At 39.0% G+C, this 72,089-nt stretch overlaps 2 protein-coding genes across 2 annotated transcripts in view; both read left to right on the plus strand.

Moving 5' to 3' along the window:
- The first annotated feature begins 19,902 nt into the window (after nucleotides 1-19,902).
- Nucleotides 19,903-34,710, plus strand: LOC115825428 (major histocompatibility complex class I-related gene protein-like). Its single transcript, XM_030789261.1, has 9 exons — nucleotides 19,903-19,958; nucleotides 20,471-20,474; nucleotides 22,219-22,222; nucleotides 23,082-23,354; nucleotides 23,497-23,781; nucleotides 24,266-24,499; nucleotides 26,628-26,675; nucleotides 26,877-26,954; nucleotides 34,490-34,710. The coding sequence occupies exons 1-9, from the start codon at nucleotides 19,903-19,905 to the stop codon at nucleotides 34,708-34,710; spliced, it is 1,203 nt and encodes a 400-aa protein (XP_030645121.1).
- A 36,192-nt stretch (nucleotides 34,711-70,902) lies between these two features.
- LOC115825430 (H-2 class I histocompatibility antigen, Q10 alpha chain-like) overlaps nucleotides 70,903-72,089 on the plus strand; it is a 1,350-nt gene continuing 163 nt past the window's right edge. The window contains exons 1-3 of the mRNA XM_030789264.1: nucleotides 70,903-70,930; nucleotides 71,042-71,338; nucleotides 71,705-71,986. Coding sequence (XP_030645124.1) covers nucleotides 70,903-70,930; nucleotides 71,042-71,338; nucleotides 71,705-71,986 — 607 coding nt within the window. The remainder of the gene's footprint in view (nucleotides 70,931-71,041; nucleotides 71,339-71,704; nucleotides 71,987-72,089) is intronic.

The raw sequence follows: 72,089 nt of genomic DNA on the forward strand, positions 1-72,089 counted from the left end.
TTCATAACGACTACAGTAATATAAAATTACACTAGGCTAGTATGTTACTGATTAACAGTTCAAGTGGATCTCTCTGTCTCTTTGTGGAATTAGTGCCTTACACAGCAGATGGACCCAATGGAGACTCATCAGTGGCCATGCGTGTCTATGGTAAGAGTTTACTGCTTCAGCTCACGACAAGACTGACAACATCACACTTCACTCACTATACCAGAAAAATAGAGGCTAATATTTCTGTAACAGCAGTGGACAACTTTTAGAGGATCTTGAGAAATACTCTTTAATTTAAACAACAGTTTCTAATGTGCAACAACCGGTTCTTCAATGGCTAATTGCTTGGTTTTGAATTCTGCTTGTCTTGAAGTTCGCTTTGGATAAAAGTATCTCCATAATAATAGAATAAGTGAATGTTAATAAAATAAATGTGTTACATTCCCCCTTTTTCCAGGGGGATTAGGGAATGTAACAAAAATAAATAAATAAATAAATAAATAAATTAAATAAGTGAGTGTCCCAAGGACACCACAATACAACAGAAAACAACTTTGAAGAGGATAGTACTTGAATTTATTATCAGACTTAAATGAGAACAGGAAGCGTCAACCAAAAACAAAAAGAGTCTTCAGGAGGGGGATCTAGTTATTAGGAGTGGACTCTAACTTACCTACAGTTAAAAAAGAAAACAAAACAAAACAACACAAACTAACCTCACTCCCTAACTAACCCAAAAAAACAGGAGAAAACGGTTTAAAACAAAAAGGCACCCAACCTCCCTGCAGGGCTTCCCACACTATATACAAGGCTATATACAAATCTATATACAATACACACACACACAAAAAAGAAACACATAGCAAACAAGAAGCAAATGAAGCAATAACAAGTTATCAACCATCAACAATCAATCAACAACCAATAACTACCAATCAACAACCAACACAGTCTCAGTCAGGAGAAGGAACAAGAGGTCTCTAGTGAAGAGGACAGGCTTGTTTATATCCCCTGGCCTCTTTCCTCTCAGCCAATGGGAGTGCGGTTTGACAAATAGGCCCTCCCTCGTGTCCTTGGTGCTTGACGACCTGTTAAATGGAAGAAGGGAGGAGCGGAGAGAGAGAGAGGACACAACAGTACAACAGCAACAAATATACAACAGTAAACAAAACACGAAATAAATAAATACGTCTTAGGACGTAACAAATGTAAATGTTAATGTAAACAGAGATTCGTCTGTTGGGAGAGCTCATTGTGATACAGATATTTTAAATGTTACATTATTGATTTGTGTTGGTGGCAGTTTAATCATGGGATATAACAGGAATCAAAATGTGTTCAGTCATTGAATGAGAAGGAGGATGCAGGTAGACAGGCATGTGAGACAGACAGAAGAACTAGGGAAAGTTTGTGACTTGGCTGTATCTGTCATGACATTGCTCATGTTGGCCTACTCACATATACAAGAGCAGAGAAGACTCAGAGGCTCAGAGTGACTCAGCCATCACTCATATTATAGATACAGAAAAGACACTATGATCTGTGGAGAGACTGTACAGATGTAATAAATATCACATCACAGCATCTGAGTCCATTGTTGTTTTAATTTATTTTTTGGATGATTTTGCAGCTGTAGGATCATGGGAAAAGTACACAATGTGACCCTCAGTATCAGAACTTTATAAACTAGATAATAGGCTGTATATTAATATTTATATACTAAATATATTTTATCGATTGCTCCATAGATTTTTATCAGTCATAAGGGTTATAACATGGATTTTGAGCAATCCGACTGAGGGATTTTTGATGTGATGCATCTCTATGGTATAGTGCTTCTTCAGAAAATATGTCGTCTCCTAATTGTCCTCAATACTGTTAATTTTTCACTAGACAACAGCAACACAGAGTCTGTACTTAATAGAAGTGAAAGCTCTATGTCAAAATGTGCATTGCTTGGAGTAGAAGGACGTAGGTCATCTCTGCTTCTGTTTCTCTCATATTGTTAAATGATTATTCAGCTTCAGCAACAGGAGCAGACACCAGGTGGTACTCAGAATATTGTACGAGAAGAGAGCTGAAAACTGTTATTGGTGTGACGGATGAACTCCTAATGGAGGCAGAATGTGTCACTTCTGTACGTGTTGCATGTTTTTCCCGTGTCTGTGTGGGTTTGCTCTGGGAGCTCCGGTTTCCTCCCACAATCTAAAGACATGCAGGTTAGGTGAACTGGAGACACTAAATTGCCCCTAGGTGTGAATGTGTGTGTGAGTGTGTTGTGTGTCTGCCCTGTGATGGACTGGCGACCTATCCAGGGTGTTTCCCCGCCTTTCTCCCTATGAATGCTGGGATAGGCTCCAGTGCCCCCTGCGACTCTACTTAGAATAAGTGGCTTAGACAATGACTGAGTGAGAAATATGAATAACTCAATGTTGGACACAGTGAGTTATCAAACAACAGTTTGGGAAGAAATCGTAACTCTATTGTTCTATCCATAAAATCAAGCTGCTACTCTGTGTGCTGGATTATCTTTAACCCTTAAATGTTAGCCAGATTCAGGCTGGAGCACTGCTGTTCCATTACTCTGAAGAGCTGCTGTCCTACAAAACCTCTGTTCTCTGTAGCTTGATAAGATAAGAAAGACATGGGCAGTGTTTTTAGCTATTAATAGAAATAAGATGGGTTTTGAATTTTGGTTCCCTAAGTGTAAGTTAAGGTGAGTGTGGTGCCATACAATTTTATCACCCCCTCGCTGTTTATAATACATTGTCATCTTTCATGCACCTTCTTTTGGTATGAATAATTTAATTTTTTAACATTGTAATGTTTTTATGATAAAGACGTCTCATGAAGGTATCACATGAACATGAGTTGACAGGGGGACAGGCATGCAAGAGTGTCATGGTAAACGGGTTCTTTGGTTCTCTGAATGCTTCTGGTCTGCCTTTCCTCATAGTGATCTGTGAATAAATGAGAGAACAGGACTGGTTCAGGGTGTGTTTGCCATCCTCATGGGGCACTGGTCAGAACACACATTAAAGATACAGAGATGCCAGTGAGAAGGTGATTTGTGTTAACAAGTCAACAGAGAGAACTCTTACATGGAGGGGTAACACCTTACTGTAGGGAACATTTATTAGCCACTAGTGTATAACTAACACATGTCTGTGTAAGTGCTCAGTAAGGCCTGTGTTAAGTATTATTAATCATTTATTAGGGCTGTCTTTGTCCTCTCACTGTACAATTCATTTATCACTCAGATTTGATGTTGCTGTATGTTAGTGGCTAACAAATGATTCTTTGTATGTATCATTTGTATGAATCATTGTATGTGTGTGTAATAACACGTGACCCCTGAACTAAAGTGTTACTTTTGAAGTCAGTTGTTATCATTAATTGAGGGACTGTAAACGGGGGATAAGCATAAGGACATTACTCAGAGGCCATCAGTTCAACTTGGAAGATGCATGAAATGTCAACCATAAACAGTAGCAGTTGGATAATTGTCTGGAATAACCTGAAATGGAGAGATGACACTAACAGGACTCTTACCAACCCTTAACCCAAAGATACATTTCAATGCTAAAATTAACAGTATTTATGTAAATAAATACAAACTTGATCTGAGAATGGTGACTGACATTTGAGTAAAACAAAGTGAATAAGGAGTATTTGAACTATATCCACAGAAAGCTGCAACTACATCAGGACAGTCAATACTCAGAACTAAGTAATCTAATCATCACCCAGTTGTCTGAATGTTGCAGTTTTGCATCTTGACTTTAATGGTGTTTTTGTCCACTAGATGGCAGTAATGTTGGATCAGAAGCAGAGGACAATGAAAATAAAGGAACAAAGAAAAGAACAGGACTGAGGTTGAAGGTTCTTAAGAAAGGTAAACTGGGAAAGATGTTGATGTTGCTTCGTAGGGCAGGTTCTTCAGCTTTTAAATAGTCTGAGCAAATTTTGTAATTACAATTCAACAGGACAGAAAACTGTGAAAATTATAGAACAGAAATTAAAATGTCTGAACTGGTCTGTAACAAAGCCTTATTTAATATAGGAGGATTTCATGAGTGTTCTTGTTCCCTGAAAACTCTGGGGAAATTGCGATTGTGGAGAACTAAGCTAGTCATATGGCTGTGCTGTTTATTTAAGGAAACTTTTTTAGTTCATCATAAAATGTAGTTTTAAATTGTTGGTTTTTGTGGCACTTTAACTTATTAATTGTATTCAGTAATCTGAAGGTGTTCGGTATAATTTTTGTAATGAAATGAGAGAGGCTATGATTTAATTTCTGTTGAGTAATAAGGTTCAACCATTTATTTTTCTTCCATTAGAGGGCACTGATGAGTCAAATGACAGTGATGACAAAAGCCCAATTCTTCACAGTGATTGTAAGTCTCCTCCCCCCATGATGCATCCTCAATGTCTACTGCAGGTTTACACTGATTCAGATATCTGAGCAGGCATTTATTTTTAATATAATATTTAAAATAATATAAATTATATAATTATACAGTGATATCATTTTATTTATAAATGATATTTTAATATATTATAGTACTAATCATTATAATTATAATTTTACAATATATTATACTATTTATATTTATTGAATTATGTATAATTTTTTTAAAGAAAGCTGAGCTGAAAATCATTAATCCATTTTGCGGATTACAAACAGCAGCACTAATGTTTACTGACATCTGACAACAGAACATGTCTCTGCTCTACATGACAAGATGACAGCTATGACTGTGTCAGTGATCGTTATGCATGAATGTACGTCTAGAAATATAAATATTCCTTTTCAGCCGATTCTAACCAGAAACAGGATGTATTATAGCGGATGTGCACCCAAAGCCAAAGCCAAAATGACACTGTGAAAGTGTTTAAAAGGGTGTGGTGATATTCATTCACAGAACCCCAAAGCCAAAATGACACTGTGAAAGTGTTTAAAAGGGTGTGGTGATATTCATTCACAGAAATTCAAAGCTGAAATGACACTGTGAAAGTGTTTAAAAGGGTGTGGTGGTATTCATTCTTGCTCAATTCACTGTCATGTTTGATTCTGCCAGGAAAGGACGACATTCAATCAAAAATCAGGAGATCAAGTTATGTCAGGCCTAGGTTCCCCTCTGAACCTCCTGAAGAGGAACTCGACAGCACTATGATGCTTAGCTCAGAACTGGCCAGGTCAACACAGTAAACAATGTAAAGCACCTTTGCACTAGTTTGACTGAACTCAGGTCCCGGGTTTCTGCTTAGTCCAGCCAAACCGGATCGTATCGGACGATGTTTTCTGTACTATGGTCCAACTCCTCTCAAAAGCAAACCATGGTGCTTCACACACATGAAATGTCTTCTCTTGGCTTCAGACACATGAGACATATAATACATTTTACCTGTTTCTTCACCTGTTGTCTGTAATTGTACTCAGACATTACAGAACCGGTCAGACTTTTTTTCCCAGCTGTTGTAAAGCCAATGTCACAACATAACTGAAAAACTGCACTTCTTTTGTGAAATATCATCAAGGTTTTAGTAAAAGTGTGTTATATTAACATTACATTTGTTATATATTAAAAAAACGGTCACCTTTGTGTACGTTTTTTACTTATGTAATCATTGCTGATTAGTTTGAAATATGTTGAAAGATGATTGAGATTATACATCTGATTTAAAACAACAGGGACAGTCAAGGCTCTGACAAGTTCTTTTAACTGTAATGTGAAAGATATTGCTGTTGTTATGATGGTATTTAGTGCACTGGCAGAGTACAGACATGGTTGGTTTGTATTCTGCCTGTCTTGGAAGTTGCTTTGGATAAAAATGTCTGCTAAATGAATAAATATGAACGTAGGTATACAGAGAAAAAGATATTGATGTTTAAAAGATAATGATGAATCATATCAGGTATGTAAAATTTAAAGAAATTTAAAGTGCATTCAGTTACATTAATAAAATGCATACATATTGCAGTCCTGTCATTGAGCTTTATGCTGAAAACAGAAGACTGTACTAGCTTCTGCTTGTTAAAACATTAAAGTACTCAACCTTGGATTGTATTTTCGTGGCTTGCAAATGTGTGTAGTCTTCCAAGTGTGTGTAGCCAAACCAAGAAAATACCATCTATTTATAAGTAAAAGAAGCTTTTATTCTTAAGTTCTTATAAGTTGTTATTTACTGTAACCAGTTATATTTGCTGTAACCATGTTCTGCTTGCCATATAAATTATGAATGTGTTTTACTCTAATTTTGTACTCCAGAGAAACCTGAACCATTTCAGAACACATCAGGGTTGATATAATCAGTAACAATTAAATGAAGGTTTATTTTGTTGGAAATTATTCAGAACCATTTTGGGGATTTAAAAATAACATGTGATTTTAGAGGGACATTAGGCCACTGGCCCTTCAGTAGCCTGTGTATACAACCGTCTTTGTTCATTTTCATCAGATAACTTCCAAAGAGTGTTGGGATCATGCTTGACCATTTTTTTCTGTAAAATTATTGGTTTCATCTCATATTTAAAAATCAATGAGAAAACTTATTTGGGGCACATGCAAAATACCTTCAATGCTCTTGTTCCTAGCATCAGTACTACATGCTGGATATATTGTACATGTTGGACAGAATGTTTTCCAGGTATGCTCAACTGAGCAACATTTGAACACTGTGGTATATCTGAACACTATTGCTGTTCAGATGTGTCCCTTCATGGCTTCAGTTCACCCTCCGTAGACACTTCCAGCAGGACACTGCACCATGTCATAAACCATGCTCTGTCTCTCAGTAGTGCCAGGTTCATGACAGTGAGTTCTCTTTGTCTGATTCACAAACCATGCTCTGTCTCTCAGTAGTGCCGGGTTCATGACAGTGAGTTCTCTTTATCTGATTCATAAACCATGCTCTGTCTCTCAGTAGTCCTAGGTTCATGACAGTGAGTTCTCTTTATCTGATTCATAAACCATGCTCTGTCTCTCAGTAGTGCCAGGTTCATGACAGTGAGTTCTCTTTGTCTGATTCATAAACCATGCTCTGTCTCTCAGTAGTCCCAGGTTCATGACAGTGAGTTCTCTTTATCTGATTCATAAACCATGCTCTGTCTCTCAGTAGTGCCAGGTTCATGACAGTGAGTTCTCTTTATCTGATTGGCCTGCACAGCCCCCAGACCTCAAAGTGTAGAATGTGAGTCTGGGATGTAATGGACCAATCACAGCATGAATAGATCAGCATCCGATCTGCAGCAACAGCATGATACCATTACATTAGTATGAACCAATGTTCCACCATGGAAACAACAAAGTGGTCCAAACTGCAGTGCTGGGCTGTAGTGAACTACATGTAATTTAACTACTAGTTTAACTACATTTTGCAGTAGCTTGCTGGTCGTTCAGCTACATTCATTATTTGCATAGTGATTCAAGTAGTTAAATAACTTTTTTTGCCATTTCTTTGTGTAGTTAACCACTGAAACTACTAACAGTTCTGGGCGGTAAAAGGAAAGGAGTGACTTTTTATTTTTATTTGACCATTGGTCCTCCACTGTAATTGAACTCCCTTTTACAAGCCCCGCCCCCTTTTTCTTCCATCCTGACCACTGTGGAGCCCAGGCAATGCATTCGTCAGGCAGTTACCACCACACACTGGAACTCTGTGTAGTGCAATGTGCACAAGGGCGAGTGTTGCTTAGCAGTGTCCTCATGGACAAACCTCCCAAATCTCAAGTCAGATGTTACAAAACTGACCAGTGAGACAGCAGGCTCATGTTTTTTGTAGACCAGAGCTCAAGTCGGTCAAATATTCTGAAAAGGTGCAAGTTAAATATTTTTTTCTTTACTGTTTTAATTGTAGTCAGATAACATATTATCCAGATTTGTTTACAACTGAAATATAACGTTCCTTGCAATTTTGTCCTTGTGAAAAGCCCAGATGGGATTGTTTTGTTTGGGACAGGTTTAGGTCTCAGGGGTTTCTCAGCAAACTGGATCGTCAGCTCACCTGTGAAAAATATTGACCATAGTTTTTAATGTTTTGAATCTAAATTTGTAAAGCTAAACATGGATGTATTAGTTAGCCGAGTAATCCTGCTTGGTGCAATATGCCCTCCTGGACATGGAGTTTCTGGAGGGCAGGTGTCTGACTGATGGAATTGTAAACAAAACCAAACCTTCCTTGCACTTTCCCATGAACAGTGGGGTGTTTTATTTTTTGGTTTATGTATGACCTGTGAACAAGTGGACACTTTTTGCAATAAATTCAGTTGAATGGTATTTTTTGCTGGCATGTGACTTTTTTGTATTTTGTCATAATTTTGTATCACATGTACATTGTCAATTTGATCTTTTTTTTTTTTTTTTTTTACAAAGTAGTTTGAACCACTTTTTCTCAGTCGCTTTAGTTAACCAAACTAGATTTCTCCCAAGGGTAGCTTTTCTGTAGTTTGACTTATTCCAGCGTGAAGTAATTGGCAGCTTACAAAGCTATTGTTTCAATGTAGCTTCCCCAACACTGTCAAACTGGCACTAGAGAGCTGTACTTAATAAACTGGCTAATGAGTGTGTTTGGCACATTATGTCTGAAGGGCAGATATAAGCTGACAGTGCACTGACAGGTTTTTAAATTCTGTCATAGTTCTAACAAACAAGCATTTTGCATGTGTGTTCAAATATGACAGTTACTATTTTCATATATACAATACAGTCCTTACAGACAAGAGGGTATGAACAGCACTGCTTAAAAATGAATGAATGTTTGTAAAAGCAAAATTGTGTGGCACTGTAGAGTTAAAACTTGTAAAGGTATGTGAGGTGAGTACCATTACTGGGGCTGTGTGTGAAACACTGGCATACGGGAGCTGACTCAGGCTTAGGACAGTCAGCTAAAGCCCAGCTCACAAGCTGCTCTCTGATCAGTACTGTTAGTGAAAGTGTAAGAATGCTATTTATGTGTGTTTCCAGTTTACATGTGAGTTTGGAACACAACAAAACATGGCCATAAATTCAGAAGGAGAAAAACAGAAGGAACAGAATAAAACATGGTAACAGGCTCTAGGATATATTGTATATTGTATTATATACTGCATTCTACACATTATGTTCTGTGGTCTACAATGTCATTTTCAGTGGATACTTCCTGAAAGCACTTCAAACCTAAATAATTATCTGGAAGATGTTCTTATGGTGAGTGATCACATATTATCCCATACTGACTGTATCATCAGGATTTTTTTCCACTAAAAATAAATCTAAATATTTGTTCTCAGCTTTAAACAACCAATATATCAATGTGATAATGTTTAGGATTTTACAAAACTACTGCTTTGTGGTGAAACAAATGAAATATGTTGAAATAAGGGCAAATGGTAAGAAAAATGTAATTACAATTTCTGTTTCTTGAACAAAAATGTTATTAAAGTAATTCAAATCATCTCTTCATAATTAGGCAAAACATTTGTGTTGCATTATAACACTGCACATAACAACAACAACAACAACAACAACATCAACAACACCAACAAAAATTGCAAACAGTAAAAACTCCATAATTAATCATTATACTGCCATAATACAAAGAACCATGTATGCCAACATGCCCAGAATAAGAAAGGATTGACAAAATGCTACCATAACATTAAGAGGCAGTGTTTAGTATAGCAATTTCTACAAATGTAATAAAAAAACAATAACAAACAAACAAACAAACAAACACATAACAACTAACAGAAGAAAGTCCCCTAAAAGCTTTAAATTCTTCATATATTACTTCCCTTCTTTCAGGTGCCATGCCTCCTCCACCAGAGATTCATTCATTTAATAACATGCTCACTGTCCTGTCCAAACCCATGTCTCTGCCTGGCATCTATGAGCTCAGCCCTATGGAAATGCTTAATGGGAGAGAGATTATGTCTGTCAACAGTAAGACTTAAGATCTTCATGCTAAACAGGACTGAGAGCAGAAATTGCAAGAGAAAGACCAGCAGACAAAGTACTTTTTCAATGATTTGTGTTTACCTATAGAGTCCATGCAAAAACTCACTTGTGAAACAAGGTCTTAGGGTTATTTAGGGTAGAAGAACGGGGAAAGAGAGTTTAAAAAAATCTCCTGAAATTTAAGGGGCACTATGATTCTGGTGAGTAGATATTCCTGAGGTGTCTATAACTTTGCTAAAACAATTGCACATGTGCCTAAAGACTTTTAAATAATTTTACAGTGTTTCTAGTTTTTCATGGTCTCCCTGTTCACTACTTATAGACTCAGATATTTGTGTCCTCTAGAATACATGAGACTGTGAGGTTGAGGTACTGAAATGTTCCATTACCACAATGGAACATTTCTCAGAGGAGTTGATGAGTACAGTTATGATGGAGAGAACTTCATTTCCTTTAATGTTTCCACTATGGAGTGGGAAACCTCAGTCAAGCCAAAGCTATTATAAAACGTTTGGTCGTACACAACCTATGAGTCAGTACATTGTGACGGTAGTGGGACTATTTTTATTTTACAGTTCGGGCGCCAGGTGAAATCCACCACCACTCAGACAGAGTAGTTAGAAATAAAAATATTATAATAATAAATGTTATTAATGCCGGCCTAAGTTACAGTGAACCAAACACAAGCACAGTTATTCAATTATTTATTTATTTGACTAAAGAAAATAAGTCCTGACCACAAACTTCCAAAAGAAACAATTTCAAACAATCACGTTCAAAATAATACACATAATATTACGGCAATCCGACTTTTAAAATTGCCGTTACAAAATAACTTTCAACACAATTTTCAATACATCAACAATAAAAGGGCAACCCGGGCGCCTTAGGAAAATGACAAGAAAATAAAACAAAACTGAAATAAACGGAGAACAGAAGAGCTATCCCTAGGTAAAAAAAAAAACCCTTTCGGAAGGAAAAGAAAAACCCCAAGCCGTAGCCCAAGGTTACGGCTTCTAAAGAGCGGTCATTATGGAACCGGACTTTAAAAAGGAAGATTTGTCTCACCGCCGCCGTGTCACCTGCTACATACGATTACAAAAAAAAAATCACAATAAAATCGTAAGCAGGAATTGACAACGACTTACCGGTGGAACTTGTTCTGGTTCAAAAAACCTCCGAATGGAGGAAAAGAAAACCTCGCTCTCGCTCTCTCTCAAAAAAAAACCAAGCGCGTCCTAACAGCGCAGATACCTTGAGGTGTTCTAAACGCACAAGCGCGACACACCAGGCAGAGGAAGTGGAGGAGAGAGCGCAATGTTACCTGGGCCAGGTATTTATAAACACGGATCATGACCCGTATGCAGACGCCATGTTTTTAAAAAAGAATATTTTATTATAAGGGACATGGCTCTTATTGCCACACTCTCCTCCCCCTTGAAAAAAGAGCAAATGGACCACCCATAAAAAAGACTGATAATGTGAGTAGGTGTACAACACCTAATGGCAAAAAGGACAACAAGAACAACTTTCCTTTGAGAATATCCAGATTTAAAATCCAAGGAATTCCTCAGCATCATCTGGTTCGCAAAATATTTTCATAAGTTGTTCTCTCTCTCTGCGATCAACATCTGCAGCAGTGGGGAAGCATTGCTTAAGGCGGCTAACATGGACTGTACGCAAGTCCTCTCCAGAGTCCTCCTTTACAATTTGATAATTAACAGGACCTAGCTTCGCCACAATGCGATAGGGACCTACCCACTTAGGAGCTAGCTTGGCAGTGAAACTACGTGAAGCTTGAGACAGGGGATAAGCTCTCATCCACACTCTCTCATTTTTTTCATATGTGACCTCGCGACGAGTTTTGTCATAGTTTCTTTTCTGCCTTTCCTTTGCCTTCTCTAAGTTTTTGGCTACCAGCCCCCGAAGATCTTCAAGATCTCGCAAACCTCTGTGATGCGACAGAGGCTGTAGTACTCTATCAAAGGGTCCCATTACTTTACCTCTCAGGAGTAACTCGGCAGGGGAATAGCCCGTGGACTCCTGAACAGCAGTGTTTATTGCAAACCGCAGTTCAGGAAGGTGCTTGTCCCATAGTTTATGCCGGTCACCCACATAAGAACTCAACATGGACTTAAGAGTACGGTTCACTCTCTCAGTGAGGTTGGTTTGGGGGTGATAAGCAGTTGTTAATTTCTGTACCACACCCCAGCGATCACAAAAATTTTTCATGATTTCAGACACAAATTGTGGCCCACGGTCTGACAAAATGTGCTTTGGGACACCCCAGCGAGTAAAAATGTCCTGCAGACACCTACTAATTGCCTCAGCAGTGGCTTTATGCAGTGGGAACAATTCAACCCACTTGGAGTAATAATCCACCACTACGAGTAACTGGGTGTTTCCTAGAGAACTCTGTGGTAAAGGACCCATGAGATCAAGACCAAGCATCTCCCATGGCTCTGAGACTTCAGTCTGCTGCAAGTAACCAGCAGGCTTTACAGACTCTGGCTTATAGGTCTGGCAAATGTGACAGGACTGGACATAGTCTCCTACATCCTTCCACATCTTTGGCCAGTAAGCCACATCCATTATTCTTTTCAATGTTTTGTAACGTCCCAAATGACCACTTAGTGGACTGTCATGGTAGGCTCTGAGCACAGTGTCACGCAAAGCCCTAGGGACAAAAATCTGATAATGTGTACCTTGCTGAGGGTGCTCAGTTTTCCGATACACTTTATCCTCCAGAATTGCATATCCTAATGCACACTGACCCGGGGTGTTCTCTGCCTCGGTCACCATTCTGTATAGCCCCTGACTTTCAGGGTCTTCCTGTTGAGCTTTCCAAACAGCATCATCTGACAAGGGAAATGGAACAACCTTGTCCTGATTTGCACTACACAAAGCCAAAGAACTCTCTTCACCAGTGCAGGCTGCACGGGAGAGTGCATCAGGGGCAGAGTTAAGCTTGCCTTTCCTGTACTCTATGGTGAAGCAGAACTCCTGGAGACGCAAAGCCCACCTGACCAATCGAGAGTTTGCTTTAGTGGTGTTGAATACCCAGAGAAGAGAAGAGTGGTCTGTCACTACTACAAAAGGTTTCCCCTCTAAGTAGTGCCTCCATCTCTCCAGCGCCCATACTACCGCTAAACACTCACGTTCAGTGGTAGAGTAGTTCTTTTCTGCACCAGAGAGAGACCGGCTTGCGTATGCCAACACTTCCTCATCAGACAACGCTGATGACCTCTGAGCAAGAACAGCACCTAGACCCATGGCACTTGCATCTGTGTAAACAATAAATTTATATTCATGATTAGGATGGCCAAGAATGGGAGGAGCAGTCAGGTGTTGTTTAAGGGCGTCAAACGACCTTTGACACTCTGCAGTCCATTGAAATTTTACCCCCTTTCTTTTTAAAGCATTCAAAGGCTCAGCAATCACAGAAAAATTAGGAACATACCTATGGTACCACCCAGCTAAGCCAAGGAAGCGCTGGACCTCCTTCAGATTGGTGGGTACAGGATATGTTTTCACTGCATTCGTTTTCTCAGAGTCTGCTCTCACTCCTTCTTTGCTCACAACATGCCCTAGAAACTTAATTTCTGGCATGCAGAAGTGACACTTTTTTAACTTAAGAGTAAGTCCTGCATCTTTGAGACAGTCGAACACAGTCTGAATGTCTACAAAGTGTTGGTCAAGGTTAGCGGAGTATATGATTATGTCATCTAGATATACCAGACAACATTTTCCGAGGCAGCTTTGAAGAACCCTGTTCATGAGCCGCTGGAAAGTAGCAGGTGCATTTTTCAACCCAAACGGCATTTTTCTGAAAGAATATAAGCCAAATGGAGTGACAAATGCAGTAATGGGTCGACTGTCAGGATCCATCTCTACCTGCCAGTAGCCGCTATTCAGGTCAAGAGAGGTGAACACTGCTGACCCTGCCAGAGACTCCAAGATCTCATTTACAGTGGGCAACGGAAATGAATCCCGCTCAGTATAAGCATTTACCCGTCGATAGTCAACACAAAATCTGGTGCTGCCATCCTTTTTGGGTACCATAACAACAGGTGAGGCCCAGGGAGAATGGGAAGGCTCTATGATGCCTTGCCTTAACATATCCTCAATTTGAGTCTTTACCTCCTGACGCTTGTGGACAGGCAAACGGTATGGCTTTTGCGTCACCACAACATCACCCTTTAAAGTTATTTTGTGCTTCAGCAGGGAGGTGTGACCGAGACTGGTGGTACATACCTCTGGGTTTTCCCGCAGTAGACGGTGTAACCTCCCTGCATTCTCACCATTTAAACTACTTTGGCTCACAGCTGCTTGTAGTAGGGACTGCAGCTCCTCAGCAGGTGTAGACCTACTGGGTTCGGGCAGAGTGGAAAGAGGAGGCACAGAGGTTATTATAGTAGTAGGAATAGTTGCGGCTGGAGAGAGTGGCGGCTGAATACCCCAACTATCATAAAATTCATCAGCAGAGGCAAATCTGATGGACTCAGATGAACAAACAAGGGGAGGTGGCAAAGACGTCATAAGTGAAGCAGCAGTGGTAGTAGGAGAAGAATAAATACCCCAGCTATCACCAGGTCTTGCCAAAACTTGGAAAGGGAAGACTCTACCCTGTTTGTCACCTAAAATCGAATAGGCTTGATCTCTCACATTAAGCTGCATCCCACTAACTGAGATGAAATCCAGTCCAAGGACCAGAGGATAGGCGAGGACATTAGCAGCAAGCACTGCTGTCAGAACACTCCAACTATGGCCATGCATACCATACTCTAATGCCTTACAACCCACAGGATGAGTATTTGTGCCATTTGCAAGGTACAGAGGCCCTTCACTCCATGACTCTAATTTCTCATGTGGAGCTTTAATTTTGTTCCACAAATCAAAACTCATTAAGCTGTAGGTGGCGCCAGTGTCCACCAGTGCCTTGCCCTGGCAGCGTCTAACAGCCACTGGCACAGCCAGTTGCTTTAACACTACCACTGGACCAGAATGAGGAGGGAGTATGGAAGTTGTCTTAGGTTTAAAAACAGGCTGAGTCTTAGAGAAAGATTGACTATGACTTGTGACTGTAGAAACAGTACCCTTAGCAGGATTAGCTTGACGAGGGCCAGAACTTTTCCCAGACTGATATAGACCCTGGGACCGGAATTGTGGACAGCTCCCAGGAGGATGGGCACCCTGGCATCGCCAACACAGGAGAGGCATAGATTGTTTAAAGTCAGCTTTTTGACTTCTCTTAGATGTTTCCGAGATCTGGACAGATGGTTCAGCCTTAGGAACTTTAGCCATAAGGACCTTTTGCTCATACATCTTTTGATGTAGTAGATCTTTCTCTAACTGTTGCCCAAGTCTAACAATTTCTTCCACAGTGTGCGCGCGTCCACGCAGTTGGCTAACTAACTGTGGATTCATTGTTTTATAAAGCATTTTAACAATCTCATCCTCCATTGCTTCAGGCTTCCATCTCTTGTACAAGGCCTGAAAGGAAAAGGTGAAGTCCCTCACACTTTCATTGGGTAACTGAACTCGATTTCGGATCCTCTCCTCCAGCTCATCTGCATAATCTTCAGATAAAAAAGCAGCCAAAAATTGCTTCTCAAAATCAGGCCAAGTGCACACTCTTTCCCTGGCTATCTCCCACCAGTGACGTGCTGTACCATGCAGGACATTTCTCATGGTGGCCAAGATCTCAGAATCAGACATTGGGCGCAGAGCGAGGAAGTCCTTGCACTTAGAAATATACAAGAGGGGGTCAGTGTCATCATCTGTACCACCAAAAGAAGGGAAAATTAATTTAATTGGCAACCGCCGATCAACTGTATGTGAAACCTCACTGGTATGACAAGGGACAGGAAGTACAGGCTCAGAAGCAGCAGACTGTTGATAACCAATATCAACAAGAGGGGTGGAAACACTGTGGTAGCTGGCTATACCCATGAAGAGTCTGCTTAGCCTCTAATTCATGGATTTTTTTTAACCAAGGTTTCAACCGAATCTCTGATGGCATGAACCTGTGTACGCAGGTCCTGCATTTCACACTTAATTAATCTATCCAGCTGCTCTGGAATTGAAGAAGTGAGAGAATTTAATAAAAGTGTTTGAATCCTTTAACATGGCCTGAAATTCAGTCACCATCTGTTTAGAATTCCATTGAATACCTTCTAAGCATTTTGCTATCAAATCTCTGTTGCGCTCAGTGACAGTATTGAGGAGGTCATCATTGGCCTTCTCAACTAAGCGAGCAACATCACCTTTAGCTTCAACAGCCTCCTTGGATACATGCTTCAAGCCCTCTGAAAGCCATTTTTTTTGACATTCAATTGTGTTTTCAAACACTTGCTTCATTGACTCAATGGCATGAGAAAAAACTTGGAGGTCACTGTCAGGAGCTAGGGATGGCATCAAATCAATATGCTCATCTGGGACAGGTACATCTAATAGGGAGTCTGGCTGTGCATTTGGTGTAAAAACAGTAGAAACTGAAGGGGCAGTAAGCGACATATCTATAGAATCGGAAATTGTCTCACCAAAGACCAGCAGATCTTCTGGGTTTTCTGCCATGACCTCCAGCTTTCTTCTCTAAAGTTATACAGTAGAAAACAGGTAACCAAATTCAAAGAGAATACAAATACAAAATGTTACAATCAACTCTGTTGCAAAACTTCAATAGGTTCAATTTTAAATTACATCACAGTGGCCTTTTACCCTCAATTCATGTATAAATTTCAGTGATGAAATTCGGAAGACACTGCAACTAAAAATCATTTCCAGAATTCAAGTCCAATTCAAGTCCGTCAAGTCCCTGTTCGGGCGCCAATATCTGTGACGGTAGTGGGACTATTTTTATTTTACAGTTCGGGCGCCAGGTGAAATCCACCACCACTCAGACAGAGTAGTTAGAAATAAAAATATTATAATAATAAATGTTATTAATGCCGGCCTAAGTTACAGTGAACCAAACACAAGCACAGTTATTCAATTATTTATTTATTTGACTAAAGAAAATAAGTCCTGACCACAAACTTCCAAAAGAAACAATTTCAAACAATCACGTTCAAAATAATACACATAATATTACGGCAATCCGACTTTTAAAATTGCCGTTACAAAATAACTTTCAACACAATTTTCAATACATCAACAATAAAAGGGCAACCCGGGCGCCTTAGGAAAATGACAAGAAAATAAAACAAAACTGAAATAAACGGAGAACAGAAGAGCTATCCCTAGGTAAAAAAAAAAACCCTTTCGGAAGGAAAAGAAAAACCCCAAGCCGTAGCCCAAGGTTACGGCTTCTAAAGAGCGGTCATTATGGAACCGGACTTTAAAAAGGAAGATTTGTCTCACCGCCGCCGTGTCACCTGCTACATACGATTACAAAAAAAAAATCACAATAAAATCGTAAGCAGGAATTGACAACGACTTACCGGTGGAACTTGTTCTGGTTCAAAAAACCTCCGAATGGATGAAAAGAAAACCTCGCTCTCGCTCTCTCTCAAAAAAAAACCAAGCGCGTCCTAACAGCGCAGATACCTTGAGGTGTTCTAAACGCACAAGCGCGACACACCAGGCAGAGGAAGTGGAGGAGAGAGCGCAATGTTACCTGGGCCAGGTATTTATAAACACGGATCATGACCCGTATGCAGACGCCATGTTTTTAAAAAAGAATATTTTATTATAAGGGACATGGCTCTTATTGCCACAACATAAAGGATTACACTGAGTGATACTGTGTGAAGAAACAGAATACATGTGACTGCATTTGACATACAGGAGACATAAGGTCAGTAATCATCTCATTCAGAAATGTGAAGCTTTTAACAGCACTGACCATCTACTGAGTGGACATGTGTTAGATACACATATCTACCCTAACTCTACCCTACCCTGCTCTCCATTTTGCCCCTCAGGCAGAAACCTTACACTTTGGCAGTCCTCTGTTGTCTCCGCCGCTTTGCTTGTTTGCTGTGGTGGCTCTGTCAGTCATGTCCCAGTCAGTCCTGACTTGATGTGTTGAGGATGTGAGTGATGTGGTGACTAGGAAGGTGACTCTGGTTTGAAGTGTGTTGCTGCTGCCAGTAAAGTCAGACATAGAGACCATTTAGTCTCTGCTAGTTCTCTGAGCTGATGATGCTTTCACAGTCATCACAGCACTGATTCAGTCTATTGTATTACATGGTATGTATCTCATTCCAGACTCCTACTATCACACTAATAAACAGAAATAGACCAGCATCTGACTAACATAGACTGACTGGAGCAAACACATGGATGAGTGTAATCAAATTTAAACTTAGCCTGGCTAATGAAGCCAGTAAATATCAGCATAGCATTCTGTAAGAATGCCAGTTATCACATAGCCAGAGCATAGAAACACATAGAAATGTTTCCTTTCGTAATCACACATTAACAGTTATGAACACTATATGGAAACATTGAATGAAACCTAATGTTGTGATGTCATTTAGTTTTTAAATAGCAAAATATTAAAAGGAATAACTCACATTAAGTACTGACTTTTCTCCCTCAGGCTGTGACCTTAATGGATCATGAATTCCTCAGGCTTGTGCACACATTTCTCAGTGTATCTGTCAGTGTATCTGTCAGTGTGGAAATCACTGTTCCATCTCTGGCCTGGATGATCATGTGTACTAAGCTCAGCCGTTATCTATATCAAGAGATGGAGAGATGCAGTGATTACCTAACATAACATAGCTGTAGAGGTCAACATCAGTTACAATTTCATTTAACCGTTAGGCTGAGTTTGTCGGTGTCACACCCTAGTGTCATTTAAAACCCCTCATCAAGGTTACAGATGATTCCAGACATGCTGAGTTCTGCTAAGGCATCTGTATCAGGTAAAGTTTCTCTGATTTCCAGTCATTTAAGACCTGAAACTTAAATCTGATCTGTTCTGAATGCTTGCAGCCAGCATTCTCACTCCACTGACCTTGTCATCTAGCTTCTCAGAGGAAAGCTATCCAGTTACTGAACCTGCTATCTGACTGTTCAGAGCTAAATTATGAGGTAGATCAGTTTTGGGCATAAAAATGTCTTTCAGTCACATAAAGTACAATCAGAAATTGTCCAGTTTGTATTGTGCTCATGAACAGAACTGGGTTGTTTTCCCCTCATAGATACATGGCTTCTGATTCTGTTTCCACCTGTGTGAGCTCTCAGTTCTACCCTGTTTCATGCCTTTGTGGTTATTTGGTTCTGTGGAAAAGAAGTCCTGTCCTTTGAGACATACTCTGTGCTCAGAGTGGGAGGGCTGATTTAGGTTTGATTGCACTATGCATAAGCAGTCCTCCCTGCAGGCGCTTGAGGCGACATGGACAATCACTCACGTCCTCAGTCTCTCATCCACCAAGACATGAAAATGCTGAAGAGCTTTCCCACAGTGATTTATGAAAGAATGGAACATCTCTGTGCCGTGTTGTTTTCTGGGTAACTGCATAATAGAGAAATTTGGCACTCTAACACAAACTAAATTCCAGTTGTGGAATTATCTTGGGGCTTAAGTCCAATGGCCAAACTTCCAATATTTCAAAAGGGTCACAAACCCTGGCATTTTCAAATTTACGACCTCTTACATCTTGGTAATGTCCCTGGACTGTCAATGTCATCCCATTCTGTTTTAATAAATAGTTAAAAATAAATAGTTAACTACCCTGTTTATTTTTATATACTGCTTTTTGTGAACATGTTTGCTTAATTGTGATATGTATTAAAGTAGGCTTGTAACGACCTCGCCTCCCCCCTCGCCAGTCTCAGCCATTCCGCGCTCAGCGTCGCCGGTCTACTAATCACTGGCCTGATCACTCATCACCCACACCTGCCCTCACTTTACTTTCCCATTACACATCTCCCTATTTAAACCCCTCAGTCGGATCAGTCAATGCGAAGTCTACACCTTTCCCGTGTCTACTGAGCCGTTTCTTCGTTTGTTTGTCTCAGAATGTTCCGTGGTACCAAGCTGTCTAGTTACCTGTGTGCACGCCCTCTGGTCTCCTGGTACACCTGTTTGTGTAAAGCCTCTTTTGTTTGTTTGATTTATTAAAACTTCAGTTTGTGCCCGCACTTGTGTCCTCTGCCTCGATGCTTCCTGACAAGGCTACCTGTAAATGGGGCAAAAGTGTCTACATCTAACCTACTAAAAACACTGCTGATTGGGTAGCTAAGACCATACGCTATAAAACAACAAATAACTTGAGTGTTTAGGCCCATGTAGACTTTCCTTTAAAACCGCTCATCGTCCACATGTTGTGTATTGCTCGTTTGCCCTGTATCATAGAACTTAAAGATAACAGAGATAGGAAATTTGTCTGGGGCCATGGATTATAACCTGAATATAAATATTTTACCTGGAGACAAGTGATTCAGGTTACGACAGACACTTGACCGTGCCCCTGTTTTTTTTCTTTCTTTTTTTCGTTTTCCCTCAAGGGCCTGTGACGATGAATTCTGAAAAAAGTTTGCAATGCTTTTTAATTTTGTTTTTACGGTGTATTAATCTGTCAATCCAGGAAGGTAAGTCGCGTGTTTTAATGAAATGTCGACTCAGAGAAAGTGAAAGTAATTTGTTTTGAAAATGGAGAGGGGCTACAGTACTTGCTGCAGAACTAAAATTGTTTATTATCATTATATCTTCATATATGTGAAGTAACTTAACTGCATCGACAAATGCGTTCCAGAAAATGCTTGTCTTTACCTATCACTCCCTAAAATCAGGGCTTCGATATCGCCAAGGTTACTGTTTGTGGTATCTTCCGGTTACGCAGTTTATTTTAGTCGATCAGCGGTCTCGTGAAAGAAATGAACCATTATAAATTTTTGTCAAAAGGATATCTGTCAAGATTTTACCTGGTTTTATACAGTCCTTTTTCGATTAATGTCCATTGTCTGATTTGTGACCAGGAGAACAGAGAGTGCGTAGGCACCACATTGCTGGACGCAGTGGACAGAAAATCAGTTTGGGTTCTGTAGGGCTCGGTTGCGATCCAGCTCTCTCCATCTCCTTCTCTGTATGAGGAAGCTAGCAATGGGCCAGAGTAATTGAAGTGTAAATGAAACTCCAGTACGCTTAAAGCTGTGATCACAGCAAAAACACAGGAGGTGATTAAATAAAGTAGCGTAAAGGCATTTTGTGGATCAAATTGTTCACCTCATCTAGGGATTTCTATCGAGTTGACATGATAATAAGCAGTTGGAGTTCGGATTTTCCCTTTTCTCTTGTGAAATCAGAGGCACAAAGTGAATATAGTAGAAACTGATCACGCGCGATTCAGATACATTATCCTCAGTTAAAGGCTAGACACTGGCAAATATATGTGGAGAGTTTTGTCGTGTTTGGAGGGGCCCAGTGTCTACAGCCCTCTTCTCTGTAAATTGTGTCGAACATAAAATGTTTGCAGTGCCTCTCGGGCCTTATGTGTGTTGATAAATCTTATTTTATGGATCTATGCATTAAGTATCAGAAATTAGCCTGTTGGTGTCATAGTAGATAGATAGTTAGATAGATAGATAGATAGATAGATAGATAGATAGATAGATAGATAGATAGATAGATAGATAGATAGATAGATAGATAGAGGGAGGCTGTGTGAAGACCCACATAGCTAATTGGATCAGGCAGCAGCCATGAGGCAGACGATGACCAAACAACACATACAAAAAGCACTTACGAAATGTCCCTGGACTGTTAATGTCCTCCGTTCTGTTTTAATAAATGGTTAAAAATAAATAGTTAACTACCCTGTTTATTTTTATATACTGCTTTTTGTGAGCATGTTTGCTTAATTGTGATATGTATTAAAGTAGGCTACAAAAGTGTCTACATCTAACCTACTAAAAACACTGCTGATTGGGTAGCTAAGACCATACGCTATAAAACAATAAATAACTTGACTGTTTAGGCCCATGTAGACTTTCCTTTAAAACCGCTCATCGTCCACATGTTGTGTATTGCTCGTTTGCCCTGTATCATAGAACTTAAAGATAACAGAGATAGGAAATTTGTCTGGGGCCATGGATTATAACCTGAATATAAATATTTTACCTGGAGACAAGTGATTCAGGATACGACAGACATTTGACCGTGCCCCGTTTTTTGTTTCCTTTTTTTTTCTCGCTTGGACACTTTCTGTCCGAGTAAAACGTAGGGTGTCGGTACACAGAAGTAAAGACCCCTCAAGGGCATGTGACGATGAATTTTGAAAAAAGTTTGCAATGTTTTGTAATTTTGTTTTTACGGTGTATTAATCTGTCAATCCAGGAAGGTAAGTCGCGTGTTTTAATGAAATGTCGGTTCAGAGAAAGTGAAAGTAATTTGTTTTGAAAATGGAGAGGGGCCGTGAGCTACAGTACTTGCTGAACTAAAATTGTTTATTATCATTATATCTTCATATATGTGAAGTAACTTAACTGCATCGACAAATGCGTTCCAGAAAATGCTTGTCTTTACCTATCACTCCCTAAAATCAGGGCTTCGATATCGCCAAGGTTACTGTTTGTGGTATCTTCCGGTTACGCAGTTTATTTTAGTCGATCAGCGGTCTCATGTGAAAGAAATGAACCATTATAAGTTTTTGTCAAAAGGATATATGTGGAGAGTTTTGTTGCGTTTGGAGGGACCCAGTGCCCACAACCCTCTTCTCTGTAAATTGTGTCGAACATAAAATGTTTGCAGTGCCTCTCGAGCCTTATGTGTGTTGATAAATCTTATTTTACGGATCTATGCATTAAGTATCAGAAATTAGCCTGTTGGTGTCATAACATGTTAGATAGATAGATAGATAGATAGTTAGATAGATAGATAGATAGATAGATAGATAGTAGACTTTAATTAAATTGTCATAGCAGCCAGGTACATTAAAATGCAAATGACAACAGGTACATGAACACAGCAGTTAAGATGAATAAACAGTAAGACTAGTGAATGGATGAATGGGGAAACTGACTGATGGTCGAGTTATAAATATGGTACAGATTTATTTTATACTGATGTTTTAGAATCTGTTTAGTTTTGATTAACTTATGCTTCAGTTTTTCAGCTAAGTATATTGGAGAGAGAGGTTACAAATAATGTCATTTTTGATTTAACAATTTTTGTGTCTGTATATTTCTTTGTTTTTCTAGAAAGAGACATGCTTTTTGAACATTACATCACCCTTTCCAAACCTGTATCAGCTCCTGGCATCTACAACTTCAGTTATATGGGCATGATCGATGACACAGAGATTGAGTCTTACAACAGTGCTAACAGAATAAAGATTCCTAAACAAGACTGGATGAGAGAGAATATGACTGAGGACTACTGGAAATCAGGCACTGTTAGACTGAGACATGAGGAGGAGTGGATGAGAAATGAATTTAATAAAATGATGACAGTCATGGGTCACAGTCAGTCTGGTGAGTGACTTTTCCTGAACTCTGACATGTCATCTGTAATCTCTGTAGATCATTCCTTCATAAAGAGACAAGAGTCAGTTTTTGTATCTGAATGTTCAGTGTTGTCATTCATTGTCTTCCTGTTCATGAATGTCAGATCCAGACGTCCACGTCCTTCAGAGGAGACGAGGCTGTGAGGTTGAGAGACTGTCTGATGGTTCAGTAAAGTTTCTCAGTGGCTCTGAACAGTACAGATATGATGGTCAGGACTCTCTCTCCTTTAATCTTCACACTGAGCAGTGGGAGGCCTTAAATAATCAGGCCCTGTCAATCAAAGAGAGATGGAACAGTAACATCCCCCTCAAACAGGAGACCCTGGGTTACATTAAGAAAACCTGTGTGGATGCAGCTCAACAGTTAATACAACTTGTGCACATCAGAAACTACTGTGAGTACATTTTGTCTAGCAGTAGTTGTTATAATACATGTGTACGTGTGTACATACCTGTCCATCAGTAGTTGTTGTCATACATGTGTACGTGTGTACACATGTGTCCAGCAGTAGTTGTCATAATACATGTGTATGTGTGAACATATCTGGAACAAGGTCAGTTTTGTCCAGACTTCCTATTCACATGTGCACAGAGAGAAATTTAAGCCTGTGTCAGAGACCTTGATAATATCAGTAAAACTTTTTGTTTAATCAAAGATTAGTTCTCTTTATCCTCATCTCTCATACCTCCACTTCTTTAATACTGCTCCCTTCTTACAACTACAACAATCATTTGTTCACCATTTATTAACTAGTGAAAATTGTTTAATTCATTTTCAGAGTTAAATTGTAGACTATGAGAGTATGTTAATGATCAAACCATTAGAAAACTGAACTTTGGGCTAAATCACTCATGTACTTGCATTTTCTGTCAACTCAGCCAAAACAGAGGTTATGATATTTGCAAAGAGAGCCACCACCCCACAGAAGCCTGTCCTCATTTGTACAGCCACTGGTTTAATTCTCAACGATGTGACAATGAACATCAGGAAGAATCGCATTCAGCTGTCAGATGAGAAACTTAACTCCACTGGGACCAGACCAAACGGAGATGGAACCTACCAGCTGAGGAAGAGTGTGGAGATCCCTGACTCTGAAAAAGCAGATTATGACTGTTGGGTGTACCACTGGACCCTGACACAAGCAACAATTAAAAACTGGGGTGATTTAACTTCATTTAACTTTGATTCAACTAGCACATCATATTTTTGTTAATGTCAAAAATTTCAGTATGTTTTAAGCAGAGTTCTTTTCCAAAAAGCTGCAAACAACAACAACAACAACAACAAAAACCATTTCCGCGGTTGTCCTTGCATTGTTTGTGTGTAACATGTTTGTGTTGTTATATAATGCATATGTAACAGATAAGGGTTTATATTCTACTTGATTTGTACTTTGCCTGTTTTTTCACAGATGGAGAATACCACAGTGGAGAGTCAGACATTTCTTTTTATGGACTTGTAATTGGAGTTCCTGTGACAGCTTTGATAGTTATGACAGTTGTAGTCTTTGCTTTTATAAAATCCAGAAAAAGTTGTGGTAAGTGCTCAGGAGCTTATGCTACTTACATTAAGCCAGATGACCCCTCTCATTTGATGCATTGTGTTTCTAATACAATGCTTTGATTTAACTTAACCATATTAGCTTACCTCTCCCTGGCTTCCGAAAAAATAATGAAAAGTTTCTCTAGTCTAATAATAAGCATTTTAATACTGTGTTTATCAACCCTTTTGATGTTTTGAGTATGAAAGAGTTCATTTATTGCTTTATTTTTACTGATGACTTGGATATTTAGGGAACTGTGGTGCGGAACGTTTGAGCTGGTCTTCATACCGTGTTGGGTTCATTCTCTCTACTTATGAACTCCTTAATGCGACCCTTACTGTGTGTAGATGTGCTTAGGAATGACTTAGGAATGTTGACTTTTTGGATGACTTTCTTTTAAAACAACCACTATCCACATGGTGTCATGAGCAGAGTAATCTGTGTCAGTTACCAGCTAATTGTAACAATTTTTTTGAAAGGGAGGAACCAAAATGGAAGAGCTCCTGTGGGCAGTTCATCACCATCAGCAGCCGGTGAGACTTTGTACTTGATTTTAGGTGCAAATCTGCAATAGAACTTAAAAGCAAAACACTATAAAACACATACAGACACATGACACCCTTTCCGAAACTGTTATCATTCAAGTGTAGCAAGAGAGCCATGAAAATCATCAAATTTGATACTTTAAAATGTCAGTGAGAAGAAAAACCCAATTTAGTGTAAATTGTGTTATGTTTGTGGCCACCTATAAGAAACACAGCAATATTTTTAACTAACAAGAAACTAAAAAGAGAAGCTGGAGAATTTGTTAGAAAAGTTTACACAAAACAAAATATTTATGTGTACAGCAAAATTCAGTTTTAATTAAAGAAATTCAGTTGATATGTGTCCTTGTTTTAGCTAAGTACAAAGCAGCAAATGGACATACTGGAGAAGCAATCCTGACAATAGGAGAGAATTCTACAGCTGGTGGGTAGTGATTAACTTAGTGATTAACTTTCTGAACAGCTCTGCTCTCTACATCACTGTTGTATTATTCACACTTTAAGACACTGCATTTGATTTGTCTGCCTTTAGTTTGCCTCATAAACACACTGTCTCCCTCATGAGTTCAGATGAATTTGTTGTCCTTTTTAAAGACACTTTGCCTTATTTTCCAGTAACAGAGACCAGTAATGAGTCAGCAGTCAAAAGCAATGGGGACATTAATGGGACAGAGCCAGTGCTGCAGAATGGTTGTAGGTCACCCATCAGTCTTCACTTCTGATTCACTCCTCAGGATCATAGTTCACACTACACTGAGTTTAGATCTGGTCTAGCTCTAGCTGTAGGCAAACTGTAGTCTGGGCTTGCTAAACAATCCTGCAAAAAAAAAAAAAAAAATCACTAAATCATCCACAGTTACTCCCTGTTACACAAGGTTTAGGAAAGGGTTATATGGTTGGGCCATCTTTTTTAAACTCTTCCTGTTTCTTTGTATACTTTTTAATCTCAAACTGAACAGAAGAAATAAACAGAAAAACGGAGATAATTGTGGTTTGACTTCATGTGTGAATGTAATTTTAGGCTGCAGATTACCATAATGTTACTTGCTTCTGATGAGGGGGTGTTTTAGATGACATGTAATTGTTTACATAATTAAAAATGATTTTCAACGTTAGTTGATTAATTTCTTTTTGTTTTTGTGCATTCCACAGCAAATGGACACACTGGAGATGTGATTGAGGGGAGGAATTCTACCAATGGTGAGTCAGAGCGCTTAACTTTAATGAATAACTTTCACTGTCATCTGCATGTCAGGGATCTTGTGAGCTCACTGTGTTCTGTCAGTGATCCTGTATTTGTAGATTAACATGCCTTAGCATCATTCAGTCTGATCTTTAAAGTTCATTCAGATGAATGAGTTGTAGTTTTTCTTTCCTGAGACTCTTTGCCTTATTTTCCAGTAACCGAGGCCAGTAATTTGTCAACAGAAGACAGCAATGAGGACATTACAGAGACAGAAGCAATGTTGCAGAATGGAGGTATCCATCTTCACTTCTGATTCACTCCTGTAATACAGGGCTATCGTACAATCAGAGACGCAATAGGGATTCTGAGCAGAACAAAACCTGTTCACACTGCACTTTACTTTGTCATTGCTTAACCATAGCGCTAGGCTAACTGTAGATTAGAGCCACCTTGGTTTGTGTTCATTCTTTCTCGTGGTATCCCAGTGAAAAACCTGTTCTGTAAACTGCTATCAAATTTTAATATCGTATTTTAATTTATGAAAAAGTTTTGAAAAAGTGTCTATTTTATATTGTCTGTGAATTATCTGTTAATAGACAGGATTAATGATGATCTGATTTTATCCCACCCATAATCTAGACTTAGTGTGGCAAGTAACAAGTGTAGCCATAATCTAGATTTATTGTGGTGTGTCACGTGTAACAGGTTCAGGGACATGCAGAACCAGAGTAACATTCTTTATTTTTTTTTTCCAGAGCCTGCCAAAGTGACATGATACTAAACGAGGGGCAATGTGGATGAACCTGTGGTGCTGTAATGAGGCAGGATATCTGTGAACCACATCAGAACTCTTTTCCCTTTTTTTACTAAAGACATCTACCTCAGAGAAAAGAGATCTGGACACGCTGCTGTTATGTCTCCCAGAAAACTCCCGAACTTCAACCTCTGTCTGACAGATCCTGGGATGACATTAGCTCTTTGTCTGACATACATGTTGTGATAAACAACTTGAAGCTTTAAGTGTTATTTTAGTCTACGGTGTTTGGTGTGTGGTGTGCAGTGTGTGTGGTGACCGAGAGAACAAACTTTGATCAAAGTCTTCCCTTCTTTGGTTTTGTTTTCTCTCACATTATGTAAGAGCCAGTCTCAGTGTTGAATGAAGGGACTAGACATACTGAAGAATGTCACATTACATGTCTATCTGAACTGTCTTGCCAGTACAGGCTGCTTTACCTGTAGCACCATCAGGCTCTGATGTGATATGCACTATGAGGAGGGATTAGATAAGTCTTTCAAAATGAATGATCTGCACACTTTATGAAAGAGTTGCAAAGTGCCTGTTACACTCAATCAGAATAACAGACACAGCAAAACTTGAAGGGATATTGTTTATATTTGCATTACAAAATAAACTATTGGTAAAAATGCAAATCGTATTAAAAGCCAGCCTATACAGCTCACTGTTTGGCCCATAATCATAATGATACAGTCATAGTATTGCTCACCTGAAATAAACTGGAAAGCTGTTGAACTACAAACACATTACAGTACTGATTGTGGATGAGCATTAGCCAAGTGCAGTGTGGGTAATTACAGGAGAAGGGGTTGGGTCATACAAACAAGAGGACAGTTACCCATTCACTGATGAAATAATTCATGAGTATCTCTAGAAAACCCATTTTAATGTTTAATTTAATATGAGATTTAACATTTTTACATATTTGATATAGTCTGTATTCTCAGAAAACTGAATCTGGCCAATTTATGCTCATCTCTTTTTTTTAAGACTTTTTTTTTTGTATTTAACGTTTGGGAAATGTGTTTTGTATGAATGTTTTCTTGTTATAATGTGAAAAGTTACTCTGAATGTTCTTTTTTACATAAAAGTTAAAAAAGGGATATTTTATTAAAAAAAAACCTTGTTTATAACCAAGTTTTGATTATGCTCTCTCTTTATATTGCACAAAAGAAACTTATTCTACAAGATACCTAATTATTCTAATGAAATATTTATTATGAATTATGAATTTCTAATTTAAGCTTCTGCTGAATTAGTGTTAGTACAGTGTCATACCCAAGCAAAAGCAGCTCATTGCTTTGAATAGGGAGGGTATAATATGCAGTCTGATTAGCTGGTTACCAATAGCAGAGTCTGTCAGCTTGGACATGATTGGATATGACTACTCCAGAGTTACAGGAAGCTTTTTCATTGTGAAATGGAAAACGGCAGTTAGGCTGTGACAAGATAAAAGCTACATGCAAAAATAAATCTGGGATAGGACAGATCAGTTCATAACTGAACCATGGACCATGTTCATTGTCAGGTTTAACCACAGTGTGTTAGATTCAGCCTTCTTAAACAGGATATAGTGACGCATTTGACATCAGTGTGTAAAATGACTGCACATAACAATTTCAAATATACCAGATGACAATAAGCAACAAACACTGGTAAATTATTTTAGAAAATGAGATATTAGTTAACTTGATAACTAAAATGCACATATTGTGGTATGATAGGGGTTTCCATCAGGAGAAAAAGTGGAAATGTCTAGATGTCTAACAGAATGTTATAGAGCAGTTCTGAGACATTCCCACTGGTTCAGTTTAAACAGTATGTGGGAGTAGTTGTTTATTTGTTAGCATGTTGCAACGGCTATATGTGAGCAAGTGTTAGCAAGCTGAGAGTAACTTCAATGGTTTTGGGGAACTGGTTTATGGCCATACCACAGCAGTGGAATGTGAATGTCTGGGAAAAATGAGCGTGTTAATGACATGATTAAAAGAATTTTTATTTATTTAGATACTACTTACAATCACAGAAATCATAAGGTACAGTAAGTCAAATACTTTTTTTAACTTTTAGATCATTTGACATGGTTATAAAAGCACAAAGTAATTTACACTATGTAACTTGTACAACATTTTTAGTAATATAGATATATTTGCCATACATGTTGAGGATTTTGGTTTTGGTTTGTTTGTTTACATTTACATTTACAGTAAAAGTTTTCATTTAGCAGACATTTTTTTTTTCCAGAGCGGCTTCCAAGACAGGCAGAATCCAAACCAATCATAAAGTTTATTAAATATATTAAGGAGCTGTCCGTTGCCTAAGAACAGGATTAGACCAGATACAAATTCCAGAATGCTGAAGGAACATTATAGAATGGACTACAGGTGGGTCAGAAGCCTGCATAATATAAAGAATCGAGTAACTCTGGCAACAAGGAGGACAAATAATTGTTTAGTAGTACCAGTCAGAGAGGGAGGGAAACGTACGTCGTGATAGTCAGTGCACACAGGACACAGGGCAGCATAAGCATCAGCATAGACTGGCTGTGGAGGTAAGGGTTTTGTGAAAAGTCGAGTCTTTGGCGCCTGTTGAAAACTGAGAGGGAGTCGGCAGACTGGATGGAATTGGGCAACTTGTTCCACCATCGAAGAGTCACACATGCAAAGAGTCCAGTTTGTGATGTTCTGCTGTGAGATAGTGGAATCACCAGTGCTTCCTTCTCTCTCTCTTTCCTTCTCTCTTTCTTTCTGTCTTGCTGTGTCACATAATATGAATGTTGTATGGGAAAAGAGAATGAGGACTCATCAGCAGATCACATATTTCCTTCGGCCACAGTGTCGTTAAAAGTCCAGTGGGACCTTCATCCAAACACTGTTCCTTAATGCAGCTCTTCATCCAAACACTGCTCCTTAATGTAGCTCTTCATCCAAACACTGCTCCTTAATGTAGCTCTTCATCCAAACACTGTTCCTTAATGTAGCTCTTCATCCAAACACTGTTCCTTAATGTAGCTCTTCATCCAAATACTGTTCCTTAACGTAGCTCTTCACATCGTTGACCCACCTCTGACTGCTTTAAGTCCATGGAGTACAATGCTCTAAAGTTGTCTCTTGTAAGTATTTGCAGAGATTTTTAACTACTGGGTGAGGTAGGTTGGGAATTCAGCTTCAGGTAAACTGTTATCGGGTATTATAAGGTTTAATATGTCAGATATGAGCAAAAAAAAAAAAAAATTGCTGTTTGTGAAAAGATCTTTCAGTAAATTTTCAGAATCTGTATAATCTGTATACATGCCTCCAAATGTCCAAACTATCACTCAACCTCAACCCTTTTATAATCTGAAAAAAGCTGAGAGAGAGAGGGAGAGAGAGAGAGAGAGAGAGAGAGTAATTTTCAGAATCTTAAACTAAAGCTAAAGTAAAACATACAAACATAACAACATGTACGTGTGTGTGTGTGTGTGTGTGTGTGTGTGTGTGTGTGTGTGTGTAAAAGAGAGACACGAGACATGTGAAACACATTCCTTAAGCGTAAAATTTAAAGTAATGGTTCTCCTTGTCCTTTATCTCTGTCTTTCCTTATCTCAGTTTTACCAAAATCATTACATAAAAAATACTTAAAAATAGAGTACTACATTCATAAATTCAAATATTGATAAAGAGTAGCTCTGTTAAACGGAGTGGAGTGGTTCTGCTGAAGAGAAAGAGAGAAAAACAGAACTGGAGATGAATATCTCACCATCACTGGTCATCATCTGCTTTTCCTTCTCAAAGCTCCCATAGGATTTAGGTTTCTCACCAACACTCCTATGGTCTAGACAGGAAAAGTGGAATTTTCAGGGCATGTCTTAGTCAGGCAGTACCTGGAAAACTGGTCACTATATTCAAATTTAACACTCAGGTCACATGTAATAGTTGGTTCTGTCAGGCCTCTGTCCCGACCTCCCTGTCTCCTGGACTATGGCTGCGTGATCAGCTCTATTAATGATGCACTCATTCATTTCTCAATATTTAAATCCATAAAGAAATAGCACTTGTTAGGACAGAGGGGATTGTGAATTGACATGCAATCTAAGGTTTTTAATGAACTACTGTGTTTTCAGCTCTTGTTTAAAATCAAAGCTTAAAACTACAGTGTGGATGTCATGTGTCTATTGCTCTGATAATGAGTATGGGGTTGATTAAACTACACAACATCAATCACTCACTCTGCCTAATAACACTGCTCTCATGTTCAAATCAGATAAAAGATCATAGTAATTAGCCTATAACTGCATGCCACATGGTAGTATGTGTTAGGATCAGAGCAAGATAAGTGACGTTGTGGTAATTTATTTTTTGCTTAATTTAAAACCATATAGTACTCATACTGTTACAATCTTTGTATGACTGTCAAATAATTTAAGTATCCCAGTAACGGGGGGTCATGTTATATGACTCTGAAACTTTGAAGAACAACTCTGATCTGTGATTTGTGGCCTTCAGTGATCTATGCAATCGTATCAGTGGATACAGTAGTGTATGAGTTACCATTTCACTTATCAAATGCTACTGCAAGTGTAACAAATAATATATAAGTGTCTGAGTTTGATGTTTCAGGAATGAGAGATTTACTTTGAATAAGTGGTGTAGTGGTGCACACAGGTATTGGAATTCCCCTGTCCTGGACTTCATCCCCTCCACCGTTAACTAAAGATGAAAAGATCTTGTTAAACCACTGTCATTTCTCAAATCTTACAATAGTATACAGTTGGACACAGTGTGTAAAATACTGTTTGGAAAACTACAACACCCCACACCTAACCCCAAAACTCTGCCATAGCCCTAGACTGCAGAAACAGAAACAGCTCAAGATTTAGCACCAGTATATGACCAAAACCTCAGCCTGTCCCTCTGGAGATTTCACAGGAGGTTGAGCTGTCTGATGGTGTAACATTAAAGTTGTAGTGTGTGTGTGATGTGTGAGTTCCTCTGAGGATATGAAATGAGATCTTGGTGTGTGTGATAAGGTAACAGTAAAATGTGTGTGTTTCTGTGTGAAAATGAAGATTCACCAGGTGTGCTTGGCTGTTGAGACTCATGATCACAACAATCGCTGTTTTTACCTTCAAAGAACAAAGAAAACAAATAAGCATTATATTTCTCCTTTTCCTGAACCCCTAAATGACCCAGCAATACGGTTTCAGATGGATGATGGAGTTACAGTCCAGATCCTAGTCCACTATATTTACTGAGTTTAGGGTCACTTTATACCCTGTGAAACTATAATTACACATCTGCCTGACTGTACCAGTGTGATGGCTATCTACTTGATTTATCTTAATTTCTGACTAAATTCATTCTGAACTTTAGACTACGGCTGCCATGCGTGTATGTGTGTGAATAAGAAGTGAATAAACTTAATGCATTTTTTCCTATTCAAGCTGACTCAAGGAAGGACAAATGTGTATGAAAAGAGTGCAATAATGTTCAAACTGTCACTTTATGAAACATAAATTCTAAAAAAAAAAATAAATTCTAGAATCTGGATACTCACCAGAGGCTGCCCTTTTGTGAAATTTAAACCCAGCAAGAACTGCTACTACAAGAATGACCAGAGCTATTGTAATTAAAATGCCACCATAAAGAGGTAGTTCATCACAGTTGGAACAGTTTCCATCTGTAAACACAGATTAAACATAGATTAAAGCGAAATTGTTGACATCTAAGAATGTCACACTTCCCTATTCGTTGTGACTGTAGATGTATCCTGGAGTTTGTGGCAATAATTCCAGTATAACAGCTGCTTTAGACACAGTGTAATACCAGTTATTAATCTCACTACATCCTGAATCCTTACTCTCATTTGTAAATATTGTACATAAACATTTTGGAGGTGGCATTTGTCACCAATTCACATTTGATATTGCAGTGTTTATTTCTTGTAGGTGATCAGACTATCCTTAAACAGGGACAAATATGTAACAGGTGTGGTTAGTCAGTATGTGCAGTAGTGAAGTTGTGAACTTGACATTGAATTGGAGGACCCTGTGTATCAGTGTTAGTGCAGACTGCTCTTAAATGGCAAACTGCTGGGGGTGAGTGATGGAGTATCACCATCATCCCTGTGTAACTGTCCTCTACTGACTGTATCAAATATCACACTTTCATACACAGTACATAGATCAACGACCTACAAAGACAAAAGCTGACACAAGACAACTTTGATATATATTTGCCCTCCACTCAGCCTGAGACATTTAGGGAATAGTAAGGATTTAATGACTGTCCAGTACAGAAAGTATATATTTGAAAAAATGCTTATTACAGTGTTCTAATATTTTGGCCCTGATCCGTCTATTACAAATCCAAATATGGAATATCACTGTGATTACCCCACTTGACAATTATTGGTTCATTCAGGATCCTGTAGTTCATATAACAATCATAATGTTCTTCATCAGACTTCAGGATCTCCACACTCCTCCTCAGCTGGTAGGTTCCATCACCGTTTGGTCTGATGCCTGAAGACATCAAATTTGTCTCAGGTATTACAGAACCATTCCTCGTGATATTCACTGACACATCTCTGAGATAAAAACCAGTGGCCCAACAGGTCAGGACCACTGTGGTTGAAGCAGGAGATCTCTTTGCAAACACAAACACATCTGGTGCAGCTGCAGTTAAAAAGACCAGAAATCATCTTATTTTACCCTGATAGTCTGAATGTGTAGTTAATCATACAGTAAATCAAATGTCTGCAAGAATTAAAAGCTATAAAAAGATATTGGTGTTAAGTCAAAACAATTGTTTTTAAAATGGAGAAAAACCCCCTCAAAAAGTCTCATATCAAAAATTCTACAACACTCTACAGCACATTACTGTTATAATGAGTGAATGAAATGCAAAGATTCAGGAAGTTTGAGAATATAGTCTGATTTTTGCAGGATTGCAAAAAAAAGAATTTAAACTGCTATGATGCTGGAAATACTTACATTTATTCCTAAGGTATTGACTCTGATAGAGTGTAAACTCACTATCCTTGTCAACACAGTACTGCTCAAGGATATCCTTTATGTACTGCTTCACATGTTTGAAACGGTCCAGGATTTCTATAACAGGTTTGGCCTTATCGATAGAGGCCTCCCAATGCATAGTGGAAACATTAAAGGAAATAAAGTCCTCTCCATCATAGCCATAATCATCAGTTCCTCTGAGAAATGCTCCATTCTCAACCTCACAGCCTCGTCTATTCTGGAGGACATGAAGATCTGAGTCTGTGATAAATGAACAGGAAGATCATGAAAAGCAACAAACAATTATTTAAAACTCTTTACACACATTTTCTAAAGATCATGTGACTTGTGGGCTAGTGACTCACCATACTCACTGTGTCCCATCAACGTCATTATAATTTTCAAGAATGTTTTCCATATCTCCTCTGTACTCAGTGTCTGAGGATCTATGTCACAGAGGTCTGTGTTCAGATACTCATTTAGTAGATACAGATAAGGGAAAAAGTCTCTTGCATGCCGCAGTATATCATTCTCTTGTTTCCACTGCTCTGCAGACAATTTTTGTTTCACCCAGTCCTCCTTAGCCTCAAGGCCTTGAGTCTTATCATTGGCATAAAAAATCTCTCTCCAGTTAAGCATGCCAATATAGCTGAACTCATAGATGCCAGGTGAAGACACAGGTTTGGACAGGACGGTGAAAATTCTATAAAAAGAGTATGTCTCTGAGGTGGGGGGAGTGGTATCTGTAAGTAGAGAAAAAAATGTAAGTGTAAAAACATGTCCTTAAATATTGGTGACATCAGTCATCAGGCTGTCAGTAGGTCCAGACAGACAAGCTGCCCAGAGAAATGGAATCATTTTAATGAGTCATAATGACAAGAAGTGCTGTGATGCTCCAGCTCTGAGGAGAGAGTCCAACTAGAAACACACAGAAGCCTTTAGAGTTATTTGGTACTCTCTTACTCTTCAACTGATACCTTTTACATGAAATTACATCAATTACTAGCAATTGACAAAACAATACAAATTTTCAGCAGATTTCTTCTTTATCTCATTATATTTGTATTTGTCTTCTTAACAAACAGTTCCTCAGGTTTGGTAACATTGCTCAATGACAAACTCCAAACAAAATGCTTACACAGTTTATATCAGTGGAGCAGTGGGATCACATTTCTTGTTTATGTTGTTAAATTGCCTGTGTGAGTCTCATGTGAAGTACAGCACAAAGGGCTGTGTCATATACCATTGTATCACTACTGAGAAAACATGAGGAGCAGGACAGCATGCTTTTGAGATTGATTGTATCCTGAAATATGCTTCTGGATTTTTTCTCTCCACAAGAGCAACAGCGACCAAGCTCACCTCACAGTACATGTTTATGAGAACAATGAGGCTCACAGCACAGATAATGGACTATCTAATGATGAAGACTGTGTCACACTGTATGATGAGTCATCCTTCACTGTGGACTAGTGTTTGTATGGAATATATCAAAACAGAAGCCTATAGGAGTGTTTCTTTACTAACAGTGAAGGCCTGTAACAATTCCTCAGTACTGTGTTTCTATACAATAGACCTTCAGTTGTCATGGTGAAATTCACTGATCCTGACAATCATCTTAAGGAACACTCAGACACAGAGAAAAATAATTAATGAGATGAAAAATGATAAACCAGAGAATGAAACAACTAAGCAGGTAACCACACAATAAACGATGTACATGATACCAGTCTAAATTTTATGGAACATCCAAAAAACTCTTTCGGTAAGTAGATCAATTTCCCAAGGCAGCTGACTTTGTATTGTATCGAAATGAGGAGAACTTTCTAATGCTTGTGAAGCCCCCAAATGACATTAATCAGTGTAAATCAGTGTAAATCTGACTGTAGATGACTTCACTATTTGTCAGCTTCATACAGTGTCTGTATACAGAGGCTTTGAGAGACAAAACAGGAAAAGACCCAGTTTTAGACCACAGATTGTTTGTGAAGGGTTTGTGAAATGTGTCAAGTTCTGTGCCTCCAAAGAATGAGAAATATATTAAATTCAAGATATGTGTACAGGTCAAGAGAGAAGAAACAGATATTAAACCATACATAATCTTTTTCTAGTTTGGAATTTCCTCAATAATCTCCTGCTAATCATATGATGCAAGTGTGTTCTTTGTCATTTTCTGCCACATCAGCATGACCACTGAAACAAAACCCTTCTGAAGTGTGTGAAAATGTGAGGTCATTGTTAAATAAAATGTCTGGAAACCAATTCAGCTCATAATAGAGAGGACATTCTCCTCAAATGTACCCTTTTGTCTTCTCCAGCACAGAGAGTTTCTACATATTCTTCATATAAAAAGTACCATGACATCAGTCTGAATACATTTGTATTTCCTCCATTATAAATGCTTACTGTGCAACTTGGGTCTCGTGAACTCAGCCATTCTCTTTCATGTCATACTATAGTCTCTGACAAGTCTAAAGGTCTTTTACAGTCTCTCTCTCTCTTTAGACAGGACATTAGAATGTGACAACCTGTTGTGTCTAGAAAAAAGTGTATGGTGCATATTCAGTTTGTTGTGAGTGTGACAAAATGATATGATTTGCCAATAATGACAGAAATTTGAAATCAGTCCTTGATGTTTTCTAATCCTCCTACTTGATGTACCATGTTACAGTTCATGGATTTGCTTAAGACTATGTTTCAGTTCAAGGAATTGTATTTTTCAAGCAATGAGGAATATTGCAGTGCGTATTCCTCATTGCTGTGGATAAAAATGAAGAATATGCTTGAGTGGGTTTAAGTGTTCCAGTTCCAGTGCAAGCTTTAAATAACGAACGATAATTCCTGGTACTGCTAACTTCATTGGTAATATATCCATATTCACTCCGCAGTGTTGCGTCGTAATGTAGTAAATATAATAGTCATTTAAAGTTTTGGTTAGAAAATCAAGTTCCATTCGTTAAACTGAGTCATGTTTGGGCAGAGAACCTATATTAACATATTTCAATTCAATGAATGCCATTAGGCCCATAGCTTGAGACCGAATTAAAGAGAAAGAAAGACATGAAAGTGAAAGAATCCTGCGCCTGGAAAATTCAGTTCCTTCGCAATAGCCGCAATCATTTGTCAGTCATGTGCCTATCCTGATCATTAATTATGTGCCCATTCTAAGCAAAAAAAAAAAAAAAAGTTCTTCATAGGTTGAAAGGGTTTCTAAGCAACACTGAACTGTAAAAAGCATCCTGGACATCGGGAGGGCAGGTGACACATTACGTAGCCTGTCCTTATTGACACACTCAGAAAATATTCGTTTAATTTGGTACTCACTATTTACGCTAGCTGTATATGTGTGGAACTGTATGAATATTTATATTTTCAAAATTCCCGTCTCGACATCAGAATAATAAATTGCATAGACAAGAACTCAGTTGCCCAGTCTTTGATTAATTATTCAGGCTTACGATAAATAAAATAACGCCAGAATTTGACGTTTGATTCACTTCATATTTCTTTTGAGGATCCTGTTCAACACGTTTGTCACTCATATAAAATCTGACTTCGTTTTCACACAGCAGTTTAATTAAGGATATCTTAATCCACAAGAATAAAACGTTTTACACTAAAAGAAATTACAGTAAACTTACCATGTATTGATGAAACAACACTCATAAAGTTCAGATATAACAAACTGTATTTAACAGAGTTCATGGCTTCCGCAAATAGTTAGAAAATCAGAAATATCCAGATTCGGTGTTTCAAATGATTTGTAATGAACTAAAACTACACGTACACTGACTGTTACTGTCTGGCGACGTCAACAGCTTAAAGTTCATCCAATCAGCGTTCGCCTTATGACGTAACGTCTCGACCACGATGTAGAAGTAGCTTTAATAAAAAGGATCCACAGAGCGGCTCGACACAACATTAAGTAAGCGGTAGGCCACAGGAAACAAGATGTCAAAATGTCTAGAGACACTATTATTCTTTTGTGTATGTGAAATGTGAAGTCAGTACCTTGTGACCTACTTACCCACAGAATAACGAATACACCAGCAGTTTGACGCTGATATGGCCCAATAAATTTCTATGACTGTTACAGAGGGTTAGAGTTCATGTCAGTTTAATGGGAGATTGACATTTTCATTTTTTGTGAATATGTAGCTGAATAAACATAACTCTTGACTTCAGGGCAGATAGACTGTTATTGACTGTCCTTCTGGATCCTTTCATTTCTGAACTGATCTCTCTCTCTCTCTCTCTCTCTCTCACTCTCTGTATCTGTGCCCCTCTGAATATTGGGTTGCTTTAGTCTTTTCCACCCATTAAAGAGAGTCTGGCTGAAGAGATCATGGAGAGAAAATATCCGGAGCTGTAAAGGCTCATCATGTTGTCTTACTTGGCCAAGACATGCAGACATGCACATCTTCAAAATAATAACTTAGTAACTGTACAATATCACTTAAAGACACATTTCAAAATGAAAAGTGTATGAAATATATCTATACAGTGTAAAACCTCCCAGTCCATAAGACTCTGGTCAATACAGATTCATGAGTATAGGCTATAGTCATTAAATGTTCCATTTCTGAATATATATATATATATATATTCAGAGATGGGGGGTGGGGGGGTGATAGAGGTAGCACTTTCTGGACCAACGCGTCTCTTTTTGGCCACCGTAATTCAATTCCCCCCTTTCCCACAGGTGTCTTAACTTACTGTTTGCAAGGTTTTAAAACCAGGAAGATTCAGCTCATTCGGAAGACGCGCATTTCACTTCACTCCCTACTCACGAGGGATGGATAGGAATAGCAGAAAGGTTGGTCTTAGTTGAGTGTTTTAGTTTGGTTTAACATTTCTTTTAAATTACATTCACGGTGCATTTGTATCCCTAAACAGTCACCGCCCCCCCTCCCCCCTTCCCTGTTTGGCTTCGGCTTCGGCTCCGGCTCGGCCACGTATCGTAGACGATGACCACGGTATTTAAAGTTCTTTCATTGTCTAAATGCTATGTTTCCGCTTTGTTTTTTTTTTCTAAACTATCAATTGCTTTTATAGATTGATTTCAGTGTACAAGGGCTACGGGTTGGCGTATGTCTACTTGTGTGCTGGAACGCAGGTATGATGCGTTGGCCGTTAACTCCTTGTAACCTTGAAGCTCACTTTGAGTTTTTGTGTGTGTCATGACTATGGTTATTGTGTGTTAATGGTGTGCTTGTATTTGCAGGAGTCTGCCATTGCTGTTTTGCCTGATTAAGTTTTGTTTTCGTTTATTTTTTGCCCTTGTATTCGTTTTCTTCGATGTTTCTTGTTTCGTTGTTTTTTTTCTTTTCCACTTGTGTGGCCACTCGTCGCCTCCGTATGCTTTTTTTTTTTTTTTTTTTTGCTTTTTTTTCCGGTGGATGCGACTATTGTTTCTCTTTGATTCTTTTGGGTTCTGTTGTATTTGTTTTGTTAATATCCACGTTGTTATCAGAGGTTCTGACTAGGCAATGCTTTAGCTGTTGTATTTTCTTCCTAGCTCTCAGCTTCTGGGTACTGGCTTGTAAATTTGTTTAAATATCGACGTGCGTACATACTAATTATAGCTAATTCTCTTTGTACCAGTAGGGCTCAGTGTAACGGCGTCGGTGTTTGGGCTACTGGATGGTGGTTCCCTTCTCCCACACTGCACGAGGTGAATTAGGTGTAATATTAACGAGCACCCCCCAGGTTGTATAATGGCTTGCTGTACGTGTGTGTTTGTGATGTTCTAGATATTTGGACACACTTGGAGTGAGTTTGATGAGCTGGCTTCCACCCCTCCAGGTAGCTGCACCTATCTGCCTGTACTTATAGTTTGGCGCATTGACTTTGCTGCTTCTTTTGGCAGCCAGTACCCCTGTCTTGCGATTTCTATTCTTTACCCTGTCCCTGCTAAAGTGCTTTTATCTATATAGTCTATTTTTATAATAAAGCTGTGTTACTGAGGACTTATTCCTCTTTAGGACTCATTTATTTAATAAAATTGGCCAATCAACTGCAATACACGTCTCTGTCCTATTCTTATACAGCTTTTCTGTGCTTTGGGGAACCTCAGCTTGAGTTGATTGTTATGAATCTTAAGGTGCAAGTCCTTAGGTGGCGTTGTCTGGTCTGTTCTCTTGCTAAATATATATCATTGTTACTGTTCTATATGTGGCCGAACGTTAAGACTCATGACGCTGTGTTACCTTTTCAAAATATGTGCACAGTAAGTACAGCGTCACTTAGACATTTCAAACAGTTAACCACATCAGTTAAAGTTTCGGTCTGGCAATAAAGCTCCATTCGTTGAACTACGTAGAGTTTGGACAGAGAATCTTAAGCTGCATTTTATGCGTTAGCGTTTCCAAAATATATCTCGGCGCTACGAATGCCCTGAGTCCCACAGCTTAAGACCGAACTAAAGAGATGAAAGTGAAAGATTTCTGCGGCTGTTCGGTTCCTTCGCAATAGCCACAATAATACGTCAATCACGTGCTCATCCTGATTAGTTACGTGCCTGTTCTGAGCATACACAAGGTCTTTAGTTGCTGAAAATGTATTCTAAGCGAAACTGAACTGGGAAAAATAAAAAAGAGGAAGGCACGTGACTCAATGTATTAAATGTTGACGCATTCAAATACTCATTGGTTTGCGACGTTCCTTTTACCGTCACACACTATGTATGGGACTGCATTAGAATAATCTGTATGTCAAGAACTCAATTACTGGGTCTTGACTTGGTTATCCAGGCTAACAATAAAATAACGAAAGTATTTGACTTGTTTAGTCATTTCACATTTCTTTTGAGGATCGCGTTCGACACCTTTGTCACTCATAAAATCTAATGTTTTCAAATACAGCAACTTAATAAAAGGCATCTTAATCTACAAAAATGCAAATATGCACATCTTCAAAATAATAACTTGGTAACTGAACAATATCACTTAAAGACACATTTAAGAATGAAGTGTATGAAATGTATGTCTATACAATGTAAAACCTCCCAGTCCATAAGACTCTACTCATGAATCTGTATTAACCATAGACTATAGTCATTAAGTGTTCCATTTCTGAATATAAAAAATGTGTTTAAGTACTTCAGCGTCCCAATATGAAATCACTCTAATGGACATGAAAAAGAATCCATCAGTCTGACTTCTTCACAGGAAACACGAGGTTATGTCTTCAAATGATTAAATTACATCTCATGATACCCTGGTCCTCTGAGCATGATAATGATGATCATGATGGATATGTGTAGATGTCTGTCTTTGAATGGACTCTGGATCAGTTGGAACAGACTCATGACTCATTTCACCTCTAAAGAGATCTCATTATGGTCACACATAACAGACAACAGCAACAGTGCATTCAAATTTATTTCTGCTTATTTCTACACAGCCTTTTTCACATCTGTTCCTGCTGACTGATCTTTACGCTTCTGATGTGCACGTTTTCAGTGTGGAACTACTGTTTTCAAAGTGGTTCACTGTGGCTCTGTGTGATTTTATCAAAATATGTGCACTTTATAAATGACAGCACAGTTACTTTACAACATCACATAGAGGTTTCAATCAGTTAACCATATTAGTTAATCACACCAGTTAGCCACATAAGTTAACAAAATCAATTCACCACATCAGCTGTCGATCTTCAGGCCTAAGAGTGTAATACAGAACATGACCACCAGGTGGTATCAGTTGCATATTTTGGTGTAGTAAGTCTTCATATGCTTTCTTGTAGGGCTACTTTTGATAGATGTTTGTTGTAATCGTGTGTCATTTGTTTTTAACAGAACAAATAGCCCAACCGATAGCAAATGTGTAGTACAGTACACGAAAGTTCTCATACTTGCGTACCATACTGTATACTGGGGTGGGGAGTAGTGTGCAGAACACAGTGTATGCTGGGCCAGTATGCAGTATGCAGTACACTAGTGTGGCATTTTGGACATAGCCCCTGTCTTTCTGGTGTGGCTTCAGTCATCTGTGACTGCTTTCAGCGTGAAACTGTGGGGGACAGACGATCTCAGGGTCACGTGGTCCTTCCTCGCCGTCTCTTCTCCTTCACAATCGTTACGTGTGTACATGCTCAGACAGAATCTGCTAAAAAAAACACAAACAAACAAACAAAAAAAAAACTTGAAAACAAAGAAGAAGAAGAAGAAGAAGAAGAAATATAAAAAACTATATTTCATATCCAAGCAAAAAATAATTGCTGTGGTGGTGGTGGTAATAACACAGCCTACGGATTTATCACAAACTCTTACCTTTAAAACGACATGGTACACTTCGAATAACTTCCTGTCAGTGAGCATCAGATCACCAGTAAAGCAAAGTAGGAACTCTAAGAACACTATGACCTGTTTACTGTATACACATATTGTGTTGTGCTGCCCATAGGAATCACCAAGAACTACAGCCCTTTTTCTGTGAATATGAATGCTACCCACTTTATGTGGGTCAGTGAAAAAAATAAAGGAGTGATACTCTACCTGAAGCAGATTACATCACAATAAAATATTGTAACACTCATAATGTAAAAGATTGGGACCTTATTTAAATGTATATACTCCTTTCACAGTTCATACTGTTCTGACACAACATTTATAAATTTGAGATGTGTTATTTCAAATGTAATTTTAAAAAGAAAAGCCCAGAAACATGCACTCAGACCCATTAAGATGTTGAAAACCAATATTTCCATAGTACTTTTAAAGCATGAAATCAACAAATTTCACGTATCTCATTTTTTAACAGAAAGACTGACTAGAACCTTTGTGACATATCCACGGGCTGTTGGAACCCTGAATCATCACTACTCCTTTGTGATGTATCCGGGCAGCAGTGTCTGGGTAGATTACATTGAACACTAATGTGCCATATGCAGCACTGGCAGTGAGGATAAACAGGAGTGGTTTTATCTTTTCTTTTGTTTCCTAGGGGCTCTGAAACATCAGGCTGTGACAAGATACATGCAAATTGAATCTGACCACAAAGTCACACTGCTGTACCACTTGGAAGAACTGATAGGATAGATCAGTTCATGAATACAATTAGATCATGCTCATTGTCCGGTTCAACCACAGCGTGATAAATTCAGATTCAGAGCGATAGAGAGAGAGAGAGAGAGAGAGAGAGAGAGAGAGAGTGTGAGAGAGAGAGAGATATTAATTCTCTGAATCTTAAAACTAAAGCTAAAACTTAAAACTAAAACTAAAAAATAAAACATACAAACATAGAGACATGTACAAAACAAAGATGAAAAATGAATGAGATATTTCAGATCAGGCTACCTAGTGCATACATATAGAAATATAATGTACTAACTGCTGATCAGTATTGTTGGCCTGGCTTCATGAATGAGGATCTAGGAAGGCAGCTGTCCATGTCTGCTGCAGGCTCGCTGGTGGCTGGCAAGTCTGACGTCGGACCAGCAAGTCCAGCCACAGCGGTTGCAGATGGTCTGGTCAAAGGCGGTGGTGCCTGTGCTGCTGCGCTGTTTCCGCCTGCTCCTTTTGTCTTGCAGTCTGGCTCTGCAAGTGTCTTAGAAGGAGGAGACAGCCTGGTGGGTGGTGTGTCTCTATTCTTTGCGGTCAACAGCCAGAGTAGACCAGTGTTGGGGGTCATTGTGGTAGCTGTTGAGGGAAGACTTGAGGCAATCTTTGAACCTCTTCTTGGGCACCCTTCTGTTGCCGTGTCCAGAGGACAGCTTGCCATACAGAACAATCTTAGGCAGGTGGTGGTCTTCTGTTCTGGACATATCCTGCCCAACGTGGTTGGGTCTTCAGCAGCATGGCCTCGATGACTTCCGTTTGTAGAAGGACCTGGACATTGGTGATGAAGTCACTCCAGTGAATTCTGAGGATGGAACAGAGGCAGCGCTGATGGAAGCGTTCAAGGAGTCGCAGGTGGTGTGGGTATGTGAACCATAACTTGGAGCAGTACAGGAGGGTGGTCAGCACGACAGCTCTGTACACACTGATCTTGGTGACTTTCTCCAGGTGCTTGTTGTTCCACACTCACTTATACAGTCTACCGAAGGCACTGTTTGCTTTGGCCAGCCTGCTGTCAATCAAGTTTGGTGTCTGAGGAGATGCACCCCAGATAAGTAAACTGGTGGACTGCTTTCAGTTCTGTCTCGTTGATGTAGACGTGGGGAGAACGGTACTTTTCATTGGGTGCGGGCTGGTGAAGCACCTCAGCCTTATTCAGGTTGACTTCTAGTCTGAAGAGCTGTGTGGCCTCTGCAAAGCAGGATGTGATGTGCTGCATGGCTCCATATGGACAGCAAAAGTGGCATCATCAGCGAACAGCATCTCTCAGACCAGCTGCTTCACTGTTTTAGTGCAGGCCTGCAGACGCTTCAAGTTAAAAAGGCTGCTGTCAGTTCAGCGTTGGATATAGATGCTGTCATCATCATTGTAAGCAGTGGCCTGTTTGAGCATCATGCTAATGAAGATACTTAAGAGAGTTGGCATGACAACGCTGCCCTGCTTCACGCGGTTGATTATGGGGAAAGGCTCCGGAAGGTCATTACTGAGTCTGGCCAAGCTGTTTTTTGTGGAGCTGGATAACCATGTTAAGGAACTTTGGGGGACAGCCTAATTGTTCCATGATTTGCCAAAGTCCTTTTCTGCTCACTGTGTCGAACGCCTTGGTCAGGTCTGCGGGAATGCCGTCTACCCCTGCTGCCTTTCCAGTCTTCAGCTGCTTGGGTGCTTTGAGGATCTCCTGCAGTGTTGGGGCCTTGTCCTGTTCTGTTTTCATTGGTTGCTGAGGTATGCAGTTGAGTACAGTGTCTTGAACTGTGGGGTTGACCCTGAAGAGGGTCTGAAAGTGTTCTGACCAGTGGTTCAAGATGTCTGTGAGAAGTGTCTCTCCATCTGTGCTGGGCAATAGACTCTGGACTTGATAAGTTGTCCAGAGCCTAGACTGACTTCAGGGCTTCGTAGAAGCCTCTGTAGGCTCTGGTGACAGCACAAAGCTGAATCTTATCTGCAAGGTCAGTCCACCACTCGTTTTGGATCACTTGGAGCTTGCGCTGAAAATCACTGGATGCGACACGGAAGGCTGACTTCTAATTTGGACAAGGTGGCTGGGCCAGGTGAACCTGGTGCACTGATCTCTTCTTTGCCAGAAGGTTTTGGATCTCAAGGTTGTTTTCGTAAAACCATTCTCGATTTTTCTTGAATTTGTAACCAAGGACTTCTTCGGCTGACTGCTGGATGGAGGTTTTCATCTGTTCCCAAAGTACTTCTGGTGAACTGTCTGTGGGACAGTTTGCTTCTTCAAGGTGAGATTGAAGACTTGCCTGGAAGCTAGCTTTCACTTCGGCTGACTGTAAGTTGTCGCTCTTAATCTTTCTCCTAGGAGCACCTGCCTTCCTTGGTTTTGGCTTGAAATGAAGGTTCAGTTTGCAGTGGACAAGACGATGGTCGGCGTGGCATTTAGCACTGGGCATCACTCTGGTATGCAGGATGTCATTCAGATCTCTTTGACTCGCTATTACTTAATCTATGAGGTGCCAGTGTTTGGACCGAAGGTGCATCCAGGGAGTTTTCAAGCTGCCCTTTTGCTGAAAGACAGTGTTGGTAATGACAAATTGATGCTCTGCGCAAAACTCCAACAGTAAGCACCCACTGTCGTTGCAGTTTCCAATGCCATGTTTTCCAAGTACGCCCTTCCATGTCTGCATCTCGGCCCATGCTGGCATTGAAGTAGTCAGGGATGAAAACCTTGTCGTCCGTTGGAGTGGTCTGTAGAAGGCTGCAGAGATCGGAGTAGAACTTGTCTACATCTGCAGGTTCTGCTTGAAGGGTTGAGGCGTATCCACTGAAGAATGTAGCATATTGCTTGTTTCGCAATGGGAGGCTAATGGAGATGATGCAGTCAGAGTGACTGATGAGCAGGTTTACAAGTCTGGAAGCAATGGAATCTCTGATCATGAAACCAACACCCGAAAGGCATCTATCCTCCTTTGGTTTGCCTGACCAGCAAAGGGTATATATAGCACCATATTCCTTATGGCTGCCTTCGTCTGCAAGGCGAACTACACTGAGCACAGTGATGTCGACATACTGCCTGTGTAGTTCGTGTGCAATGAAGGTAGAGTGTTGCTCAGAACGATCGGCTGTATCCAGCATGGTCCTGATGTTCCAGCATGCAAGTTTAAGTTTTTTCACCGATGCAAATATAATGTACTAATTGCTGATCAATATTAATGAACAGAAATGATGATAAGACCTAAGACCTCTCAACATTCTGACTGACACCTTTTGTTTGCATGTGTGTGTGTGTGCGTGTGTGTGTGTGTGAGACAGAGAGAGAGGGACAGAGACATGTGAAACACATTCGTCAGCTGTAAAAGTTAAATGAATGGTTCTTCTTGTCCTTTATCTCTGTCTTTATCTCAGACCAAAATCATGACTTAAAAATAGCATACTACATTCGTAAATTCAAATACTGACTATGAGTAGCTCTGTAACAGGGAGTGGAGTGGTTCTGCTGAAGGGAAAGAGAGAAAAACAGAACTGGAGATGAGTATCTTACCTTCACTGGTCATCTTTCTCCTCTTTCTCCTCAAAACTCCCATATGAATTAGGTTTCTCACCAACACTCCTCTGGTCTAGAGAAGAAGAAAAGTATTTTCATGATGTCTCTTAGTCAGGCAGTAGCTGGAACACTGGTTACTTGGTTCACAAGTAATCTTTAATCTTGAATTTAACACTCAGTTCACATTGAACACTCAGTCCACATTAGAAATTGGTTCTGTCAGGTTTCTGTCTCTCCTTCCCTGTCTCCTGCTTAATTATTGTGTAAAATTGTCCTCAGTTTGTTTCCTCACTGTGTCTATTTATATTTACCCCAGTGTTTTTCTGTGTGCCTTTGTGAAGTGTTTTGCATACTCATAGTACTGAGCGCTGTGTGCCCTATTCCCATGTTCTCCCTGTCAGCCTACTTGCCCTCACAGTTAGCCTCCCTGTGTACTGCAAGCTTGTTACGTGACCTCAGATCTTGTCTAACCCCAGTGGCAAATGTTTTGTATAGCAGACCCTGCCTGTTTACTAACGATGCATTTGGATTACAATTAAAGAATTTTCCTCACTTGCATCCAGTGTCTCTGAGTTTGTGACAGGTTTGCATTTAAGAGACAATTCATACTTAACAGTCAATTCATATTTAAGAGTCAGTTGAATTAACAGCTGATTCACATTTAAATAAACAGTCTGTAACAATCCCTGTGGCTCCATGATCAGCTTGATTAATGATGTATTAATTTACATCTCAATATTTAAATTCATAAAGAAAAAGAACTTGTTAGGACAGACAGAGGGGATTGTGAATTGACATGTAATCTAAGGTTGTTAATGAACTACTGTATTTTCAGCTCTTGTTTAACAGCAAAGCTTAAAACTACAGTGTGGATGTCATGTGTTTATTAGTCTGATAATGAGTATGGGGTTGATTAAACTACACAGCATCAATCACTCACTCTGCCTAATAACGCTGATGTCATATTGAAATCAGATAAAAGATCAAAGTGATTAGTCTGTAACTGAACACCACATGGTGATGTGGGTCAGGCTCAGAGCAGGATTACTGAAACTGGGGTAAGTGGCTTTTTCCTTCATTTGAAACCATACAGCACTAATACTGTTACAATATTTGTTTTAATGCTTAGATATGACTGTGAAATAATTTAATTATCTGTGAATTCGCTAATGGAATTGTAAGAAACAATATATGAGTTGTCTGACTTTTGTATTTTAGAAATGAGAAAGGAAGAGATTTACTTTGCAGTGTAGTGTTTCTGACAGGTATTGGAATTCCTCTGTCCTGGACTTCATCCACTCCACCATTAACTAAAGAGTTAATTTCACTAAACCTTCACTGTCATTTCACTAAACCTTTTGACAGTAAAGGATTATCAGCATACAGTAGCACCCCACAGTGTGTAAAATACTGTTTGAAAAACCCTACACCTAACCCCCAAACTCTGCCATATGAACCCCTAGAATACAGAAGATTTAAGCTCAAGATTTAGCACTAGAGTAGCCTGTGTCCTAAAGGTTAGAGTAGTGGGCTTGTGACTGAAAGTTGGCTTTTGACACTCATGATCACTACAGTCTCTGTTTTTAAGTTCAAAGAGTAAATCAAATACATGTCATGAAAGTTAGTTAATTCATAATTCAATAATTTAGCAATCCAAGCCTTTATCATTACACAAATCCCTACCGTTTAACGCACTTAATGACTTTTTAGTAACTCAGATATGAGGATGTGAATGCTAAATGTGTCTTTTTTGGGACAGACGCAAATTACCAGAATGTTCCTCTTTTTCCTGAACCCCTAAATGACCTGTCCATAGGTTTCAGATGGACATTATGAGTTACAGTGCAGATCCGACTCCAGTACATTCACTGAGTTTAGGATCAGTTTATACCCTGTGACTCTCCTGTCTGCCTGACTATACCAGTGTGATTACTACCTGCTTGATTCAGTATAATTTCTGATTAAAGCATATCTGAATTATCCCTAAACACACAGACCCCCCCCCCCCCCTCTCTCTCTCTCTTACTCTCCCCTTCTTTATCTGTCTGTCCCTGTGTCCCCTCCACATGCACACTGGTACTGAAATGGGTTCAAATAATAAAAGTATAAATCAAAATTAGAGATTAAGGCTACATATCATTATAATCTCTCTTTTTCAGTAAAGCATACAGCATACAGTGAGGTCTGTCTGTTATTCACTGATGTTGAGTCACTGGACTGATGATGCTCTAGATCTTAACTGTAGGATTGCAAGACTACAGTGTAGATAGCATGGAAATGTAAACTAATTCACTAGTCATGAGAAATGATTTTACATGACTCCTGAGACTGAGGTCTTCAGCCAATCACGTGTTTTCACCCAACAAGTTATTACAAGTGATTACAAAGCACACTGAAGCTATCAAGAGCTGATTTGACCGAAACCAAGTATGTGGTATATGTGTTGTCCTGTGTTAAGCACTGAATCTCTCAGTTCACTTTAAGTGAAAAGGTAACCATAACTCATGAAGTTGTTAATACAGATTCCTATTCAGATTGACTCATGAAGGACAACTGTGGACAAAAAGATTGCAATAATGCAAAAAAACTTTCATTTTGTGAAACACAGAATAGAACTAGGTTCTAGAATCTGAATACTCACCAAAGGTTGCCCTTTTGTGACATTTTAATGCAGCAAAAACTACTACTGCAAGAATGAACAGAATGACTAGAACTATTGTAATTACAATGCCATTATTATAAGGCAGTTTATCACAGTTTGAACACTTTCCATCTGTAGACAGAGAGAGAAAAGACATAGATTAAAACCAAATTATGGACATCTGTCAACATCACAGTTGAATCATCTTTGTGACTGTAGATGTATCTTGGATATAGTCACAATGATTAGATATATCTTGGAAGTTAAAAAGTGAACAGAAATTTTATTAAAGTAATTCTAGTCTACACCTACTTCATTGAGACACATTGTAATACCAGTTAGTAATCTCACTGGCTCCTGACTCCTTACTCTCATTGGCAAATATTATAAGTAAAAATTTTAGAGCAGGCATTTGTCACAAATTCACATTTGATATTGTGCCGTTGATTTTGGTTATGCATTTTATTTCTTGTATGCTTGGTAACCAAATATGAGTCAAAAATAGTTTTACAAGCTTTCTGAAGAACCTTTCAGAGGATTCTAGAATTCCAGTTGGTGAAACCTTTCTAGAGTGTTGATTCTGATGTGTGTACAGTTAAGAACTTTCTCAAACTTCTGGAGCACTGTGTAACTCTGTAGAGTTTTTGTATGAGAGTTGATTTCTGGAACATCCTGAAAGCCTCTGTAAGGCATGTTCAGGCCACTGAGCAGCACTCGGGAAATGCAAAGTGAGACTTGGTAAGACTGGAGTACAATATTCAATGGATAAATTAGTTTAGTTTCTATGTTGTTATATCCCAGTGGTGTTTAGAGAAATATTACAGAAACATTGTGAATGATTTCACTAAGGGTTGATTTTCACAATCATTGCATTCCAACACTTCAGTGCTTCAACCACCAAATCTTCAGAGAAGCCAAGATCTGCACCATGACTCTGACACTGGTCAAGGCCATATGAAAAATCAGACTGACTAAATCCATATTGCCCATTAGTGGCGTTCAGTGTGAAATTCTGTGGCTGGCGTGATTCTTCTTTGCCTTTACTATTTAGGAGAATATTGAGACATGGTACTGCTTGTCACTTGTCACATCTAATTCTTTATGAATATTTTTGAACTGTGAAGTGAAGAAAAAGTGAAGCTGTGAACTTGACATTAAATTGGAAGACCCCGGGTATTTGTGTTAGACCAGACTCTCCTTAAACAGGAGATGAATGTCATAGGACCACTGTCATCCCTGTGTAACTGTCCTCTACTGACAAGTTCACTGTATCAGATATCACACTTTCATACACAGTACAGAGATCAATTACTTATAAAGACAAAGGTGGCACAAGACAATTTTCTTATATACAGTATTTGCCTCACAGTTAGCCCAAGACATTTAGGGAATTGTAAGTATTTAATTACTATCTAGTACATGAAGTACATATTTGAAAAATACTTATTACAGTGTTCTAATGTTTTGGCTATGTTCCACATATTAAAAATTCACACACGGAATATTAAACTGCGATTATAATTACCCCATTTGACAATTACTGGTTCTTTCAGGATCCTGTAGTTCACATAACAATCATAATGTTCTTCATCAGAGTGAGGGATCTCCACACTCTTCCACAGCTGGTAGGTTCCATCACCGTTTGGTCTAACACCTGAAGCTGTCAAATTTGTCTCAGGTACTGGAAAATCATTCCTCCTGATATTCACTGACACATGTCTGAGATAAAAACCAGTGGCCCAACAGGTCAGGACCACTGTGGTTGGAGTAGGAGATCTCTTTGCAAACACAAACACATCTGGTGCAGCTGCTGTTAAAAAGACCAGAAATCATCTTATTTTACCATAATCTACTGATAATCTAAACTTGTAGCTGATCATATAGCAAATCAAATGTCTGCAAGAATTAAAAGCTATGAACAGAAATTGGTGTCAAGTCAAAATAACTGTTTTTAAAATGAAAAAAAAAGCCCTTTAATAATCTGTGATTCTACACCCACATTACTGTAGCAGTGAGTGGATGATCTTACTCATTTGGCATTCAGTTACAAATGTATCATTTATTTGTAAAAAATCTGCACATGTAGAGATTTGGGAAATTTGAGAATGTATTCTGATTTTTGCAGGATTGCAAAAAATTTATTTAAACTTCTATGGTGCTGGAAATACTTACATTTATTCCTAAGGTATTCACTTTGATACACTCTAAACTCATTATCCTTGTCAACACAGTACTGCTCAAGGAGATCCTTTATGTAGAGCTTCACACCATCGAGACGGTCCAAGATTTCAATAACAGGTTTGGCCTTATCGATAGAGGTCTCCCAATGCATAGTGGAAACATTAAAGGAAATGAAGTTATCTCCATCATAGCCATACTCATCAACTCCTCTGAGAAATGTTCCATTACCACCAGGCAGTTCCTCAACCTCACAGCCTCGTCTATTCTGGAGGACATGAAGCTCTGAGTCTATGATAAATGAACAGGAAGATCATGAAAAACAACAAGCACTTTTAAATCATTTAAAATTCTTTACACACACATCTTCTGAAGATCACATGACACTTTTTGGGCTTGTAACTCACCAGACTCATTGTGTCCCATCAATGTCATGATAATTTTCAAGTACGTTTTCCACTTCTCCTCTATACTCAGTGGTTGAGTATTCATGTCACAGACTTCTGTGCGCAGAGACTCATTTATTAGTGGACACACTTTCAGGAAAAAGTCTCTTGCATACCAAAGTAATTCATTCTCTTTTTTCCACTCATCTGCAGACAGTTTCTGTCTCACCCAGTCCTGCTTAGCCACAAGGCCTTGAGTTGTCTCATTGGCATAAAAAATCTCTCTCCCGTTAAGCATAACACTATAGCTGAACTCACAGGAACCAATTGAAGACACACATTTGGACAGAACAGTGCAAATTCTATAAAGAGAGTCAGTATTTGAGGCAGGAGGGATGGTATCTGTAAGTGGAGAAAAAAGGTAAGTGTAACAGCATGTCTATAAATACTGGTGACATTAGTTATCAGGCTGTCAGTAAGTCTAACCCGACAAACTACTCAGACAGAGGGATGCAGTTCAAAGGGCTATAATGACAAGAAGTGATATGATACTCCAGTTCTGATGAGAGAGTCCAAACAGAACCAAAATAGAAGACATGGAAGCATTTAGAACTATTTAGTGGACTCGTACTCTTCAATTGATACCTTTTACATGAAATTACAAGGCCTTTCATTTAAATATCCAAAACTCCCAATGAACTACAATAACCATTACAGTTTTTAGCAGGCTTCTTCTTTATCTTAGTATATTTGCATTTGTCCTCTTAGCAATCAGTTTTTCAGTTTTGGTTGCATTGTTTTATGGCAAATTTAAAACAAAATGCTTATGACAGTTTACATCAATAGAACAGTGGGATAACATTTCTTGTTTATATTGTAAAGTTGCCTGTTTGAGTCTTATGTGAAGTACAGCACAGAAGGCTGTGTCATATACCACTGTAGAGCTACTAAGAATAAAATGTGGAGCAGGACACTAGCGTTTTGAAACTGATTGTATCCTGAAATGTCCTTCTGTTTTTTTTTTTTTCTCCACGGAAACACCAGTCACCAAGCTCACCTCACAGTACATGCTTATAAGAAGAATGAGGCTCACAGCACAGATAATGGACTATCTAATGATGAAGTCTGTGTCACATTGTGAGATGAATCATCTTTAACTGTGGACTAGCGTTTGTGTGGAACATGACAAAAGAAGCCTATAGGAGTGTTTCTTTACCAACAGCGAAGGCCTGTAACAATTCCTTAACACTGTGTTTCTATACAATAGACCTTAAGCTGTCATGGCGAAATTCACTGATCCTGACAATCATCTGAAGGAACACTCACACACAGAGAAAAATAATTAATAAGATGAAAAATGATAAACCAAAGAATGAAACAATTAAGCAGATATTTACACAATAATTTACATGTATGATGACTAATCTCTGTCTCTAAACTTTTCGGGAACATTAAAAAAAAATCTTTAGCCAAAGAGATCAGTTCCCTAAAACAGCTGACTTTGTTTGTTTTATATGAAAGTGAGGAGAACTTTCTAATTCTCATGCAGCATCCAAATGACTGTTAAATCAGTGTAAATCTGACTGTAGATGATTTCACTATTGGTCAGCTTCATACAGTGTCTGAAGGTGTGTGACACTCTACACCATAAACATCACAATCATATTTAATTATGGCAAAACATGAATAAACCCAGTTTTAGACCACAGATTGTCTGTGAAGTTATTGGGAAATGTCTGTGCTTCAAAAGAATGAGAAATATATTAATTCAAGATATGTGTACAGACCAAGACAGAACAAAAAGATATTAAAACATAATCTTTTTCTAGTTTGGAATTTCCTCAGTAACGTGATAATCACATGACACAGACATTTTTTCTGCTACATCAGCATGACCATAGAAACAAAACCCTTCTGAAGTGTATAAATGTGATTGCAATTTTATATAAAATGTCTTCAGACATATTCAGCTCAGAATAGAAAGGACAGTCTCTTTAAACGTATCATTTTGTCTTCTTCAGCAATAGAAGGCGTCTGCATATTCCTCGCATCAGAAGAACTATGAAATCAGTCTGAATACATTTGTATTTTCTCTTTTATAAATGCTTACTGTGCAACTTGATCTCATGACCTAAGCCATCCTCTTTCACGTCCCGATTCATGCTATACTAAAGTCTTCGATAAATCTAAAGGTCTTTTACAGTCTCTCTCTCTCTCTCTCTTAGACAAGAAATCACAATGTGACAGCCTGTCGCAGCTAGAAAAAATTGTATGGTGCATATTCAGTTTGCTGTGAGTGTGACAAACTGATATGATTTGCCAATAATGACAGAAATCTGAAATCAGTTCTTTTTTTTTTAATTCTCCTACTTGATTTACGATTTAAGATTTAATTTAATTTAATGTCACTTTCCATGGATTTCCTTAGGACCATGTTTCAGTACAATGAATTGTAATTTAAGTGATCCAGAATGTTGCAGAGCAAATTGTGCTAAAGCTGTGGATGAAAATAGAGCCAAATCTCAGAAACAAAGACAAATAGGAAGAGTCCCTCATATTACTGGAGAAGAACCTGCATAGGGAGTCGTCTATTAAATACAGACCTTTCATTAATCATCCTCAAGGACTGCTTATTTTTAAACTTATTTTACTAAGTTAGTTTCTGCAGTTCCACTGCAAGTTTAAAATCATGAACAATAATTCCTGGTAATGCTAACATCATTGTTCAGATATAAATAGTCTGCCCTCAGTATTGCATCGTAATGTAATACACATAATAGTCATTTAAAGTTTTGGCTAGAAAATAAATGTCCTTTCCTTAAACTGAGTCATATTTGGGCAGATAGCTCATTTCAACATATTTCAATTCAACGAATGCCACCGGGCCCATAGCTTAAGACTGAACCAAAGAGAAAGAGAAAGAGATGAAAGTGAAAGATTTCTGCGCTGGAAAATTCAGTTGCTTTGCATAGCCACAATCACACGTCAATCATGTGCTCATCCTGATCCCGTTCTGAGCAAAGAAAAGAAAAAAGTTCTTCATAGGTTGAAAACGTATTCTAAGCGAAACTGAACCGTTTCTGAACTGGCAGGCGGCACATTATGTATCCTTATAAGGATAATTCTTGACACATTCAGAAAATATTCAGTTAATTTGCTACACACTATTTACGATGGGTCTATATGAGTGAGACTGTATATATATATATATCATATAAAGTCACGTATCGACAATCGAACAATAAATTCCATTGTCACGGACTTATTAGCTCTGTCTTGAATTAACTACGATTAATTACGGCTTACGATAAACAAAATAACGCCAGTGTTTGAGGTTTGATTCATTTCACATTTCTACTGAGGATCGTGTTTGGCACGTTTGTCAAACATCTAAAATCTAATGTCGTTTTCAAACACAACAATTTAACTAAACGCATCTGAACCCAGAACAATAAAATGTTTTATGCTAAAAGAAATTACAGTTAACTTACCATTTATCACTGAACAAAGGCTCATAAAGTTCAGAAGTAACAAACGGTATTTAACAGAGTTCATGTTTCCGCAATTAATCTGAAATCTAGAAATATTGTGATCCGGTGTGTCAAACTATTTACCATGAATTAAAACTATAAATGCACTGACTATTGTTCTCTGAAGCTTGGTTCATCCAACTGGCGTTCACCCAACAGTTCAGAGCTCATATGATCAGCATTCGCCTTATGACGCAACGCACCGGTCTCGACCACGATGTAGGAGTGGTTTAAAAAACAAAACCTCAGTACCTCGTAGCCTCCTTACAAAACAGCGAATACACCAGCAGTTACGCCACTGATACAGATAAATCTTTATGGCTGTTAAAGAACATTAAAGTTCATTTTATGTCAGTTTAACTCAGTTTAATTTTTCTATGAACATGTAGCTAAATAAAGACAACTCCTGTTCTGGGGGCAGATAGACTGCTAATGACTGTCCTTCTGGCTCCTCTGATTTCTCGGTTGATCACTCTTTTTTGGACATCTCAAGAAATGCCCCCTCCTGTCAAAAAAAAAAAAAAAAAAATCAAAAATCGAAATCTTAGGGTTATGGTCGTTATCTCACGTTAAGCGTTCATTGACGACCATTATCAGGAAACAGCTTAACATGCCTTAATGTCCTAAAACTGCTATCAATGATCACTAAAGTTGTCTGACATCACATATGACATAAGCACTATCTCCAGTCAAAAATGCAAAACTGAAACTCAATGAAAGGGGGAAAATGTTGGAAATGATGCGTTTCTGACAAGAAGCTCTCTCTTTCTCTCTCTCTCTCTCTCTCTCTCTCTCTCTCTCACTTCCTCTATCTCTCTCTCTCACTTCCCCTCTCTCTCTCTCTCTCTCTCTCTCTCTCTCTCTCTCTGTGCCCATCTGAATATTGGGCTGCTTTAGTCTTTTCCACCCATTAAAGGGAGTCTGGCTGAAGAGATCATGGAGGGAAAACATCCGGAGCTGTAAAGGCTCATCATGTTGTCTTACTTGGCCAAGACATGCAAACATGCACATTTTCAAATTAATAACTTAGTAACTGTACAATATCACTTAAAGACACATTTCAAAATGAAAGGGGTATGAAACAAATCTCTATGCAATTGAAACCTCCCATTTCATAAGACTGGTCAATACAGATTCATGAATATAGACTATAATCGTTTAATGTCCCATTTCTGCATATAAAAACATATTCTAAAGTACTTCAGCATCCCACCACTACATCACTCTAATAGACATGAAAAAGAATCCATCAGTCTGACTGTTACGTCCCAGATGGTGAGTTGGGTCTAGGGGTATGAGCAGGGACGTAGCATAAAGGAAACCCACCACCAGTGTCGGATTGGGACGGTGCGAGGGGAAAAAACACACGGACACGGGAGCAATGTACAACAAAAAAGGTGCAGTGTATTAAAGATATTTACAAAGTGCCAAAAGAATATTTACAAGAATATATATATATATACAGAAATATTTACACCTGAACGCGGAGAGGGGAGAGAACTACAGACGGTGCCAAAGGAATGAACGAAATATAACAGAAACCACCCTAACTGCCTACGGAAACACACACGTAACTACGAGAAACTAAAAAGGTGGCAGAGCCAAAATAAACCTAACTACGCTCACTGCCTACAAAACAAAACATACAATAGTGGCACCCGCCTCTAACCTAACCCCTATACACAGTTAACTCCTTGCGCGGGGATCCCCTTCTTACCTATTCTTCTCCCCACGCCAATCGAAAGCAACCAAAACCAATCCGTAATCCAAATCCGTAGTCAACAATAACAACAGTCAAACACGATATACAGCGAGTAATTATAACACAATAGAGCACAAGCGAACGCAAAACGAGACCGAAAATCTACCACAGCTAACAACTGGCATCTTTAAATTTCCGCGCCCCATCTCCGGTTGGCCATCCGACGAGGGGTGCTCCGTCTTTGGTTGGCTGGCTGGGAACACGGAGGTGGGACGCAACACCAGGCCAGGTGGGGAGTGGCAGCTGTTCGCGCCACCGCTGGATCCCTGCGTCAGGTGACAGGCGAGAGGAGCGAGAGAGAAAAACAAAACACAGGACGCAGCAAGACGCAAACACACACACAAACGCGCCGCACGTAACACTGACCTCTTCACAGGAAACACAAGGTTTTGTCCTCAAATCATTTATTTAAATTACATCTCATGACACCTTGGTCTTCTAAGCATGATGATAATGATGATGATTATGATGGTTATGAATATGATGTATTTGTGTAGATTTCTATGTCTTTGAGTGGATTCTGGATCAGGTGGAACAGACTCATGACTCATTTTACCTGTGAAGAGACCTCATTATGGTCACACATAACAGACAACAGCATCAGTACATTAAAATTTCTACATGGCCTTTCGTGCAAAGGAAGACATCAGTTGTACTTTATCGTTATCATGCTGATGAACTTTTAAATGGATTTTAATGATTATATCAGAAAATAGCATTCAAAGAATGGAAGTAGCATATAAAGAAAAGTAGAGAAAAAATGGATTGTTTGTTCCTGAAAAGTTCCTGAAAAGTTTGATTTAGAACAATACACATTTCAGTGTGTTGACCTAATCAAAATTAAGTAAATGCAGGAGGACGAAGAAGCTGAGAACTCCTCTTGTGGAGTCACGATGGGCTTTGTCAGATGGTCTGAGAATAGACTGCCTCTTGAAGACATCCACTGTATGATTAAATACAGTTTTATAATAATGAGGCACAATAATAAGATTTCTGTTCTTTCTCACTTTGGCTGCACCAGATGTGTATGTGTTTGTAAAGAGATCTCCGTTACCAAACAACAAAGATCCTGACCTGTTGGGCCAATGGCTTTTATATCAAAGATCTGACAATATATATCAAGAGCAAAGGTTCTCCTATACATGTCATACAGCTGACATCTTCAGGGATCAGACCAAACGATGACTGAACCTATCAGCTGAGAAAGAATGTGGAGATTCCTCATTCTGATAAAGGATTTTATGATTGTTATGTAAGAGAGGATCCTGAAAGAGCCGGTAATTACTAAAGGTGATAATCATAATCACAGTTTAATGTTCAGTGTCTGAATCTGTGATATGTGTATCATACACTAGATCTCAGTCATCTGTAATTTGTTAGTCAGTGTTGTATATGTTTATATTTGAAGATGGAAAATGCATTAATTGTGATGATCCTATTTTACTGAAAATTCCAGCTACATATATTAGCCTTACATTTCTCATACTGCTCTGGTGAAGACAGGGGCTGCAGTAGTTAGAGCCATATTTCATTTTAGATCCATCTTGTATACTATGACAGACCATCTTGTATACTATGACTCTTCTTTTCCTAAATAGATAGTAAAATGTTTAAATGTGAAATGTGAAAGCTGACAATATCTGAATTTCTAACCTCATAAATTTCATCCTGAAATGTACCATCCCACCCCCCCACAAAAAAAATCTTAGACCATCAGAGACCGTTCTTTTATAGTATTTGTTCACTGAATATGACAGCTTCCATGAGTGAATTATTTTTAAGTTCTGAATAGAAATCATTTAGAAAGCTTTGTTGTGTTTGTTTGAGAAATGACAGTGAATGCAATGATTGTGATTTAATATCAAGCTGGGTTTTGATCAGTCACAACAAACACCCACTCACCCCTCTGACACCCCTGCTGTAGACACTTCCTCTAGTCTCTGCTGCCTAGCAACAACAACCATACAAAAAGCAGATACAGCTGGACTTTGTACAGATTTCTTCATGCATGTATAACTGTTATTTTCTGTTCTGAAGGTTGAAGTTTGAGAAACAGACATGTGGTCAGCTCTCTTTGTTTCTTTCTCGTATACCTACTATATATAAGTGTATGTCTGATGGATCTGTCACGGTAAGTTAGTCAGTCATTTGTCTGGTACTTGGCAACTACCAGCACAACCTACTGGCATCACCACTCAAAGCATTGAAGTCATGATTTGTTAAGTAATCACATGAAAGATCATCAAGGTTTTTTGGAAACGTACAAAGGTGCTGTTCCTAACCATTATTGAACCTCTGATCCTCTGATCCTCTGACCATTTTTTTGTTTGTGTGTTTTTGAATGACATAAAACTGAAAGTGAAAGTAAATGCTGGAGATGGAGATATGGTGACCTCTAATGACGCAGTAAGGAATTGCAGCTCTTTGACAAATCAGAAGATTGTTGGAGTGATAGAGATGTTTGTTGAGGATGTGTTTAGTTGTGGCTTTCAGAGTCCCACATTTTTTTCTCCTTTTCAGCTCTCAAAATATCATTGCATTAGAGTTTTCTGCCACTGCTATGGCTCCAGGATTTTTAAACAACACTTCAATTTTTATGTTAGGCCCTTGAATCTTTAAGGGGGCTTGTGCTGAAACAACAGGGGCTATTCAAAATATCCAACCCACATTGGTGGAGCACTGGGGGGTGTATTTTAAGAACATGGTTTAGTGACAAACCTGGTTAAGGTAACTCAGAGCAAGCAGTAAGCCTCCTAATAGAAGAGCCCTATGGCTTTGTTTTGATAGGAGAATGAAGCCATAGGGCTCTTCTATTAAGAGGTTTACTACTTACTCCGGTTATCAGTTGCACATGCTTTAATCATGGTAATCTATCTGTTAAAGAACACTGTAACACCACTGTATTCTCACACCACTGTAAGTTTCCTCCCGTTTTCCATCCAGAGCCACATCTCTGTTCCTGGTTCTGAGCTCTGCATGTCTCCCAGTTTGAAAAGCATGACCACTGATCAGGATTCCTATTTCTCTTAGGTTGTAATTGTGTGTTAACATGTAGAGCAGAACAATGCATTCTACAGTCTGTTCTTTTGTTTTACAGTGCTATGAGTCTTAAATCCACCTGTCCCCCAATGCATAAACTGTCTTTCTATGTTATGCTATTAAAAAAATCCTATGTACTAACCTTGTCGATATGTCACAGGTCGTGTTTATTGTTTTTCTGTTCTGTCATCACAGAATATAGAGGAGCGTGGTACTGGGTGGGAGGGGGGTGGGGGGTTAGAAACAAGGTCAAGGTCAGATGTTTACAGAAACTTCCAATATCTTTACTTTGACAGACAGAGAAAGAACAGAATCCTCTGGAGGCAAAGGCACAGGTGGAGAAGTATTTGACCAGGAGTATCTATACTTTGACTTAAGTAATGGGGTTATGTACTTTGTCCACCTCTGGAAAAGATAGGATGTGAGTCCCTCACACTGGAAAACACTGCACTCGTATTCCACCATCTTCTGCACTTCCATCAAGTCTCTGTGATATGTGGTATTATGGCTGTATTAGTAACCCCAGCCTCAGGACAGCAAGCTAATAGTAGGTGTATAGAAACAGGATGTTGATGATGACTGAATATTAGAAAAAGAGGTAGTGCATTGACATTTTACATCACAGAACAGGACAGTGTGTCAATATTTGAATATTTTAATTTGCGTGTGCTGAGGTGTTTCTTTTCCACTGTATTCAGCTCTCACCTGATCGTTCAGATTATTTGCTCTGAACCTGTTTTCTCTTTGTTGCTGGGAGCTGTCACTAAGGGCGAGAGGGAGGGACAAAACAATGTGATGTAGAAGCATGAAACACTGTCCCTTATGTTCTAATCTTTATTGAGAGGCAGCAGAGCTAGGAAGACAAACCAGTTCCTCTGAAGTATAGCATTGCTCATTCTTTCACAGTAGTATACTCTGCCAGATTGGTTTATTCTTCATAGGCCAAAATCCAACCTGCTCTTTTCTCTCTCTCCTGGCAACTCAACTCTGGTAAGTACCATTCTTTTTATTTTAGTATTTAACCATAGGTCAGTTTAATACTCAGAGTCCAGACATACCTATACAGGCTTGTACGCACGACAGCTCCAGTGTAAAATAATAAAACCCAGATAAGAGAAAGTTCAGGAGGCATGTGCAGGTTTGTTTCATCTGATTTGAAATGAACAGGATGAACAAAAAACTTCTGAGAACTTACAGGTTTCAGGATTCAAACTTCAGGGAAACAACACACAACACACTCCACACAAAGAAACCAGGTAAAAGTAGGGGGATACAGAGCAGAACAGGACTCCATTAACAAACTCAGGTGCAACTAATGATCAAACTAACATGGGGAAGTAACAGAAACCAGGAAGTAACACAAACCCAACATAAAACGGCCAGCAGAGGGGGAAAGAGAGAGCCAGGGTGTGGCGGCATTCAGTTTTTTTTATAGTACGGTTGCATCCTAACACACAGGAGAGATGAGTGGAGATCTCTATCAAACACATCATACTGCTTTCATCTCAGGTGTTATCAGCATGCTCCTCTTGTTTATCTGTAAACAAAAACACAAAAAACAAAAAAAAAGTCCAAACACAAACAAACAAACAAACAAAGGGTAAACAGTGGTCTACCTGGCAAACAGTCAGGTGAGAAGAAAAAGTGGCAACGCTGGTTAAGAAGATCATACTGAGACCATGGCCAGTGATCATATTGGTGGACAACTGAACACATACGTGGGTGTGAAACGGCAGTTCCTTAAGCACTGGATTTTTCTCAGCAATATGTTCTTCCTCCAGTGAGAGGGACATTTTCCTATCCTGTCAGACTAAGCATTTTTACTATCTATTTAGGAAAAACAAGAGTCGTAGTATGCAACATGGTCTGTCATAGTATACAAGATGGATCTAAAATGAAATATGGCTCTAAATACTGCAGCCCCTGTCTTCACCAGAGCAGTATGAGAAATGTAAGGCTAATATATGTAGCTGGAATTTTCAGTAAAATAGGATCATCACAATTAATTCATTTTCCATCTCCAAATATAAACATATACAACACTGACTAACAAATTACAGATGACTCTGAGATCTAGTGTGTGATACACATATCACAGATTCAGACACTGAACATTAAACTGTGATTATGATTATCACCTTTAGCAATTACTGACTCTGTCAGGATCCTCTCTTACATAACAATCACAAAATCCTTTATCAGAATGAGGAATCTCCACATTCTTTCTCAGCTGATAGGTTCCGTCATCATCTGGTCTGATCCCTGAAGATGTTAACTGTATGACATTTGTAGGAGAACCTTTGCTCTTGATATATGTTGTCAGATCTTTGATATAAAAACCATTGGCCCAGCAGGTCAGGATCATTGTTGTTTGGTATAGGATATTTCTTTACAAACACATACACATCTGGTGCAGCCAAAGTGAGAAAGAACAGAAATCTTATTATTGTGCCTCATTATTATAAAACTGTATTTAATCATACAGTGGATGTCTTCAAGAGGCAGTCTATTCTCAGACCATCTGACAAAGCCCATCGTGACTCCACAAGAGGAGTTCTCAGCTTCTTCATCCTCCTGCATTTATTCAAGATTCAAGAGTTTTATTGTCATGTGCACAGCAAAACAGGTAGTTACACTGTACAATGAAATTCTTACTTTGCTAATCTCCCGTTACCAGACGAGTGTGAATAAAGACATTATATAAATAAGTAGAAAAAATCTTACATGGAAGACAATATAAATAAGTAAAAAAATCTTATAAAGAAAACAAGAGACCAAAAACAAGAGAAAACTACAGCTGGGGTAGATCCATGACAGTGAGGTAGATCTATGAAAGTGACTTAGTATTGGAGTAATTATTAAGTTACATGTGCAGTTGTTACGGTGCATGTGCAATGTCACAGTTACATGCGCAGTATGTGCAAGGGGGCAGAGAGCAGCAGTCATAAAGTGCACTGTGCAATATTACACAATGACAGTAGTGGGACAGTAGCACTAACAGCTGTGTTGTGTGTACAGAGTTGAGTAGTGTTCATTAAGTAATGTAATATGTGTGTCAGTCAGTGGTCCTCCAGTCAAAGAGGTTGGAGGGGGCCATGTGTGAAGGAGTCATTCACAAGCCTGATTGCCTGTGGATAGAAGCTGTTTGTCAGTGTTGATGTTCTGGACTTCACACTTCTATAGCGCTTGCCTGACGGTAGAAGTGTGAAGAGGTTATGTTGGAGGTGTGTACTGTCCCTGATGATGCTGTGAGCCCTCCTGATGACCCCAGTGTTGTAGGTGTCCTGCAGCAGGGGGAAGGCTGCTCCTGAAATGGACTGTGCAGTTTTAATCATGCGCTGGAGAGCCTTCCTGTCCTGAGCAGTGCAGTTTCCATACCAGACTGTGATGGAGCCGGTAAGGATGCTCTCGATCGTACTCCTGTAGAAGTTGCCAAGAATTTTGGATGGCATGCCACATTTCCTCAGCCTTCTTAGAAATTACAGTCGTTGTTGGGACTTCCTGATGATGTGCTGTGTGTTGTAAGACTAGGTGAGATCCTCACTGATGTGTACGCCAAGGAATTTGAAGGTTTTCACCCTTTCCACCTCTGTCTCACCTATGTGAAGTCGTGTGTGCAGCTCCCCTCACCTCCTTGGGTCAACAATCATTTCCTTTGTCTTGTCTGCACTAAGGGAGAGATTGTTGTTATGACACCAGGCCACCAGATCTGCAACCTCCCTCCTGTACGCTGTCTCGTCCCCTCCAGTGATCAGTCCAATGACTGTTGTGTCATCAGCAAACTTGATGATGCTAGTGTTGTTCTGGGAGGCTACGCAGTCGTGTGTGAAGAGTGTGTACAGCAGGGGGCTCAGCACACTGCCCTGGGGGGTCCCAGTGCTTATAGGTCTTGTGCTCGACGTGCGGGTGCCAACTCTGACTGGCTGGGGTCTGTCCGTTAGGAAGTTCAGTACCCAGTTGCAGAGGGTGGGTGTCAGTCCCAGGGTGAGGAGCTTCTCAGAGAGTTTGTGGGGGATGACCGTATTGAATGCTGAGCTGTAATCGATAAACAGCATTCTGACATACGTGTCCTTGCCCTCTAGGTGTGTGAAGGCTGTGTGTATGGCAGTGCTGACTGCATCATCAGTGGATCGGTTCCGTCGGTAAGCAAACTGTAGAGGGTCTAAAGTGTCTGGAATGATCTCCTGGATGTGAGTCATGACTATCCTTTCAAAACACTTCATCACAATTGGAGTGAGTGCCACAGGGCGATAGTCATTCAGGCAGGTCACGGTGCTTTTCTTTGGGAGGGGCACACTGGTGGTGGACTTGAAGCAGGAGGGCACAGAAGCTTGCTCGAGGGACAAATTGAATACGTATGTAAACACGTCAGTTCTGCTGAGCAAACCCTGAGTGCCCGCTCTGGAATGTTGTCTGGGCCAGCCGCCTTCCTTGGGTTTATTCTCCTCAGAGCTACATGCACATCTGCTGCTGACACGGTGAGTGATGAGTTCTGTGTGCTCTCCGTGGCCATGGCCTCTCTCTGTTGTTCCGTGTTGAGGGCCTCGAAGCGAGCGTAGAACTCATTCAGCTCATCTGGCAGTGTGGCGTGGCTGGCTGTGACCACCCTGCTCCTCTGCTGGTAGTCTGTGATGTGCTGCAGGCCCTGCCACATGCACTGGGAGTCAGCAGTGGTGTAGTATCCCTCCAGCTTCAGTCTGTATTGTCTTTTGGCCTCTCTGATAGATTTATGCAGGTCATATCTGCGTTACTATTCAGCATTGCCTGAGACAAATGCAGTGGAGTGAGCACGTAACATGGATCAGACTTCCCTGTTGATTCAAGGTTTCTACTTAGCACTGATTAGGTCAACACACTGAAATGTGTATTGTTCTAAATCAAAATTTCAGGAACTTTTACAAACAATCCATTTTTTCTCTTCTTTTCTTTATATGCTACTTCCATTCTTTGACTGCTATTTTCTGATATCATCATTAAAATCCATTTAAAAGTTCATCAGCACGATAACGATGAAGAACAATTTATGTCTTTCTTTGCACAAAAGGCCATGTAGAAATGAGCAGAAATAAATTTTAATGCACTGATGCTGTTGTCTGTTACGTGTGACCATAATGAGATCTCTTCACAGGTAAAATGAGTCATGAGTCTGTTCCACCTGATCCAGAATCCATTCAAAGACACAGAAATCTGCACAAATACATCGTATTCATAACCATCATCATCATCATCATCATGCTCAGAAGACCAATGTCCAGTGTCCAGGGTCATGAGATGTAATTTAAATAAATTATTTGAGGACAAAACCTCGTGTTTCCTGTGAGGATGTCAGACTGATGGATTCTTTTTCGTGTCCATTAGAGTGATGTAGTGGTGGGATGCTGAAATACTTTAGAATGTGTTTTCATATGCAGAAATGGAACATTAAATGACTATACTTTATACTCATGAAGCTGTATTGACCAGAGCCTTATGAAATGGGAGGTTTCAATTGCATAGAGATTTATTTCATACCCCTTTCATTTTTGAAATGTGGCTGTAAGTGATACTGTACAGTTACTAAGTTATTATTTTGAAGATGTGCATGTTTGCATGTTTTGGTCAAGTAAGACAACATGATGAGCCTTCACAGCCCCAGATATTTTCTCTCCATGATCTCTTCAGCCAGACTCTCTTCAATCGGTGGAAAAGACTAAAGCAGCCCAATATTCAGAGGGGCACAGAGAGAGAGAGAGAGAGAGAGAGAGAGAGAGAGAGAGGGGAAGTGAGAGAGAGAGATAGAGGAAGTGAGAGAGAGAGAGAGAGAGAGAGAGAGAGAGAGAGAGAGAGAGAGAGAGAGAGAGAGAGAAAGAGAGAGCTTCTTGTCAGAAACGCATCATTTCCAACATTTTCCCCCTTTCATTGAGTTTCAGTTTTGCATTTTTGACTGGAGATAGTGCTTATGTCATATGTGATGTCAGACAACTTTAGTGATCATTGATAGCAGTTTTAGGACATTAAGGCATGTTAAGCTGTTTCCTGATAATGGTCGTCAATGAACGCTTAACGTGAGATAACGACCATACTCCTGAGATTTCGATTTTGATTTTTTGACAGGAGGAGGCGTTTCTGACAAGAGATGTCCAAAAGAGAGTGATCAACTGAGAAATAAGAGGAGCCAGAAGGACAGTCATTAGCAGTCTATCTGCCCCCAAAACAGGAGTTGTCTTTATTTAGCTACATATCCATGGAAAAATTAAACTGCTATTAAACTGACATAAAATGAACTTTAATGTTCCTTAACAGCCATAAAGATTTATCTGTATCAGCTGCGTAACTGCTGGTGAATTCCTTGTTTTGTAAGGAGGCTACGAGGTACTGACTTCACATCTCACATTAACAAACACTCACTGTCTCTAAATATTTTGATTGACAGCTTCCCTCCTACAGCCTACTATTAAACGTCGTGTGGAGCCCGCCTGAAGTTCTATGTTTTTGTTTTTTTTAAACCACTCCTACATCGTGGTCGCGACCGGTTCGTTGCGTCATAAAGCGAACGCTGATCGGATGAGTTCTGAACTATTGGGTGAACGTCGATTGGATGAACCAAGCTTCAGAGAACAATACTCAGTGCATTTATAGTTTTAATTCATGGTAAATAGTTTGACACACCGGATCACAATATTTCTAGATTTCAGATTAATTGCGGAAACATGAACTCTGTTAAATACAGTTTGTTACTTCTGAACTTGAGCGTTTGTTCAGCGATAAATGGTAAGTTAACTGTAATTTCTTTTAGCATAAAACATTTTATTGTTGTGCATTCGGATGTGTTTAGTTAAATTGTTGTGCTACCTGCCAGTTCAGAAACGGTTCAGTTTCGCTTAGAATACGTTTTCAACCTATGAAGAACTTTTTTCTTTTCTTTGTTCAGAACGGGATCAGGATGAGCACATGACTGAAGTATGATTGTGGCTATTGCAAAGGAACTGAATTTTCCAGCCGCAGAAATCCTTCACTTTCATCTCGCTCTTTCTCTTTAATTCAGTCTTAAGCTATGGGCCTGATGGCATTCGTTGAATTGAAATATGTTGAGTTCTCTGCCAAAATATGACTCAGTTTAAGGAAAGGACATTTATTTTCTAGCCAAAACTTTAAATGACTATTATGTGTATTACATTACGATGTAATACTGAAGGCAGACTGTTTATATATTAACTATGATATTAGCATTACTAGGAATTATTGTTCATAATTTAAAGCTTGCAGTGGAACTGCAGAAACTTAGTAAAATCAGTTTAAAAATAAGCAGTCCTTGAGGATGATTAATGAAAGGTCTGTATTTAATAGACGATTTCCTATACAGGTTCTTCTCCAGTAATATGAGGGACTCTTCCTATTTGTCTTTGTTTCTGAGATTTGGCTCTTTTTTCATCCACAGCTTTAGCACAATTTGCTCTGTAACATTCTGGATCATTTGAATAATGCAATGCATTGTACTGAAATATGGTCCTAAGGAAATCCATGGAATATGACATTAAATTAAATTAAATTTTAAATCATAATCAAGTGGGAGAATTAAAAAAAAGAACTAATTTCAAATGTCTGTCATATTGGCAAATCATATCAGTTTGTCACACTCACAACAAACTGAATATGCACCATACATTTATTTCTAGCTGCGACAGGCTGTCACATTGTGATTTCTTGTCTAAGAGAGAGAGACTGTAAAAGACCTTTAGACTTATTGAAGACTTTAGTATAGCATGAAACGAGATGTGAAAGAGGATGGCTTAGGTCATGAGACCATGTTACACAGTAAGCATTTATAATAAGAGAAAATACAAATGTATTCAGACTGATGTCATAGTTCTTCTGATGCGAGGAATATGCAGACGCCCTCTATTGCTGAAGAAGACAAAATGATACGTTTAAAGAGACTGTCCTTTCTATTCTGAGCTGAATATGTCTGAAGACATTTTATATGAAATTGCGATCACATTTTATACACTTCAGAAGGGTTTTGTTTTTATGGTCATGCTGATGTAGCAGAAAAAATGTCTGTGTCATGTGATTATCACATTACTGAGGAAATTCCAAACTAGAAAAAGATTATGCATGTTTTAATATCTTTTTGTTCTCCTTGGCCTGTACGCATATCTTGAATTAATATATTTCTCATTCTTTTGAAGCACAGACATTTCCCAATAACTTCACAGACAATCTGTGGTCTAAAACTGGGTTTATTCATGTTTTGTCATAATTAAATATGATTGTGATGTTTAAAGTGTAGAGTGTCACACACCCTCAGACACTGTATGAAGCTGACCAACGGTGAAATCATCTACAGTCAGATTTACACTGATTTAACAGTCATTTGGATGCTGCATGAGAATTAGAAAGTTCTCCTCACTTTCATATAAAACAAACAAAGTCAGCTGCTTTAGGGAACTGATCTCTTTACCTAAAGATTTTTTTTTAAAGTTCCCAAAAAGTTGAGAGACAGAGATTAGTCATCATACATGTAATTTATTGTGTGAATATCTGCTTAATTATTTCATTCTCTTGTTAATTGTTTTTCATCTTATTGTTTTTCTCTGTGTGGAGGTGTTCCTTAAGATGATTGTCAGGATCAGTGAATTTCACCATGACAACTGAAGGTCTGTTGTATAGAAACACAGTATTAAGGAATTGTGAGATTCCTACACCGTTGGTAAAGAAACACTCATATAGACTTCTTCCATACAAACACTAGTCAACAGCGAAGGATGACTCATCTCACAATGTGACACAGTCTTCATCATTAGATAGTCCATTATCTGTGCTGTGAGCCTCATTCTTCTTATAAGCATGTACTGTGAGGTGAGCTTGGTGACTGGTGTTTCCGTGGAGAAAACAAAAAAACAGAAGTACATTTCAGGATACAATCAGTTTCAAAACGCTAGTGTCCTGCTCCACATTTTATTCTTAGTAGCTCTGCAGTGGTATATGACACAGCCATCTGTACTGTACTTCACATAAGACTCTAACAGGCAACTGTCATCCCAAAACTGTCATGAGCATTTTGTTTTAAATTTGCCATAAAACAATGCAACCAAAACTGAAAAACTGTTTGCTAAGAGGACAAATGCAAATATACTAAGATAAAGAAGAAGCCTGCTAAAAACTGTAATGGTTATTGTAGTTCATTGGGAGTTTTGGATATTTAAATGAAAGGCCTTGTAATTTCATGTAAAAGGTATCAATTGAAGAGTACGAGTCCACTCAATAGTTCTAAATGCTTCCATGTCTTCTATTTTGGTTCTGTTTGGACTCTCTCATCAGAACTGGAGTATCATATCACTTCTTGTCATTATAGCCCTTTGAACTGAATCCCTCTGTCTGATGGCTGTTGCTCCAATGGAGAAAAAATCCAGTAGTATGTGTCAGGAGGATGCAATTTGTTTCATGGATATGCTGTCCTGCTCTACATATTATTCTCAGTAGCTATGCAGTGGTATATGACACTGTTCTTTGTGCTGCACTTCACATAAGACTCACACAGGCAACTTACCAATATAAAGAGGAAATGTATTCCCAGTGTTCTACTGATATAAACTGTCATAAGCATTTTGTTTCAAATTTGCCACAGAAAAAACTGAAAAACTGTTTGCTAAGAAGATTGTGAGTGTGATAAGATAAAGGAGGCTGCTGAAATGTGTAATTGTTTTGTCAGTTAACTGTAGTTTACTGGGATATTTAGATATATAAATGAAAAGCCATGTAATGTCATTTAAAAGGTATCAGTTGAAGACAAATAGACTACCAAATAGCTCTAAACATTCCTGTGTGATCTCTTCTGGTTCCATTTGGACTCTCTCTTCAGAACAGCTCTTCTTTTCATTATAGTGCATTGAGCTGGATCCCTCTGTCTGAGTAGTTTGTCAGGCTAGACTTATTGACAGCCTGATAACTAACGTCACCAGTATTTAAGGACATGCTGTTTAACTTACATTTTTTCTCCACTTACAGATACCATCCCTCCTGCCTCAAGGATTGACTCTTTTTATAGAATTTGCACTGTCCTGTCCAAACCTGTGTCTTCACCTAGCATCTATGAGTTCAGCTATATTGGCATGCTTAACTGGAGAGAGATTTTTTATGCCAATAATGAGAATCAAAGCCTTGAGGCTAAGCAGGACTGGGTGAGACAAAAACTGTCTGCAGACGAGTGGAAACAAGAAAATGAAATACTACAGTATGAAATAGACTTTCTCCCTCATCTGTGTGAACTGATCAGTATTTTACTCAATACATCTAAAGACAACTGTGACATAGGCCTATACTCAGTGACTCAGAAATTGAGTACAGAGGAAATGTGGAAAAGACATTTGAAAGTTATAATGACGTTGATGGGACACAATGAATCTGGTGAGTCACTAGCCCACAAGTCACATAATCTTTAGAAAATGTGTGTGTAAAGTTTTATATGAGTTAAAAGTGTTTGTTGTTTTTCATGATCTTTCTGCTGATCTATCACAGACTCAGATGTTCATGTCCTCCAGAAGAGACGAGGCTGTGAGGTTGAGGTACTGCCCAGTGGTAATGGAACATTTCTCAGAGTTGTTGATGAGTACGGCTATGATGGAGAGAATTTCATTTCCTTTAATATTTCCACTATGGAGTGGGAAACCTCAGTCGACTGGGGTGAAGATCTTATAAAAATTTTGGATGATCTCCAAGGTTTGAGGCAGTACATAAAGGATATCCTTACGCGCTATTGTGTGGACAAGATTAATGAGTTTGGACTCTATCAGACTGAATACCTTAGGAATAAATGTAAGTTTTTATAGTAACGTAACAGTTTAAGTCCTTTTTTATTATCCTGCAAAAATCAAAAAACATTCTCAAATTTCCTGAATCTCTGCATATGCAGATTTTTATTTACAAATAAACGTCAAAATTGTAACTGGATTTTGAACTGACAAGATCATACTTCATCCATTCATTGCTACAGTGATGTGGTAGTAGAATCACAGACTTTTAAAGACTTAAACTCCATTTTAAAAACAATCATTTTAACTTTTTTAACATCAGTCTTTGTGTAGTGCTCGGTTCTGGCTGACGTTTGATTTACTATATGATCAATGATAAATTTAGACTATCAGGGGAAAATGAGATGATTTTTGGTCTTTTTAATTGCAGCTGTACCAGATGTGTTTGTGTTTGCAAAGAGATCTCCTACTCCAACCACAGTGGTCCTGACCTGTTGGGCCGCTGGTTTTTATCTCAGAGATGTGTCAGTGATTATCAGAAGGAATGGTTTTCCAGTGCCTGAGACAAATAGGATATCTTCAGAAGTCAGACCAAACGGTGATGGAACCTACCAGCTGTGGAAGAGTGTGGAGATCCCTGAGTCTGAGAAAGCAGATTATGACTGTTATGTGAACTACAGGATCCTGAAAGAACCAATAATTGCCCAATGGGGTAATTATAATCACAGTTTAATATTCAGTATGTGAATCTGTAACATGTGAATCATAACAAAAATATGAGATCTTGGAACATGATGCACAAGCTGTTCTGAATG

The sequence above is a fragment of the Chanos chanos genome, chromosome 12 (assembly GCF_902362185.1).
Source record: "Chanos chanos chromosome 12, fChaCha1.1, whole genome shotgun sequence".
Classification (NCBI taxonomy): domain Eukaryota; kingdom Metazoa; phylum Chordata; class Actinopteri; order Gonorynchiformes; family Chanidae; genus Chanos; species Chanos chanos.

Coding starts and splice junctions, on each gene's coding strand:
- LOC115825428 (XM_030789261.1), top strand. CDS start 19,903: ATGTTCCGTGGTACCAAGCTGTCTAGTTACCTGTGTGCACGCCCTCTG. Junction 24,500..26,627: donor TGAAAAAGCAGATTATGACT/GTTGGGTGTACC, acceptor TGCATTCCACAG/CAAATGGACACACTGGAGAT. Junction 26,676..26,876: donor GGGGAGGAATTCTACCAATG/GTGAGTCAGAGC, acceptor CTTATTTTCCAG/TAACCGAGGCCAGTAATTTG.